Source organism: Ipomoea nil, unplaced genomic scaffold, assembly GCF_001879475.1.
Source record: "Ipomoea nil cultivar Tokyo-kokei standard unplaced genomic scaffold, Asagao_1.1 scaffold2779, whole genome shotgun sequence".
Classification (NCBI taxonomy): Eukaryota; Viridiplantae; Streptophyta; class Magnoliopsida; order Solanales; family Convolvulaceae; genus Ipomoea; species Ipomoea nil.
Genome location: NW_017619207.1, coordinates 2,276,775 through 2,348,863, shown reverse-complemented (window position 1 = coordinate 2,348,863; position 72,089 = coordinate 2,276,775). Strand labels below are relative to the sequence as shown.

The window sequence follows — 72,089 nt, the reverse complement described above, 5'->3', positions numbered from 1 at the left end:
TACGTGGAGAACATGCCGAACGACCAGATTCTTATCCCCGGCACAGCGGCTATAAATACCCACAGTAGCTACAGTGTAGAGGACTTTTGGACGATCGATAGGTTGTTACTAGAGAATCCCGACCGCAGTCAGTCGGCACTCAGAGCAACCAAGTAGATTGTACTTAGGGCCTTTACCGTGATCAATAAAGTCTTTTACTTGCTTTAATTGGTCTCGGGTTTATTTTATATTGCTTACGTAGAATTAGCAGTATCAATATATATATATATATATATATATATATATATATATATATATATATATATATATATATATATATATATATAGGGATGCACTCAGGTGCGAATAAGTATCCAGGAAGGAATATGCGAACGAATCAGCGCGCGACACTGTCCAGATATAATTACTTAAAAAAAATACGGTGGCATTTTCATAAATAATTAAACATCGAAGTGCAAGTAAAATCACTTACAAGTGCGCCTATTTTCACCTATAAGTGCATGTAATTTTACCTTGTTAGCATTCATTGGTCTGAGTTCAGCGGGTAGTAATACCCCTGAAAACCACTCGCAAACATTCATACACCTAGGTGCAACTACTTATAACTATGTGTGCAACTACTTAGAACTATAGGTGCAACTAAGTATTGATGCTCAGTGTAAATTTTTACTTGCACCTACAATATATTTTACATGCACTTGTAATACATTTTACTTGCACTTCGATATTCAATTATTTACGAAAATGCCACCGCGCTTTTAAAAAAAATCAGTATTTCTCATCCATTAGATCTGGACACGTGGACGAACAGAATCCATTCCTATTTCGCTCCTAGGCGAAGCATTCGTACCTGAGTGCGATTCTATATATATATATATATATATATATATATATATATATATATATATATATATATATATATATATATATATATATATATAAACAAAATCCTCCTACAGTCTTTTCCCGCCCAAACTTTTCTACTAAATTAATTAAATATTTTATATTTTTTTGGGTCAAATAATCTATAAATATTATTTGGAAACCAAATGTTTAATGGAAAGTAATTAAAATGTATTAATTGGTAATATTGTATAATTAGAATATTGCAAATGTATTAATTGGTAATTAATTTATAGTAAATGTGAATATTATGTAATAAGAGTGATGCACTCGAAAAAGGACAAATGCGCATTTTTTTTTATAATTAGAATTCAATTTGGGTTGTTGATTTGGATTGCATCTACGGTTGGAATCTATCCGTATTTTTTACATGGCTATATATATATATATATATATATATGTATATATATATATATATATATATATATATATATATATATATATATATATATATATATATATATATATATAATTATTTAAATGTAAACTTTTTAAATCTCATGTAATATCTAATAACACAATGCCTTATAATATATGGTAATAGTATGTTGTGATGATTATTATTTGATTTTATATTTTTTTTAACAATTTGTAGAATAAATTTATTTAAATTTTATGCCATGAAAATGAATATATTAATATTTCTCTGAAAATATAATCGGCAATTATGTTTCCATAAGTATATTACTTTTAAATTATATGAAAATGAATATTAATTCGTTTTATGAATGAAAAAAAATGAACATTACACACGAGAATCTATTATTAGTATTCTGTTAATAATTGATATGGGAATCAGGTCAAATGAAAAAGGAAATTAGTATTAAAAATACACTGGAAATATAATACAAGTTTTCCGTTCGAAAAAATTAGTAACTGCCAAATAAAATATTAAGAAAAAATTATGAAAGAAAAAAGAATGAAGAAAATATGAAATGAATATATTCATATTTCACTGGAAATACAATCAGCAAATTATATTATTATTATTATATTAATTATTTATGAAGGAAAAATGAAATGAATATATTAATATTTCACTGGAAGCATAATCAGCAATTATATTTTTATAATTATATTATTTTTTTTAGTTATATGAAAATAAATATTAATTCTTTTTTAAACGAAAAAATAAATAAATATTACACACGGGAATATGTTATTAGTAACCACCAAATGAAATATTAAGAAAAAATTATGAAGGAAAAAGGAATGAAAATCAATTTTAATTCTTTTTATGAAGGAAAAGGGAAATAAAATAGTAGGGAAAACGAAATGAATATATTAATATTTTACTGGAAATATAACACAGCTTTTCCTACCAAAAAATTAGTAACCAACAAATAAAATATTAAGAAAAAATTATGAAAGAGAAAAAATATGACAATCAATATTTATTCTTTGTATGAAGGAGAGAAGAAGTGAACATATTCAAAAGGAAATGAAATATTAAAAAACGAAATGAATATATATTAATATTTTACTGGAAATATAATCGGCAATTATATTATGATAATTATATGAATTAAATAATAATTAATTAATTAATTATATTAATAAATAGTAATAATTAATATTTAATAATTATAGTATAGACAAATTGATATTGATCTGTATTGGCTGAATATAAAAGGGTCACGAACTCATTTATTTTCTACCATTATAGGAAAAACTCTATAGGCCTTCAGTTGACGCGTTGTTATTTTTCCAGAGAATATCAACGCACAGCCGTCAAGACGTCAACCACCAAACTCTAGAGTGCTCATTTCATGACTCTAAGGTACAAATTGCATTTATATATTATTTAAACATCACTTTATTTTTGTGATATTACATTAAATATCAATTAATATTACTATTTATGTTGTATGTTGTATATTTTATACAAATAATTTATATAACTGAGTTGCAAGCTAGACAACAGCTAATTAGGGAGTAGTTATGCTGTGCATCCGTATGCACCATGCATAGTGCATACGGATGCAAAAACGACGTCGTTTTATTAAAAACACGCGTCTCTCCTTTAAAAAAAAATCCAGGTTCGATTCCCAGCAACAGCATTATGTTGTTCATTCATTCTGGAATTTTAGTTCATAGATTATGGAATTTTAGTTCATTGATTATGGAATTATAGTTCATCGATTCTGGAATTGTAGTTCATCGATTCTAAAATTTTAGTTCATATATTATGGAATTTTAGTTCATTCATTCTGGAATTTTTAGTTCATTCATTCTGGAATTTTTAGTTCATAGATTAGTTTCTGGAATTTTAGTTCATTATGGAATTATAGTTCATCGATTATGGAATTATAGTTCATCAATTCTGGAATTTTAGTTCATATGTTGTTGTTGGGAATCAAACCTAAATTTTCTTTTTTAAGGGGAGACGCGCGTTTTTAATAACATGACGTCGTTTTTGCATCCGCATGCACCATGCATGGTGCATATGGATGCACAGCATAATTTGCCCTAATTAGGCCAATTAATACAAATCATATTCATTGCTATATAAAATCTCTAAAGTTTCAGCACCGGATGCGTACATCTACACGTTGGCTATTAATTGAATAATAATTTGTTCGAATTCAAGCATTGATAACATCAGAAAACATAATCGATCCAACTCAATTATTCAATTGCACTATATAATATTTGGTGTTTTAATTTAAATAATTATATATCAATCCAAATATTTTTAATATATTACAACAAATCTATTCCATGCATCGCACTGGGGCAAATACTAGTTATATTAAATATAACACTTTACCAATAAATTTGAAGATAATAAACTTTTTTCCATACTTCATTATGTTTTAATATATATAGAGATAAAGATAGAGATAGAGCTATAATAATAAAATATATTTATAAAATATAAATACACATAATAACTTCAAAAAATATATATATATATAAATATATCTACCCACACAATTAATACATTGCTAATCTTGTTTCTATCAAAATGCATTCACACTTTAGAGGGAAAATTTTGTTACTAGATTCTGCTTTATTATATGTATATATATATATATATATATATATATATATATATATATATATATATATATATATATATATATATATATATATATATATATATATATATATATATAAAGATTTGATTAAAATCAATAAATAATTAATTTAATGATTGATTAGCTTTTAATTAAATTTCTAAATCATATATGTGCATATATTATTTGTGTCTATATAATATAATTCAAATTATAATTTTGAACTATTTGTTTTTATGAATGTTTTAACATTAAAATGGATTTAGCAAGTATCTCAAAAGGGCAGTATGTATTCTCATGATGCAAATTAGGATTTGCAGTGTGAGAGAATTTATGATGCAGATTTGAGTTCCACTATTTTTTGGTTTCAGGCGCTTGTTAATCTTTTCAGTTAATTGCTTATAATATCAATAATCACAGGTCAGCAATAATTAACATACTCGGCACCAAATCTCACACTGTTGTGGTTGTGGTTGCTAATAAATACTATAAATTGTGAGACTGTGTTTATTCTTTTTGCTCTGTTAAAATTAACGTCAGAATTGGAATTAGTACAACAGAGAAATGAAAGAACGAACGTTGAGTCTGAATTAGAAAATTTTATTAAGAGCAAGCCTCGAGTTTGGGAAGAAGGCCTCGCCAGGCTTCTGCAACACTGTTTGCTAGGTGCGCTTGTCCCTTTGCAAATTCGTGTAAAGCAACACCAATATCCAGTGTTTTTTGCTCTTGGAACTGGACAATCTCTTCATTCATCAAACGGGCTATTGTCTTGAATCTTTCACCTGCTTCTTCCCCCTCAACCTTCAACTGTTTCATACAAATCATATGATATGATATGATGTCAGGCAAAGCATCGGGTGGGTACAGATCAAAACAAAAAATTTGTAGGCAAGTACCACTTCATATTCACGCTCAGCCTCAGCTAACTTATCAGACCGCATTAGCCTGAGTTTGTTTCTGGAACACAACAGAAGTGCTCAATTACAAAACAACAATACCCAAGTAAGAATTAGCTGTCAATTCAAATCGCGATGAAAATAAATTTCAGTTGACCAAATCATACATATCTATCTCCTTGAACTTGATTGTTTCAGCCATTTCACACTGATGTTTGAAAGCATTTGCTCTTTCTGCCATTGTGGCCTGTAAAAAAATAAAATAAAACTCACTATAAGAAAATAAATCATTATTTGTCAACATTTGAGATAATATAAATGTCATTACCATCACTCTTATTTTATTAAACCATATACTTATTGTCAAGCACAATGAATGAAATATTGCCAATTATAAGTTAGTTGTTCAAGGAAACCTTCTCTAGAGAAGTTCCCAACTCACCTTAATCGACTGCACTGCTCGAACATAATCCTTCAATGGCTCTTCAAAATTCATTAGAAGGTTATGTGCCTGGGTGCATTTTCAATTTAAGTAAAAAGATTCAAGGAAAAAGATACAACTTAACAAATAGTCTTCCAATCCAGAGTGTACCTCTTTCTGCAGCTTAATTGATTGCAGCTCACATTTTGCACCAAGATCAGAAAATGCCTTCCCAAGGGAATTTCCTTCAGAAGTTCCCAGGAGTTTGACTGCCTTTCCAAAATCTGACAAAGACTGTCCTAACTCTGTGGTAAAATATGTTTCATATAAAGAGAACAAGCAACATAAATTTTCATCATTATACAATTAAGACTAATGCATTTAGAAGGAGCATGGTTGAAATAGGCGTTAGACGCTAATCGGACGGTAGAGTAGCGCCTAGCGCCTAAACGGCCTAGGCGGGGCCTAAGCGGCCTAGGCGGTCGCCTAGGCGTCTAACTAAAAAAAAAAAAGAAAAACAGTGCACATGTGTAGGTGCATATATGTAATATTACATACATACATACATGCATATATATATATATATATATATATATATATATATATATATATATATATATATATATATATATATGTCATATAAATGAAAAAAATTAGCAAGGTCGAATCGGCTGGGTTAACTCAGCTAACTTGACAGGAATTGACGAGTTAACTCGGCGTAATCGGCCGAGTTAGGCGCTAGGCGGGCGCCTAGACGGCCGGTTTCCTAGGCAGGAGCCTAGCGGGAAAATCGCCACGGTCTAGGGGCGCCTAGCACCTAGGCGCTGATTACTCGGTGCCTAGGCGGGATTTTTACAACCCTGAGAAGGAGAGTCTGAGATGCCACCTAGGTAGTTAATCCTAAGCAGAACATAGGGGCTATATAAGCCTTAGGGACACCCCCACCCAAATGGAAAGGGAAGAAATGTTCTGTCAAAGTTGTTTTACTTTCTATTTTGCTTCCAAGTTTCCAACTGCAACCAAGAGGAAGCTATTCTACCTTTTACGAAGACAATGTAAATTGTTCTCTCATTGATAATATAAGATCACCGAATGAGTATGTTGTATGCATAATAAGCGGCATCTCTAACACCAGTATTTAGTACCTCTATGTCTCTTAACAAGACGATATGAATGCTTTTGAGCTTCAGCTAGATGATCTTCAAGCTCAAATATATAGTGCTTCAACTTCTCATATTCAGGATTTGATTCTTCAACTGGCTTTTCCTTTCCAAGAACAACATCACTCACCTTCGATTGTACATCCTGCCAACCAATTAATAGTCTCATTAGTTAAATATCACGACAATCAGAATGCTCCAAAGAACTCGAGGCTTTGCGGACCAGCTAAATGCTTACAACAATTAAGAGCACAACAAAACTTGGCATGCATAGAATAATGATAACAACAACAACATAGTATATTAAACTACCAAGAAAATCTAACTAATATTCTATTGCATGCATCCACCAAGATGTTAAGGTTAATTTTAGCTAGTGGCATCACATTGTTCATGTGATCCTGAGCCCTGGTGTAATAGGAGGAGCAAAGTCAAATTGCCTCAAACCAAGTTAAGTGATGGAGAAGATCAAGCAAAGTTTGAGTAAGACAATATTTCTAGACATCCAACATGTTTTATTAGGTTGACTGCATCCTTTCTTATAACAATTTTTTACTGAGAAATAGTAAAATCTACTTTTACAAACTAATCTATTACCTTGAAAATTTGCATCAGATCAGATGGCTTTTTCTTGAAAATACTAGTCTCTTGGGCCCTGGCTCTTTCCATTGTCTGCAAATGAGGTAAAATCAGATCGCAGATAAATTCCCAAGGAAAATTATCATTAAAAACACCATAAAACAGACCTAGTAATGAAACAGTATCAGATCCATAGGCAGCATTATTGATATTTATTGACAATGAAAATTTTCAGAGCAAGAAAACCCATTTTATTATAAAATTCAAAGTGATTATCTATTTTCCTTGAGGACCCTAAAAGGCTTAAAGCACTAAGATATTAAGCTGCAAAGTGTTTGCTATGATCTCAAGAAAATATACTTCTACCTAGAAACTATCAGCTTTTCACTTTTTTTAATTCCTAGAAGGTTGAATTTGGTCTTTGGTCTACTGACCAAGTTATCATTCATCTATTATTAGGTAATGAGTTTGAGTCCTAGAAATAACCCTTCTGAAAGGATAGCTAAGGTTGAATACACCTTTAGTATTAAGTTCAAAGAAAATATACTTCAACTTCAATGTATGATACACAATGAAAACAACAATAAAGACACAACATGGCCAAATGCCCTGGATAAAATTTCATAATTGAAGAATAGAACCAAAATGTTTTCCTATTCAAGCTACCAAAAATTAAATATTTTACCTGTTCATCTGCCTCCAAAAATATTCTTAAATCCTCACTTTTTTGAAGTTCATGATGTGAAGCTATGCAGTTAATGAAAACATCCAGAGCTCGACATCGCATTTCAATGAATTCTGCACTAAATCTAAACTTCTCTGCAAACAGTACAACGTTAAGCACACCTTAATATTCAATGAGAGCACCTTGAGGCTAGTGGAAAGGAAGGTTTTGGGGATTATTACCTACAGTGCTCTTCTCTGGAAGAGGAGGAATAAATATTCCCTTATACTTCTCAAAAAGGTGATCGTGCAACCAAACAAAATCACTATAGCGTCGAATAACAATCTTTTCTTGCCCTTGGAAGTCAGGTAAATTAGTCTGACAACACAAATTTCTACTTATGAGTCACATTTTGTACATGCTACTTTTGTATGCATGCATATACAACAGGAAAATAAACAAAAGAACACAAAAATGCTTTATGTTAAAAATGAAGTGACAAATAAGTTTTTGAGTTTTTTTTTTCTCTCTTTTCTTTTTTTCAATATGAAGTAAATAATGTAGTCAAGATTGAAAAGAAACATCTTGAGAATCAATGACAAGGGAAGCTATGTGGCATATCCATATATCCATATATTAATAATATGATGAATTGATGATTAACAATACTTTTTGGGTGCTACGAAAATTTAATAAGGAACCTTTCTAATTTCTAATGATGTACTTAAACTAATCTTTTAATTTCCCTATCTCTAAGCAACCTCCCATTTGCTGCTCAGATTGGTTTGCTCTGTTGTTCGTGATGAAGATTGTTGATTGGCAAATCCTAGAGTGCTTATGTTGCCGTGAGGGTGTTCGTGTTAATCGCCCCTAGTGCCTTCTTTCCCAAGGATTGTGTATAGCATTGTCCCTCCGAAGCCATCTAGCACTGTTATTCTCTAGTTGCTTTTAATCTTCATTTGTAATGTAGAGTGTATGTTTTAATCCAAGCTTAGAACTTCTAGATGTTTCAGCTTGAGGGGGAGTGTTGAAAAATAAAGAGTTAGGTTTATCTATAGGGTTGTGTCTGTTTATGAATAGGTGTCAGTTATGGGTAGTTACTTACAATTATGTGTTTGTACTAGTCGAGGGCTCGCGCTTTGCGCGAAACGTCATGCCCAACAATCAATTATTATGTTCTAATTTTTTATTTTGTATTTTTAAAACAAGTATGTTCTAATTTTTAAATAATATATATATATATATATATATATATATATATATATATATATATATATATATATATAATTTTTAATAATTGTTATATGACAAAATAAATAAGAATACATAAATAAGTTATTCAGATACCAACATGATATACAAGAATTGAATTAGGAACATGCAGGACTGCTGGAGGCCATTAGATTTGGTTTTGAGGGAGAGAATGGAGATGTTAACTAGAATAATGTAGTAGTTTTCTAAAAAAAATGTAAAAAAAAGAAGAAAAAAAAAAGAATGGAGTGTTGGAATGATGGAGAAAAAAGAAGACAAAGATCACATCAAGGCAAAGAGGAAGAAGACAAAAAAGTAATGGTAAAGTTGTTATTTCTTTAAAAATTGAGGGCAATTAAAATAAAAAAAATAAATCAAAAATTAGATCAAAAAATTTCATCCATTAGATTTGAAATCAATGGTAAGCAAGGGGTGCCATTTTTGAGGGGCAAATGGCAACTCCCAAATATAAGTATAGGGGATATATATATATATATATATATATATATATATATATATATATATATATATATATATATATATATATATATATATATATATATATACATATATATACTATGTTTCTTTATTAGAAACAGAGAGAATACCAATATAATTTCAATTTTATACACTTTTCCTAGTCCTTGATTCTTCACATTGCTTCCGCCTAACTGGCGGGTGGTGTTATTCTCCACCCGCCAGGCCATTCCATATTCCAAATTCAACACTTTTAACATACCTATTGCACTAACAGGTCTACTATAATTAAATAAAGCATTTGTGTACTGTTCAAGGTTATCAAGGCGGACTTTCTAGGCGAGATGCCACCAACTGCCTAGTCGACGCCTAGGCGATGAGTATTAAATAAATAAAAAGTATATATATATTGAAAATATCTTGTCTTGGGCAGTCTTTTTGCTGGCATATTTACTTCAAGTAGATGAATAGTTTTTCCTAGAATAGTGAAAAGTCTAGTATTTATTGTATATTGAAAATATCTTGTCTTGGGCAGCCTTTTTACAACCCTATTTACTTCAAGTTGTCTTGAGAAGATGAATAGTTTTTCCTAGGGTGGTGAGAAGTCTAGTATATATTGATAACATGCTAGAGTGAGGGAGTGGGTTTTGCTCGGAACAGGAGGACGACGCCGGAGCTTGAACCGCGCCGCCATCAGAACCACCACGCGCCGCCGCTGTGCCGCTGCTCCGACACCACTCGCCGGCGAGTGAGGCAGATTCTGGCGACTTCTCCGGCTGAAAATTACACCGGTCAACTCGCCTTATTGTGTAAGTTCTGCCCATGTATGTTTTGTGGAGTTTTGGGTTGTATTCTACACTTAGGCGAGGCGAGCACATTAGGCGTTCGGTCTTGACCGACCGGACGCCTAGGCGACGCCTTGATAACCCTGGTACTGTTACATCAAAAATCAATTTTGTAGACCATTAGCACAAGTAATTCCACACTAAAAGAGGGAAGGGAACCAGTCGGTTTATAGACCATTTTCAAGGGAGTTACAAAAGTCATCATGAAATTTAGCAGAAGTAATTTCAACATAGTTTAACTCGCAAGATAATTGTGGATTTGTACTAAAGCTTTTAACATACCTATTGCACTAACAGGACTACTATAATTAAATAAAGTATTTGTGTACTGTTATATCAAAAATCAATTTTGTAGACCATTAGCACAGGTAATTCCAACACTAAAAAGAGGGAAGGAAACTAGACAACCAGTTGGGTTATAGACCATTTTGAAGTGAGTTACAAAAGTCATCATTAAATTTAGAACAAGTAATTTCAAAGTAGTTTAACTTGCACGACAACTGTGAATTTGTGGTTTAAAACTTAACATTTCTAATTATACATCATTTTTAAAAAATCATTTTAAGCTCAAAATGACATGTAGAAAATGTAAGAGCAACCTAACAATCCAAAAATCTAGAACCAAAAAAGGTTTCATTACCACAATTCGGGCACTCCAATTTTTACCAATCCGATCCTTATTATTGAGTGATTGAAAAGAATGACACAATTACACATGCAGGTAGAAAAATATCAAAGCATAATACAAATTACCGGAAAAAAAAAAAAAAAAAAAAAAAAAAAAAAAAAAAAAACATGTAAAGGATCAAAGGAAATGATGACCTTGGTGGTGACTTTGTAGGAGATATAAGCTTGGACCCCATTGCCCATTTTAGCTGGGTCGGTCACTGATATTGAAAGATAAGGCGCCATTTGTGATGCCTGTGGGGATCTAGGGCTTTGAAATGACCCGGATCCGCTTATCTCCTGATGTTCCACATTCAAACACCAACCATTTCAATAATAAAGAAAAAAAAAACTGTTAGCTTTACCAACTCAATCAGGATATATAACAAGTGAAAAGAAGATGATGATGGAGAAACCGTAATTACTGTGGAGATCATGGTAGCTTGGCGATTAAAGGTCGGAAAGAAGATTAACAGAGAGCTGATAGAACAGGGGCGATGGAGAGAGATACGTGCTTGCTAAATCTCACAAGTGGGGCGAAATCTAACTGATGTAGTAGCGCGCAGTTTCTTTTTTCCGGTGATGACCTGACCCGGAGACCCGTTACAAATAAAGCAATTATTATCCATGCAATATTTTTTTTTGCTTTTAAAAATAAATCTCACTACCACATAATAAAATTTAAAAATTTTAAATAAATTTTTACATGCAATGCTCTTTCATTTTACAAATAGTCTCACTTTCATATTATATTAGAAATATAATAATAAAACAACAGAAAAATAACAAATAACAAATAAAAAATAAAAAAATAAGGATAAAAGGCGATTGAATGTCTTGTAAGCTTTTGGGAGAGTCCGATCAACTCCTTGAGATGATCTAAGCAAGAGATCTAAGTTAGATCACTTGGGGCACACTTCCATGGCATTTCCTAATTCAATATCCGGGACGATGCAACTAGAATGAAGTGTAGGCAAGATGTTCGAACAAATGACTATTAGGTACTTAGTCACCTAAAAGTGTTCTAAGCTTAGAGGAATCCTAGTATACCGGGAGGTGAATGGACTTAGCATTACACAATTCTAGTCTTGCGATGTCCTAACCTATGTTAATGATCCTACATGCATTATGAAGTAGATGAACAATCCAAATCCCTGTTTTACATATTTGCTTGTTTCCTTGGTTTCCTTGCTTTGTATTACCACTTAAAGTCTCAACAGATCAGTGCTTCCAAATTTGTATAAATATGTGAATTCATTGTAGAACCCTGCATTCAACCAGCTAGACGAAGTACAAATTGCTTCCAACAAATCACAGAATACATATCTCTCAAACAACCTACTTGGAAGTGAGATCTCTCCCTTCAATATCTGGAGTGCTATTAAGGTCCAAGTGGTTCGTTCATACAATGTACCAGAACACAAAGGAAGCTATCAAGAGGAAGGAGATTGTCTTTCATAATTCTAAGGTAAATTTAGGAAAAAAAAAAATTACCATACTGTAAGCACCATCTCATACAGAATCATCAGTACTGATTTAAATTACATGTATATACAGAGAACATTAGTCTATGCCCACATCCCAAAAGATTATGCTCCTAAGTTCCTTAATAAGTTTAAGGAAGGGTCAGTTTACGGTAGTAAGCGTTTTTTGGTTTGGTCTGTTGATGGATTTTTGAAACAATTTTGCCCGGTGGCACAGAAATCTCGAAAGTGCTGATCTTATAAAACAATTGTGTCTGGTGGCACAAGAATCATTTTTTTTGTTTATATATTAGTCTGTTTTTACTTTTGATATAGATTGTTGTTCACTGTTTTTAAAACAAAGGTTTGAAAACCTTATCATGTACACAAGGGTTTGAAAACCTGCTGCAATCAGTTTTCTTTTTCAGAGTGTTCAGTCACCTACACTTCCAAGTAGATGATTGCAGTGGTGACCAATCTTTTTGTATGATTCAATCATTCATTTGCAGGTAGTTCAACTTGAGGACACATTATAACTGATGGGGTTGTAAATCTATAACTACTTTCAAAATACATTTATAGGAACAATAGTACATATTACGTATGAAGCAAGACACTAGATATTTCATATTTCATTTTACTTCTGTTTAGAGGGAAAAAAATAGTGCATCAGACTGTAACATCATCATTTGCAAGTGTTTATTAGTTAGTAAAGTTTAGGTAAAAAATAACATAATTTTTGGAAAGTCTATTTAGTAAATACCAAATGGTCAATGAAAAACACAGATATAGAACTACAGATACTGTGAAAAGTATCAAGTACCTGGTGTCTATCTTTATTATTTTCCCTTTTGCATACTAATACAGTACATACCTTGACAAATACACTGTTGAATTTCATCCTAAGGTATGTTTTAAATCCTGCAAGGAACAAATTGATTGATTATTAAACTTTACAAATGCACAGTGCACTAATTACAGTATTAGGAAATTCACAAATCTGCAATAAAAACTATTATACTAAGACATGAGCTAAATAAAATAAATTGACTAATTTATAATACATTTAATAAAAAAAGAATTAAACAGATTCTTAAATTCATGTTTTCATGTTCTGTATTCAATACTAAAGCACAATACTAACACAGTATTTGGAACTTTGATTCTTCCCAAATCGTTTAAATACATCTTTAACAATATATATGTGCTTCTAAAATTCGGAAATCAACAGAAAGACAGAATACACTCTGAGTTTTGCAAATACTAAATTTAAGGTCTTACTACATAAGTATACACACCTGTTTTAAATAATCTGACAGTAAGCTGAACATGTGAAACTAAAATTCCTAGAGCAGTAGAATATTACGGAGTAATAAAAAATTAATTTTTGGGTGAAAATTTGTAAAAAAATCAAAAATAAAAATAAAAAATCTGATATCTAATTCAAGCATGCATAGGTTTCATACTGAAATAAAATCTATAAATCAATAGAATTTTTTTTTAAAAAAAAAAACCTAGGTTTTGTGGTGTAAATCGTATATCAATGGTCGGAGACTCAACCGTATCTGTTTCGTAGGCTTAACCGGATTTGGTAATCTGACGGAGACTATTCCCTGTACATTACCCGTCGACATCTGCCTCTGCAAGATCACGGTTCGAAAAAAAAAATCCCAGCACGTTAGCCGTCGAACACCGGTGTGCTCTGAAACTATCGAATTATTAAAAAAACTGTAAAATCTCCACAATTTCCAGATTTGGAGTTATAGATATGTCGGAAAACAAAATCGACAGGAAAGTTCTAGAGTGAGATACAGAGCACCACCGTGGTCTTCATCTAATCGGCGAATCATTGGCTTTTTAATAATAACTAGTAGTTGCACATCTGGGATGCACGACTATATATACTGTATATAATATAATATAATTAGATGAAAAGATATACATTTTCAGCACTTAATAAATTTGAAATAATGAATTTATAAATTTTATTGGACATTATTGAATTCTTGAATGTTAGTAATAATATAGTATATGGTTTATTTATCTGTGGCTAGTATTTTATTGGACATTATTAAATTCTTGAATATTCTGTTTGTTGAACCCATAGCGATGCACAGCTATGTATATAGTACATAGAAAAAGCCGTATAATATAATAAGAAGAAAAATTCAATTTCTAACCAAAGGAAATTATGAATAAAACATTGTGGATGTTATTATACATTGTTGAATACTTCATTGTACACAACATTTTTAGTCGTACTAAAACATGATACATTTTCACTACAAATTAAAATTTTCAAACCTCTTGGGCTACTAACTCTTGAAACAGCTACGTACAATTGTCCATGGTTAAAGACATGTTTTTTCAACAGTAATCCCACTCTAGAAAGTGTTTGTCCTTGACTTTTGTTGATTGTCATGGCATAGGATAGCATCAACGGGAATTGCTTCCGTTGAAATTTGAAAGGCAATCTTGGACCTGACGGTGTCAGTGACATTCTAGGAATTAATACTCTTGTTCCTACATTTGTACCGCACATGATCTTGCCTTCCAACATGTGATCAGCTAACCTAGTAACAATCAACCTTGTACCGTTGCATAATCCGAGTGTGTGATCAATATTTCTCAAGAGCATAACAGGTGACCCAACTTTCAATGTCAAAGCATGATTTGGTACTCCAGAACATCTAAGGCTATTCAAGAATTCGGGAGTGTGCAAATCTGCTAACATGTTAACATTTGAATCTGACTTACAAACTGAATCACAACTCAAGTATGTCTTACCCTCAACCGGATTATGGTCATTCATGTATTGGTTAATGCTATCTATGACATCCAATGTTGGAGCCAAAATTGCACTATCATTAAGATATGACAAATCACCAATCCCTTGTCTAAAATTCGGGAAGGTGCTATCAACAATTGTGGCAATAGGGTCATCCTCGCACTTCAGCAATAAATGTTCAGGAACTGTAATATCTGACCCACCATCACATTGAATACCAACAATTCTGTCACCTATATTAGCTATCCATTTTGCAAACTCCTCGATCTCTCTACACTCGATTTGTGATTGTACACTTCTTAGGCGTAGATTCTTAGTTAGCCTAAATACTTTGCAGAATTTCCATAGGTATGAGGAGCTAATGCTTGCACGGACAATATCCTGTCTTGTACCCTTCGGAATAACTGGTAAAATCTGCCTGAAATCCCCACCGAACACAACTGTTTTACCACCAAATGTCATATCATAACTCCTTGGATTTTTTAAACGCAACAAATCCCTCATCGTTCGATCTAGGGCCTCAAAGCAAAATTTGTGCATCATTGGAGCTTCATCCCATATTATCAACTTGCTTTGCACAATAAGCTCTGCTAGTTGACTGCCGTGACTTATGTTGCAAGTGGAATCTTCATTAATAGATATCGGTATGGCAAACCGAGAATGTGCAGTTCTCCCACCTGGTAACAAAAGCGAAGCTATACCGCTGGATGCAACATTTAACACTATTTCACTCTTAGACCTTAATGCGGAGAACAATGCACGCCACAAAAACGTCTTTCCAGTCCCTCCATAACCGTAAACGAAGAATAACCCTCCAGCTTGGCGATCAATATCGGTTAACACCTCATTGTATATGACCTTTTGCTCTTCAGTTAGTTGCCTTACCAAATCCTGGTTCTCTTTCTCTTGTTCCACACTGTCATATGCTAATTCCTCTTGTATAAACCTGTTCAATATAACATTTAAGGCAGCAAAATTCGCCGTGGGCATTTCAGGATAGTCCTTCAAACTCTTCCCATAAATAGATAATAGTTTTTCAATCTCCACTAAAGCAAAGTTCATCTTGTGAGATTCGGTCAACACAAAATCTGCATAATGTTATATAACATATAATAATTAACATCCCTACATTTAAGTTAACTTTATATGGTGTTAGCAATATAACAAAAATAATTTCTAGAATGTATGAGTACCTCTATTGTGCAATTGTTTGCGGACATGGAATTGTGCATCATCTGACAAATGTGGCCACACAACATACCAAACTATTTCTGGTTTACCCATGCAACTGCTCATTAGCAATGTAACAAATAATCTCCTAAGTTGATCTGCTGACGCCCAATGACTGGCTTCATCTATTGCATCAACATATTCGTTATCATCATCAACTAAACCTCTTGCATAACACGCGTCTCGAAAGGAGTCATAGTGGACACCATTTACAGTCCTGATATCTTCATAACTTGTAGGCCCACGTATTTTATTCAACAAACACCTCAAATAAAATATTTCGCTAGTAGCTGGCAGAACATAAAAGATCCGTCCGATTGAGAATCCTTTTTTCCGTGGCTGCCATTTTCGGACATCTTTCTCCAAACGAATCTTGTGGGCATCTCAACATAAGTAAGCTCTCTTGCATCAGGGAAAGTTTTATTCGCCTCAAACCATTCTAAGAACATGCTCTGTGCTATTGTTGGTTTATTAACAATGTTCTCAACAGGATCATCATCTGCAAATATCACACTCTGTTGATTGGGAAGGTGAAAGCTTAACCTTTCCACTGAAGGAGCCCTAAGCTGTATATCAAAACCAAACAAACGCCAGACTGCTTCGCATGGGGATATGTACCTACAGTCATAGTACATATTAATCTCATCTATGGCTTTCCCATTTTCTTCATCACTGGTTGTCTTGTAGAATTCGGCTGTTACCCGATCATGACCCTTGTTAACATACTTGAACAGATACTTGATTGAGCGTGACTAGTTGCACCACTCAACATTTATATGAGCCTTATACTTAAGCAATAAATGTCTATTGTGTGGTACCACATACCTGTTGTCCAACGCGATCCCGTTCTTTGTAACTATATTGCCGTTGTCTCTCCTTCTATATACCGGGTAACCATCGTCATCAAATATAGAACTCTCAACAAATCTCTTAGGAAAATGTTTTGAGCATCGTGCATTTACCATACATGGAGAATTGGTCCTTGCTTTTCCACATGGCCCATGCATCATAAATTCCTCTACCGCTTTGTAATATTGTGCATCTGTCTTTTCATCTGGTATCTATGCTGAAATTATCTTATCTAGAGTAACTAACGGCTTTATTTTTCTCCAAAAAAAAGCAATATATGAGCATGCGGAAGACCTCACTTTTGGAACTCAATTGTATATATAACTGCAACATAATAGCAATAACCAAATCAATGGATGGTAATTTATGCTAATTGTAAAGACATTAATGTAAAATTAAACTAAAAGATTACCTCCCGCCACAGAGCCAAAAATTTTATTCTTTCGACAATCAGCTAGCAAGGAATCCAACTTCATCTTGAATAAACGGCAGATGATGTCAGGTCGGTCTTCTGCTTTCAACCTTCGATCTTTTAAAAAATGTTGTACCTCAGGCCACTTTGGGTTGCATGTAACACTACAAAAAAACACCGAAATAACTACGGATTTAGTGACGGACGCGTTCTGTTGCTAATTTAGCGACGGAATAGTGAGAGATTATAATTTTTTTTTGTTACATGGATATTTAGCGACCGAATAGAGACGGACTAACGACGGATATTGCGACGGAATATTTCCGTTGTTAAATACGTAGCTAATTTTGGCGCAAAAATTAGAGACAGATTTGTGACGAATTTGTGACGGAATTTTTGCGGATTTATTTCTTTACTTTAATTACTACGAATTAGCGACGGAATTTTTGCGAATTTATTTCTTTACTTTAATTACTACGAATTAGCGACGGATATATGAATCCGTCGCTACATATTGAAGAAAAAATTTGTTTGCGTTAACATTTTAGCGACGGACTAAAAGATCTCTCGCTATGTTGCGACGGACCTTCAAATCCGTCGCTAGAATTTTAAGCGGCATTTCTTTAAAGTGTTGTAGTGACGAAAATTTGGTTCCGTCGCTAGACTTCAGATTTTTTAACAATGTAGTCCAGTGACGGATTTTAAAATCTGTCGCTATTTAGGGCGGGGTTTTTAACAATGTTTGAGCGGGATTTTTTTACAACATATTAGCGACGGACATTTTGTTCCGTCGCTAGATTTTTTGATTTTTCAATATTGTAGTTAAAAAAAAAATAAAAAAAATTGTAGTTTAATATTTTTTTTTTTAAACAGTTTAGCAACGGAATTTAACATCCATTGCTAAATTAAGAAGCGGGAAATTAATGTAATGCGAAATTTTTTAACACTCTAGCGATGGATGTTGGATACGTCAGTAACAGCCTGAATTAACAAAAAAATTTACGCCAAAAGCCTCAAATTAAACCCTCGCTACCTAACCCTACCACTCGCTAACAAAGTCAAACACGGTGCCCACTGCCCATCGATCATCGGCCAACGCCCACCGTCGACTGCCCACCGCCGACGGCGCCAACGCCCACCGCCAACTGCCCATCGCCGACTGCCCATCAGCGACTCCCCATCGCCGACTCCCCTGCTGTCTACTCCGCAGGTATGTATATTTGAAGTTTTTGGCTTCTGCCGACTGCCCACTTCTTCTCACTATTTGACTTTATGTATATGTATGCTTATGTGTTTGTATATGATTGTATGACTCAATTTTTGTATATGGCTTCTCAATTTTTTGGCTTCTCAATTTTTCAATATTTGAAATATATATACCAGCGGATGTATGTTTGACTGTCAAAATCCCTTTTCGTTCACTGTATGTATATGTATGCTTTGTTGTATGTGTTAATTTTTGTTAAGCCGAAGGAGGTTAGACTGGCAGGGGATTGGAGTTTGCACTAACATCCTTGAGAAATGCTTCATCATTGGATGCGATTGGGCAAAGGATTAGTTAAACAATTCTTTTTGAATTATTAGTTGTACCTTTATATTGTTGATTAGATTTGAGAACTGGCCTTATGGTGGAAAAGTGGAATGCACTTGAGAGGACTGATACATGCAAACAATTAATATTAGAAAAGATCAATTTTGGTCTCATATTCTACACTGTACTCAGTAGTTTCTTTCAAAATTAGTTTTTTACTTTTAAAATATTTCAATTATATATAAACTTATATGTTCTAATTTTATTTTATTTTTTGGTTCACTGATTTTGATTATTCACATGTTTGTATTGCTTAGGATGCCACATTTTAATGTAAAAGATCATTACATTTATTTTGTCAAAATTCCTTTTCGTTCATTCATGTTTTTATTCTCAGAAGTTTTAGGATTGTACTAGTTAGCTGCCAATGGTTTCTTTTAGATCAAAAATTCCCCATCCATATATCATACAGAACAATGACAAGTTAGGAAGATTATCATTATAAAAATTATTTATATGCAAATTATTTGTTAATAAAAATTCTCAAATAATTTATTTTTTATATTGAGGTTTTTATTCATTCAATTATGTTGTAGAAAGAACCTTTGATTGACTGCATGTAAAATAAATAGAATCCCTATCAAAATAAATTTTGATTTGCACCCTTCAAAAAAAAATTCTAATTTGCATTTCCTTTGTAAATATGTAAAAATCATATTGTTATACTTATGGTTTTACATATAAATATTATGCAAAATTTACAGATTACAGATTTATAAGATTTTTATGTTGTAGTAGTAATTATGTTGTAGTGCTTGTCTAGCTATTGTGTTCTATTTGTTGTCTTTGTGAGCTCAAAATGGATGTCTAAGCGGCAAATACTATCGTGGTATAATTGCAGTTTCAAGTCGAGAATCAAAACTATTGTCCGGGAATCACATTATTACAATCAAGATTCTTCAAGCTCTTCTTCGATTGATAAGGTTTGAACAATTACAAATTTTTCATTTGTTCTTTATTTGCCGGCTAAACCGCCTGTGGGTACCGGCACTTGTATTTTCTCCGGCTAAACCGCCTGTGGGTACCGGAGGTTTATGAAAATTTGTGTGATTGTTTATTTGTATCTCTTTATTTGCCGGCTAAACCGCCTGTGGGTACCGGCACTTGTGTTTTCTCCGGCTAAACCGCCTGTGGGTACCGGAGGTTTATGAAAATATGCATGATTGAGCATACCGGGGGATCTAGATCAGCTATTGAGCATTATCACAAGTTGGTAATACATTTAACTTATAAATTTATTATTTGTATATATTTTACAAGTTAAGTATCATTTTATTGTTATTTGTGCTTGTTTAATAGCGAGATGAGCTTCAAAAGGAGCCTAATATGTTTGAGTGCTTCGAGCAAATCCACAAAAAGAAGAATGGAATGTTCGTTGATTCAAGGTCAAAGAGAATCGCTGTAAGTATAACGTAACAATCATATATATTGTTAAATAGATAAATTTTTTATATGCCTTTGTATATATGCCTTTGTATACTTCTTTTGTTTTGTAAATATTTTTAATTGTAGGACGAAATACAAGCACGACATGCAGCTGCAACGCAAGAAGCTGAAGGGTCAACTGAGCCACCAAGTATAAACATGTCACAGCTTTATGTGGATGTTGTTGGCGGGGTAAAAAAACAGCGTATTTATGGCTTAGGGACTAAGGCATCCTCATTTATCAGCGAGAATAATTGTGGTTCGTCTGCTACTTCACAACTTCGTCAAGATGCAATGAAGGAGATGGTAAATCAACAGATAGAGACTATGCGAGCTGAGATGGAGGCTAAAATGCAGGCTCAGATTGCAAGTTTGATGGATGAGTTGCGTCCCAATGGAATGTTATCCACGTCTATGCCATCACCTCCAACTACTCAAGTTGAACATTCTGCTAATTCAAATGATGAAAACTTAGGAGATGATTATCTTTATGTTTATTAATATATTTGGTACTGTTGTTATTCTTAATGATTAGATTAACATTATACCGCTTTTTACTTTTGTTATTGTTATTTTGTATGAATGTTTTCATATAATATTTTACAATTATATTATTGGTGTAGTATATTATATGTATATTTTGCAGGTATGCGATATCAATTAGTGGCTAATTTTTTTTTTAATTTTAAAAATTTAGTGACGGACATTTATTATCATAATTTCGTAGCTAAGTATTTAATATAAAATATAAAATCGTAGCGGAATAGTGACAGAGCAATTTCGTAGTTAAACGTAGCGATGGATAGTTTCGTCACTAAACCGTAGCTACATGGAATTAAATTTAAATAATAAAAACAAGCTAGCGACGACATATATCCGTCACTACATTGTAGCGACGGAATAATCCGTCGCTAGTCTGTTGTAAAGGTTGGCACCATTTCGTCGTGCTACGAATTTAGCAACAGATATTTTGTTTGTTTAGCGACGGATATTCCGTCGCTACATTTAGCGACGGAAGCTGCCGTCATTATTCCCTCGCAAATTTTGACGACAAAACCGTCGCGGGAGACAAATTTAGCGACGGATTAGTTTTTTCTAGCGACGGAGATTTTCGTCGCTAAGGGTAGCGACAGAATTAATTCACGTCGTTAAAATCTAGCGACGCTCATTATAGCGACGGACGAAATCCGTCGCTATATGGTTTAGCGACAGATTTGGCCTGTTTAGCGACGGAAATTGTCCGTCGCTATTTTCGTGTTTTTTTTTGTAGTGGTAAACGTTATAAATAAATCAGGGTAACCAATCCATCTACATATTGCCATGACATCTTGGTAGTTTTGTATCATGTACCGAGCCCCGCCTGTGAAACTTGAAGGTAGTATTTTTCTTCGACCTTGTGCTGCGGGGTTGACTTCACCCCTGGTTAAAGCGTCAGTCAACCCACTGTATGTTTCACACCTTAGGCTTTTTTGATGTCCTGATATAAATGAGTCTTCCGGACTCCACCATTGTGTATCCATCTACAATAAACTGTTGGAACAGACGCTTTGCAAATAGAATTGTACTCGGAGCAGAATCTCTAGTCTGAATTCGATAGCAAAAATACTCCCTGAGGCTAATCCTCTGTCGACCACCAGCTGAACGGTTGCCCTGTACATTCGAGAATGCAATGTCTTCCCGATATCCATCTTCACCATATGGAAACAACAGGGGGTATTGAACTGGGAGGTATGAAGGATTTAATTCACTAAAATTCTCTGCAATTGGCCACCTTTAGCTTGAACAACAATATCACGCTCACCAATACTGGTATCCAGATCTCCAACTATTAAAGCTGCTACTTCGGACACTTGCGGCAGATTGTATGTTCTTGCATCTTTAGTGCGTTTTCCCAATAACTTTATTTTGACTTCAGCGCATGGGTTACTATCAAGCTCAGACCTAGCCATCCGAAATGACTTAACCAAAACATTATTTTGATCGAGCTCCTTCTGAAGCACATTCACTATTTCTACATGAATGTCATCTTGATCACCTCTACCCCTACACGAACGAAAGAATTGCATTGATAAGTATGTAAATTAAAATTCGTAGCTTAAGTGTAGTAACAGCAACTTGTATACCTCACAACATTTATACGGTTGTTCTTTTCATTTGCCGTATCGTATATGTACAACTGGGCAAAATGTGGTTCTCTGCCGTCTTTTGGAAGGAGACTGCCCATTAAGTGATAGTTTTGTCCACTTAATATGAAAACGGGTGGTGCGCCTCCCTTGTTCAAGCTCTTGTCTATTTTTCCGCCCATTGATGTGAAGCAGAACATGTTGTTGTATGTTCTGATGTTCTGGAGGAATATTTTTGATAATTCATCAGTGCCGAAAAATAGATCAAATATACCTTTTGGTGGCAACGTATTGTCCGGTAACTTAATCTTCCCATTGTTGCAGCACAACGAAAACATAGGTGAACCTTTAGTGGAATAATTTTTCTTCTTTTCTTCGAACCAAAACAACGCCCCACAATGGACGCAAATATTGGTGGCATCACCCAAATCACAATACTCGTCTGCAAACAAATTGTTATTTTAATAGGCGTCCATAAAATGTCTACAACAATATTAGGTATGAAACGTGGCCCTACATACCATGTGCATCAACCGAGGATGTTCCAATATCGGAGTTCTGCGTTACATCGTCACTCGCAGTGTTTATATCTTAATAGACAAAAAATAATATAAATGACTATTAATATGGGCAAGTGTTCAATTTTACTTTGCTAGAATTGTTTACTAAAAGATGCAGTTCGTAATATTACCTATTATGCCATGGTTGGGAATTTGGATACGTAAAGGGATAGATTCCTCTTCAAAGGCTGATAGCAAGTCTCTTTGAATTACATGTTCTTCTTGAATTGGTACTTTATTTGGTGATCTACAACCTATATTGAACACAATAATAAAATTAACAAATATATTTGACTTTAAAATTTTTTAAGATTATATAACATATGAGTATAGGACGTTACCAGTTAAGCAAGATGTTGGTATGGTTGATAATGTTTTTTGGAACTCTCCAAAAACAAATTCCTGGCAATTGCTTGACCGTATGTGTGTTTTGAAAGAACCTACTGTAAACATACATAATATTTAACCGTAAAGATATATAATATAGGCATAATACAACTAATTCATTTGAAAAAAAATTTCTACAAATAAAATTTGTGTACAGGATATTTATATTCACAATGAATGTATATCACTAAATTGTAGGTCATTTACCGTTAGTGATGTTACTCAATGGTGTGATATTCTGAGTCAAACACCCTCCAATTGAAAACTGGGTACGAATACTCGGCGTAGGTTGCTCTGTATGTTGGGAATCATTATTTGTTGCTGATGAACTGAAGCAAGCATTTTCTGTGAAATACAATATAACATTAAAGTTTAAACAAAAATACATAAATAACATTCTTATAAATTCAGAACACATAACATAATAAATTTAACTATTGTACCACATAAATTTGTAATTGCTATAAATACGGGTAAAATTATTAGACAAATTATTTGGTGTACCATGGACCTAGGCAATGTGTTGACTATGAAAAACATTAAAATTACTAATAAAATAACATAAGTAATGTTGGTTTTATGACTTTTGGGCAGTCAACGGTAGGCCAACACTACCGTTAGAATAACGAGAATATAGGAAAAATATATGGAGATAATATAGGAACGTTGTATTGATGAATATTGATTGTGAATGCTGAGAGCGTTGTCCCCTTCTCATCTATGTGAGAGATCTATTTATACATATTTTGGGCCTAGAGCCCTACAAGGAATAAGAATTCTAAACTGCCTCAGATTGGGAGTCTTAGTTACATAATAAGACCTAATTCTATTATAATAGAAATAATGAGTCCAATTCTGATTATATTGGGAATAATAGGCCCAATCCTTGACAAACTCTTCGGTTGCTCTGTGTCTTGTATCTTTATTGGGCTTCCTTAATCCGGTTGCTTTCCTTGGGCCGGTCCACATGGCCCAGGCCTAGTACGCTATCCATCATCTAGTCCCCCACTTTCTTGAGATTTCGTGGAGTCGATTTCTCAGGAAAGTATCTCATTTTACGGTTCGTTAATAATAATAATAATAATAATAATAATAATAATAATAATAATAATAATAATAATACAAGACAGATATGCGTGCGGGTTTGTATTTTAGGGAAGTGCATTAATAATTATAATAATGATAATAATAATAAGATAACGCCATTGTGAACAGGAAGCCATGAGAAGGTTCGTGACTTCGCGTGCCTGTAGCTATATATATATATATATATATATATATATATATATATATATATATATATATATATATATATATATATATATATATATATATAAGTCAAATTAGGGGGTAGTGCGTGCTTTCATGTGGCTGACAAGTAAGATACCTAAGACTAGTAATGGCAGAGGGAACATATAAGACTGCAGAAGGTGTTAGATGCATTCACGACACCGGCGAAATAACCCCTGGTCCTCGCATGTGTGCTCTGTATATCCAAAGTGTAAAGACTAACTAGAAGGCTATGTGTGCTTCTTAATGTGCATAGCAGCTGTGAAGTAACCCCTGATCTTTGCCTATGTACTCTATGTGTCCGGACACCCTCTCACAAAGAGCCGTTTCTGGAAGAAGGAATAGCTGCAAGAAAGTAGATGCTCACCATCCCCTCCAAGTTGCTGTTGAGGCAAGAAAAACCATTTTCAAATTTCATACCTCTTCTCTGTAGCTCTCACCCGTCCCTCCTCCTTTCTTGACAGTGAAGAGCGACCTTAGCAGCAACGACGGGATTTCCGGTTTCGCGCGACTGGTTTCCTCTAGGCTAGCCGGTGCGTTCTCTTCTTCTCCGGATTGTAGGTGGTCACGTCGGTCGGTCGTTGCGACTTGCGACCGACCAGGCTGTGTTCGCGGCTGGCTAGTTTCTGGCCAGCCGTAACAATGCTGGTCGGTCGCTGTGACCGGCCAGCTTTGTTTGCGGCTGGCTATTTTATGGCCAGCCGTAAATCTGGCCGGCCAGCTCCCCCTTTTTTTTTTAATATAATTATTATTATTGTTATTTATTATATATATTATGTATATGCATATGTACGTGCATGTTTGGGAGAAAATTCCCTTTTTTTTTTTTTTTGCAGTAATATGCATAGTAATATACTAATATGCATTGTGTATATATTATGTATATGTATATGTACATGCATGTTTTAGAAAGAAATCTCCTTCTTTTTTTTTTTTTTTTTAAATGGAGAGAATATACCGGTACGATTTGACGTTGTTTTGCTATTTCTTTCAAGCTTGCTTGTGGCTCCTCGGTTCTTGCGTTGGTCATTTTGCGGTTAGTTCCCCACTCGTTCGTCTTTTGTTGTTTTCTTCGGGGTAGTCTCATGTCTAGGGTAATTTACTCTTCTTCTGAATCACAGTCCACATTTGAACCTTCTTCTGAGGACTCTTCTTCCTCGGATGCTAGCTCACTTGCTTTTGCAGGTGGCTCCTCGGGGCCATTTGTGGCACCTAATACATTGTCTGACCGGCTCGAGTCTAGTCCCGTATTGCTGTCTTCCCGCTTCCCTTCCCCTTTGAAGATAGGTCGATCCTCAGGCATTTGTTTGCCTGCTTCTCCCTCATTTTCTCCCTTGGTGAGAGGGCCGGGTAACTTTGAGGATATCGGTCATCTCACCTCTCGTACGTCTGTACTGGATTCTGCACAGTGCGAGTATATCCGTGTGCTGCTGGGTCCTTCAGTTGATGTAGTTTTAGATAGGTCGCGGTTCATTCATGATCCTCCCGAGGGTGGTTATGTGGGCCTATCTTTTACGGCAGTTGTATATGGATTTCGCATTCCCCCTCACCCACTGTTTAACGAGATCTGCAGATACTTCCGTTTGGCTCCCGGTCAGTTGACTCCTAGGTCTTTTAGATTCTTAGTGGGTTTTCTTGGGCGGTGTCGTCATCTCGATGTTCCTCCTACTCTTGCTCTTTTCACGCAGCTCTTTCATGTCGCTGCGGTGGGGTCCCGATCGCCGGGTTCTATCCAGTTCTCCCAGCGTGACGGCCTGCGTTTTTTCAATGGTTCTACGCAGTCCGTCAAACACTGGAAGGAGAGTTTTGTTTTTGTTCGCCTTGCTGAAGGTACCTTTGACTTCTCCACTTCTTGGCCTTCCTCTTATTTCAAGTTAGACCGTCCGCCTGCGCCGACTGGGGTGTTAGCCCGGCACATTCAGGCTTTCCGTAACTTTGGTTTGTGTTCAAACTCTGTTTATTATTATTATTATTTTTTTTTATCATCCGCCTTGCTGACTATTTCTCTATTTTTTAGCTAGCCCTGGCGCGGGATCGGATTCAGAGGCGGATACTCTTCCTATCCCATTGACTCACCGACTGGATACGGTGATGGCCACCCGTGGGGAACTTCTTCATGCGCAGTTTCGTCGCCAGACTCGGTCACAAACCGTTCAGCCTCCTATTCTCCCGTACCCCTCGGCAGCAAATTCTCAGGACAAGGGTAAAAGACCCGAGGGGGGGTCTTCAGGTTTATTCCCTCCTTCCTCAGTTAATGATGTTGGCGCGGGGCTCGGTTTAGGTTCCTCCGAGGCCGCGGTGGCCCCGTCAGATGGGGACCAAGTTCGTCGACGGGTTTTGCGGAAGAGGGCTCGAGAGGAGTCCGACCAGGGTGGGCAGGCGCCACCGGAGTCGGAGTCGCAACCTCTGACCCTGACTGTGGATGGTTGGGAGGATTCCACCATGAGTGGCAAGCGGCTTAACTTTAATCCCGTAGAGTGGGGAAATGGTGTTATCTTCCCTCTCGATCGACAGGCTCTGAAGTCTCTGGGGATTGATGATCTTCATAAGCGGTTGATTACTCAGCTTTATCGGCTGCATTCATAATTGTCATAGCATTCCTTTGGTTGTTAGGCTTTCTTTTATTATGCTCTTCTTTGTAACTCACTGGGTATTTTTCCTGTGACTAGGCTGCTTCGGTTGGCATGGAGACCTTCGAGCGTTATCGAGCGTATTCTTCGGAGGCAGGGGATCTCCGCGCCCGAGTAGATGAGTTGTCTGCCCAGTTGACTAATCTTTCTTCCCGTTACCAGGGTCAGGTGTGCGAGGTGGAACTTGGCTTGGCGGCCAGAGTTGCTGCTCTATGGGCGCAGCGGGCTGCCGAGGAGGGTCGTCAAAGGGCGGAGGAGTTGCTTTGTTCTGCCGTAGAGGATTATCGTGGTTCGGAGCTTTTTAGGCAGGATGCTTTGGAGGCGATTCGTCAGACTCCTGAGGATTTGGCGATAATCAGTAAGGAGTGGCTGTCTACTCCCGCGGGTGTTCAGTATGCTAGTGTCATGACGTTGGAGGACTATTATGAGGGGATGCGACATATGCAAGAGGATATCTATGGTGTTATGAAGTCCGCTAATCCCTATTTTAAGCCGGTAGACTTGGGTTTCCCACCTCCTTACCATCCCTGGGCTGATCGTCATTTGAACGAGAAGCCTTGTAACACCCCGAAATTTTAAAGCTTTTGAAACTTATATAATAAAGGTAAATTCTCATTAAATTCCAAAACATAATGTAGTAGAGTACGGGGTGCTATGCCACACCTGAGCTAGAGAACTCATGTGCACAGGCTAACTAACTAATATCCTCAATAATGTGAATACATAAGCATGACACGCAGGCCGAAAGGGAAACTATCTACTCTACGCTCCAAACCTCTAGCGCGCTCCAGTGTCTACTCCTCTGTGCCTGAAAGCAAAATATATCTGTTCAGCGAGAGATGCTGGTAACCCACTCCAACTCGTTGAAATACATTATATATATATATATATATATATATATATATATATACGAAAACCATTTTGAAGTAGGAAGATATATACTTAGGAGACACTAGTTTTAAAACCAAGAATAGACTCGACAGATAGGGATAAGCACATTCAACAGTTATAATCAAGCATATAAAGATACTAGCATATATCCTATGGTCACAGATTCACTTCATCTCATTCATATCATCATCCCAATTCGTATCTCATCACACACAAGCACACTTTGGTGGCGCTACAGGACCAATCGCATACCCATACATGAGGGTCAGCGCATATAGCTCTGACACGGCCCCGCATCACCCTGCCTTGTATCGCAATACGAAGGGGTCGATCGCAACCGACCGATGAACCGCAGCTCATCATAATGTTTGATTGCAACCAAACAGTGGACCGCAGCCCAGGAGTAGTCTTCTGACCGCAGTCAGGAATATGAACCGCAGCTCATGTAAAACGTTTTATCGCAACCAAACGGTGGACCGCAGCCCAAAAGTGATCATCTGACCGCAACCAGGAATATGAACCGCAGCTCATGTAAAACGTTTGATCGCAACCAAACGGTGGACCGCAGCCCAAGGGTAAAATTCTGACCGCAGCCAGCTTCGGAACCGCAGCTCAGGAATAACCAATTTGATCGCAACCAAATTGGGGAATCATGCACACATAACACATGGCAAGTACATGCAACCCATATTAACACATTGGGAAAGGGGAGAAAACGTATAATGAAATCTATGCGTGGTCATCCACATACTAGGAATAATCCTAAGGGGTTCATACTTCTTTCACCTAGGCCAACGGGATACCAATTCAACTAGCATGCGATATATAAGACTCATTTATCCTACGAATGGTACCCAAAACATCAAACTAGACTTAGGCACGATAAATGGAGTCCGTTGGGACACCACGAGGGTCGGGGGAACATCAAACGGGGGAGCCGGAGTCCCGAAGTGGACAATTTCCAGCGGGTAGCCGGTGGGTGGTGGACCACCCGCCGACGACCAGTCTCCGGGCAGCGGGTGCCCGGTGGGCAGTCACCTGCCCGTCGGCTGCCCGCTGCCGGCGACGCCCTTTTCGGGCAGCGGGTAGGTGGCGGGTCCCCCTACCCCCACCTACCCCCCACTGACTTTTTACCAAAATAAACGTCCCGGGATCCGTTGTGGAACCCGAAACCATGCTTAGACACTTTTAAACGCAATTGATGACACCACGTAGACAATTAACGGATCAAAAGCAAGAATCATATAGCACATATCCTATCATGACTTCTAAACATAATCAACACCCGAACATGCAAAATTCCCACCCAATTATATCAAGAATAACACAATACGAAATTTCCAATTTTAACCTAGGGCTCTAATCATATTCAAATCAATAAATCATAGTTCATCTTTTAATCATCAAAACATCAGGATTCATCAAGAACATCATGTAATCATCAAGAACCTCTTATCATCATCAAGATCATCAAGAACACACATAAAATCATCATCTCACAATCATCAAGATCATATCATCAATATCATAAACGATCCATCAAGACACAAGTATAGAGAGGAGGTCAAAGAAGATAATTATAGCAAGGAAAATAGGTTTTGTTGAGACATGGGTTACCTCTTAGCCTTAATTAATTTCCTTGGCTATGAAGGGTCTTTCTTTAAGATTCCTTCTTTCTTGATTTCTCCTAGGTGGATTCTTGGAACTTCTTGTGTGGTGAGGGATTATTGTGGTGTGGGTTCTAGGTGCCTCCTATGCCCCCTATTTATATACCTAAGAGTCCCTAATTAGGGTTAGTTCTATTCCTTCTAGAACTAGGGGATTGGGTTTAGGGATAAGGGCCCATGGACTATGGTGGGCCTTTTCTTAATTAATTATTGGAATTTAGTCCTTTCTTTTGGGTAATTGATTAAATGATTAATTGGTTTTAGGGGCCGTAACACGGGGTGTTACACTCTCCCCCCTTACAAGAGGCTTCGTCCCCGAAGCCGGTGCGTTAACCCATTTTTTCGCCCCTGGACATTCCGTATTTTGGCCTCCTGGTTAGGAACGTGGCCCCACGTGTTGTCCTCGCTGGGGTAGACTAGATTTCAAGTGACGTGGTGATTTGGGAAGTTCGGGTCTACCTTGGTTTCCTGCTCCCGAGCTGGATGCCCCGCGAGTGCCCAGGATGGTCTCGATTGTTGCCACCCTCTGATCTAAAGCGCGTGTCGCGTGGATTAGGGACGAGAACCCTTCGTCCATGATTTGGTTTTGCCGGGTGAGCTATGCGAGGATGCGCTCGTTGACAGACTCTTCGTTTTGTCCCCTTGAGTTTCCTCCTGCTCGTGCGGGTGCCGGTGGATTAGGCTCGTCATCCTCTTCTTGTTCCTCGTTTCCCTCTAGTCCCCCACAATCTTGCATTGCCCGTTTAAGCTTTTTGTTGGAGATGTCCAATCGGTCAACCAACTCTCTTCGCTCCTCATCGGGTTTAAGGAAAATCTCCTCGAGGGTGATATACTGTCCTCCCTCGGTGTAGTAGATATCATTGCGATGGAGGTTCTGGGCATTGAAAACCATTCCGCTTGCGGGCTTGACTTCTGTGTGGCTCAGGTCCACTCCCTTCTTCTCCATGATCCAACTCAGGATCATTCCGTAAGGTAGACTAAGCCGGTTACTAGTCTTGCAAAACTCCATGTGTTTTAACATGAGGGCCGGTAGGTTGAACTTGATTTTGTGTTTTAGGAGGTAAGCAAAAGTACACTCCAAACTTCCCACATCTTTGCTCTTGTTATTTGTGGGCAACAGGCTATCAGTTACAATCATGACTAGTATCTTTTGCTCTGCAGTTAGCCATTTCCTGTTTGGCCAAGTGGCCGAGGTGAAGCCTTCTTCCTCTCCAAGTAGGTACCCGAGGTAGTCCTTGTACCCCAGGTTTTGGGTGTCGATCCACCCCTTTCGGTCGTAGTCTGACACACCCGTGGTGGTCAGTTTTAAGAGCTTGGCCAAGCGGCCTTCGAAAAGTATGATTTCCTTGCCTCGGACCTTGGCGGTGATTTCCAATTTATCACCTCGCTTGACGGCCACCAAGTGACGATAGAACTCTTTCACCAATTCGGGGTATGTATCCCCTTTTTATGGTGAGATACGTATCCAAGAGCCCTTGGAAGTTAAGCATGTCGACCAACTCCGGAGAGAATTGGTCGGGTTCGAGAGCTTTACCTCCAATCACGGTGTAGTCGGCGCTGCTCCATTCCGGGGTGCGGGTTCTGAGGGGCTTTTTCAGCATTTTTGGGTGGGTAGTGTTTTCCGATGATCTTCCGGCGAGGGTTCCCGAGGCTCTGGCGTGACTCCGGCGAGCTCCCGGTGGCGTTGCTTTCTCGACGGCGAGCGGGCGGCGGCGCGGCCTGGTTCTGGCGATGGCTCGGCGTGGTGGCGGTGGCCTTGGGCGGAGCCGGGCAGTGGTGAGGCGTGTGGCAGCAGGGTGTGTCCGGGTGGGTGACGGACGATGGTGGCGTCGCAGGTTGCTTCCGGGTGGCGATGGTGGCGTGCGGTGGTGCGTCGCCTGGGTGGCCGGCAGCGACTCGGCTGGTGGCGGCGACGGGCAGTGGTGGTTGCTAGGGTGGCGTTGGGTCGGCGGGGAGGTGAGAGGGTGAGGAAGGGAGAGAGAGAGAGGGTGAGGGAATGTGGAAGAAGAAGAAGGGTTTTTGATTTGGGGATTTTTGTGGGTTTTAGGGATTTGTAGGGGTTTAAGAAGGGAGTGTTCCCTTGTGGTTTTAAGAAACACTCATGGCTTAATGGTTAAGGATTTGGGTTTTTGAGTGGGTGGTCTAGGGTTCAATTCCCATTGGTGACATTAGTCTTCTCCATTGTGTGACCCTTGTTTTTTTCCTTCTTTCGTCTTCTAGTGGTAGAAGACTTGGTTTTTTTTTTTTTGGTCCCCTTTTTGTCGTGTGATGTGCATAAGCTAGTCTTTTTACCTTACGCTAAAATTAATTTTGATTTAGCTCTTTATTTATAATAATTCCGAAGTAGCTAATCTAAGTAAGTAATTTACTACGAGGGTGGTTACAAGAGATTTGCCAGTCATCCTAAACAGAATTCATCTTCTTGGTTTTCTTCTGGTGGGTTTGCGTGGCCCTCGTCTCCTGAGGCCATGTTTCCTTCCTCGTGATTGATTTCGTTCTCGAGTTCGGCCTGGGTGCGGCTTATGACGAACACCTTTCCGGGGGCACCGTAGTTTCCTTGATGATTCGTGCCCCCGTGGGGCGTGATTTCTGGGGTTGAGTGCATTGAAAGGCCTTGTGCCCTTCTTCCCCGCAGTTGAAGCATCGCCAGGGGTTGCCTATGCAATCTCTACCCCTATGGCTTCTGTTGCACTTTGGGCAAGGGAAGCCCCTTGTGTTAGTTTCGTGGTTTCCTAGGGGTGGCCTCTGGCCGACTGGATTGCTTGGTCTTGTGTTGGCGTCGTTCCTCGTTCTTTTCATCGGTGGTGCTCCACCTCCTGTGTTCCTTTTTCGAATCTGTTCCTGAACCCCACGTTGCAGCAATTGGATCCGATAGAGATTTGCGGCACTGGAGTAAGCCTCGTTGAGACCCGCCACAAACCTTTCTATTTTGGTTGCCTCCGTGGGGACCAGTTCTGGTGCGAAGCGTGCTAGCTCGAGGAACCGTTTATGGTATTCCATGACGGTACTCGTTCCTTGTTTCAAGTGGAGGAACTCTTCGTGCATGGATGCCTTGACGTGTGTCGGATAGAATCGTTCTCGTAGTCGTATTTTGAGGTTTTCCCAGTTGAATCCTGGTTCCTGTCTGTAAGTGGGCCCTTCGTGGATCCACCAAAGGTCGGCCTCGTGTCTGAAATAGAATGAGGCTATCTCTACACGACGTTCCTCTGGGCATTCTACCAACCCTAGAATCTTGTCTAAGGTCTGGATCCATTCCTCGAGGATTACGGGATCTTCTTCTCCTGAGAACGTGGGTGGTCGATGATTTGAAACTTGTCGGGCGACTTCCAAGTTCGTGTTTGTTGGAGGTAGTGGGGGTCTGTTGTTGCGGAGAGCTACGTCGCTTAGTGTCTGGGCGACTTGTGTTAGTTGCTGTAGGGTTTGAGTCAGGGGTCGTGTGTGGTGGGTTCCGGGGTCCTTGATTGTCTTCGGTTTGGTGCCATGCTGCTGTTTACTGGGCCAATGTTTATAGTAACGTCGAGTTAGAGTTTTGTACCCTTACCTTGGTGTGATAAGCGCAGGGGAAGTTCTTTTAATTTAAACAAGAGTGAGGGGGAATATGTGATGGTGGTTATGCTCACAATCTCACCACGCGTCTTAAGTCTCCTGAGTCCTATGCACTTAAATACTTCGAGTTTAAGCCTATTGTCCTAAGGTCCTGGTCTAAAGAGTCTTATCCTAGGGTCAAACTTAGGCTCTGATACCAACTGTAACACCCCGAAATTTTAAAGCTTTTGAAACTTATATAATAAAGGTAAATTCTCATTAAATCCCAAAACATAATGTAGTAGAGTACGGGGTGCTATGCCACACCTGAGCTAGAGAACTCAGGTACACAGGCTAACTAACTAATATCCTCAATAATGTGAATACATAAGCATGGCACGCAGGCCGAAAGGGAAACTATCTACTCTACGCTCCAAACCTCTAGCGCGCTCCAGTGTCTACTCCTCTGTGCCTGAAAGCCAAATATATCTGTTCAGCGAGAGATGCTGGTAACCCACTCCAACGCGTTGAAATACATTATATATATATATATATATATATATATATATATATATATATATATATATATATATATATATATATATATATATATATATAGATATACGAAAACCATTTTGAAGCAAGAAGATATATACTTAGGAGACACTAGTTTTAAAACCAAGAATAGACTCGACAGATAGGGATAAACACATTCAACAGTTATAATCAAGCATATAAAGATACTAGCATATATCCTATGGTCACAGATTCACTTCATCTCATTCATATCATCATCCCAATTCGTATCTCATCACACACAAGCACACTTTGGTGGCGCCACAGGACCAATCGCATGCCCATACATGAGGGTCAGCGCATATAGCTCTGAAACGGCCCCGTAGCACCCTGCCTCGTATCGCAATACGAAAGGTTTGATCGCAACCGACCGATGAACCGCAGCTCATCATAATGTTTGATCGCAACCAAACAGTGGACCGCAGCCCAAGAGTAGTCATCTGATCGCAGCCAGGAATATGAATCGCAGCTCATGTAAAACGTTTGATCGCAACCAAACGGTGGACCGCAGCCCAAAAAGTGATCATCTGACCACAGCTAGGAATATGAACCACAACTCATGTAAAACGTTTGATCGCAACCAAACGGTGGATGTAACACCCCGAAATTTTAAAACTTTTGAAACTTATATAATAAAGGTAGAATCTCATTAAATCCCAAAACATGATATAAAAAGTACGGGGTGCTATGTCACACCTGAGCTAGAGAGCTCAGGTGCACAGGCTAACTAACTAATATCCTTAATAATGTAAATTCATAAGTGTGGCACGCAGGCTGAAGAGGAAACTATCTACTTCTACGCTCCAAGATTCTAGCGCGCTCCAGTGTCTACTCCTCCGTGCCTGAAAGCCAAATATATCTGTTCAGTGAGAGATGCTGGTAACCCACTCCAACGCGTTGAAATACAATACATATAGGCATATATATAGATATAAGAAAAACCATTTCGAAGCGTGAAGATATATCCTAAGAGACTCTAGCTTTTAAAACGGGGAATAGACTCGACAGATAGGGATAAGCACAGTCAACAGTCACATAATTCACAAGCACAGGGAACGGACTCGACAGATAGAGATAAGCACAACCAATAGTCATAACCAAGCATATACGGTTTTCTAGCATGTATCCTATGATCACACTTTCACAACATTCGTAATCGTCAAACCATCCATATCTCGTCACATAGCACACTTTGTTGGCGCCACATGACCAATCGCATGCCCATACATGAGGGTCAGCGCATATAGCTCTGACACGGCCCCGCAGCAACCTGCCCCGTATCACAACACGGAGGGGTCGATCGCAACCGACCGATGAACCGAAGCTCATCATAATGTTTGATTGCAACCAAACAGTGGACCGCAGCCCAAGAGTAGTCATCTGACCGCAGCCAGGAATATGAACCGCAACTCATGTAAAACATTTGATCGCAACCAAACAGTGGGCCGCAGCCCGAGAGTGTAAATCTGACCGCAGCCAGCTTCTGAACCGCAGCTCAGGAATAACCAATTTGATCGCAACCAAATTGGGGTATCATGCACACGTAACACATAGCAAACACATGCAACCTACATTAACACATTGGGAAAGGGGAGAAAATGTATAACGAAACCAACGCGTGGTCATCCACATACTAGGAATAATCCTAAGGGGTTCATACTTCTTCCACCTAGGCCAACGGGATACCAATTCAACTAGCATGCGATATATAAGACTCATTTATCCTATGAACGGTACCCGAAACATCAAACTAGACTTAGGCACGATAAACAGAGTCCGTTGGGACACCACGGGGGTCGGGGGAACATCAAACGGGGAAGCCGGGATCCCAAAGTGGGATAATTTCCAGCGGGTAGCCGGTGGGTGGTGGACCACCCGCCGGCGACGAATTTTCGGGCAGCGGGTGCCCGGCGGGCAGTCGCCTGCCCGCCGGCTGCCCGCTGCCGGCGACGTCCCTCCTGGCCGTGGGTAGGTGGCGGGTCCCCTATCCCCACCTAACCCCCCACTGACTCTTTTTCACAAAATAACGCCCCGGGAACCTTTGTGGAACCCGAAACCATGCTTAGACACTTTAAAATGCAATTGATGGCAACACGTAGATAATTAACGGATCAAAAGCGAGAAACATACGGCACATATCCTATCATGCTTTCTAAACATAATTAACACCCCAACATGCGAATTCCCACCCAATACATTAAGAATAACATCATACGAGTTTCACGTTACATCCTAGGGCTCTAATCACAATTAAATCATCAAGGACGTAATTCATCTTTTAACACTAAGAAACAATACGATTTATCAAGAATCTCACACAATCATTAGGAATCTAGGTTTATCAAGAATATCACCCAATCATCAAGAATCTCTTTCCATCATCAAGATTATCAAGATTACCCAAGAAAGCATAACATCAATTATTAAGATCACACCATCAATATCATAAACGAATTATCAATACACAAGAATGTAGAGGGATGCCTAGAGGGAGATCATAGCTAAGAAAATAGGTTTTGTTGAGACATGGGTTACCTCTTAGCCTTAATTAATTTCCTTGGCTATGAAGGATCTTTCTCTAAGTCTTTCTTCTTTCTTGATTTCTCCTAGGGGAATTCTTGGAGCTCCTTGTGTGGTGAGAGATTATTGTGGTGGGGGTTCTAGGTGCCTCTTATGTCCCCTATTTATATACCTAGGAGTCCTAATTAGGATCTAAATCCTATAGGCTTGCTAATTCTATTCCTTTTAGGGCTAGGGGTTAGGTTTTAGAGGTGCGGGCCCACGGACTATGGTGGGCCATTTCCAAATTAATTATTGTAATTTAATTCTTTCTTTGGATAATTGGTTAAATGATTAATTGGTTTTAGGGGTCGTAACACGGGGTGTTACAGTGGACCGTAGCCCAAGGGTGTAATTCTGACCGCAGCCAGCTTCTGAACCGCAGCTCAGGAATAACCAATTTGATCGCAACCAAATTGGGGAATCATGCACACATAACACATGGCAAGTACATGCAACCCATATTAACACATTGGGAAAGGGGAGAAAACGTATAATGAAACCTATGCGTGGTCATCCACATACTAGGAATAATCCTAAGGGGTTCATACTTCTTTCACCTAGGCCAACGGGATACCAATTCAACTAGCATGCGATATATAAAACTCATTTTACGAACGGTACCCGAAACATCAAACTAGACTTAGGCACTATAAACGGAGTCCGTTGGGACACCACGAGGGTCGGGGGAACATCAAACGGGGGAGCTGGAGTCCCGAAGTGGACAATTTCCAGCGGGTAGTCGGTGGGTGGTGGACCACCCGCCGGCGACTAGTCTCCGTGCAGCGGGTGCCCGGCGGGCAGTCGCCTGCCCGCTGCCGGCGACGCCCTTTTCGGGCAGCGGGTAGGTGGCGGGTCCCCCTCGCTCCACTGACTTTTTACCAAAATAAACGTCCCGGGATCCGTTGTGGAACCCGAAACCATGCTTAGACACTTTTTAACGCAATTGATGACACCACGTAGACAATTAACGGATCAAAAGCAAGAATCATATAACACATATCCTATCATGACTTCTAAACATAATCAACACCCGAACATGCGAAATTCCCACCCAATTATATCAAGAATAACACAATACGAAATTTCCAATTTTAACCTAGGGCTCTAATCATATTCAAATCAATAAATCATAGTTCATCTTTTAATCATCAAAACATCAGGATTCATCAAGAACATCATGTAATCATCAAGAACCTCTTATCATCATCAAGATCATCAAGAACACACATAAAATCATCTCACAATCATCAAGATCATATCATCAATATCATAAACGATCCATCAAGACACAAGTATAGAGAGGATGTCAATGAAGATAATTATAGCAAGGAAAATAGGGTTTGTTGAGACATGGGTTACCTCTTAGCCTTAATTAATTTCCTTGGCTATGAAGGGTCTTTCTATAAGATTCATTCTTTCTTGATTTCTCTTAGGGGGATTCTTGGAACTTCTTGTGTGGTGAGGGATTATTGTGGTGTGGGTTCTAGGTGCCTCCTATGCCCCCTATTTATATACCTAAGAGTCCCTAATTAGGGTTAGTTCTATTCCTTCTAGAACTAGGGGATTGGGCTTAGGGATTAGGGCCCATGGACTATGGTGGGCCTTTTCTTAATTAATTATTAGAATTTAGTCCTTTCTTTTGGGTAATTGATTAAATGATTAATTGGTTTTAGGGGCTGTAACACGGGGTGTTACAAGCCTTCTGCGCCGATGGGTGTTGCCCCTGTTGTGCCTCCTCCTGGATTCGAGCCATTGCTGAGTGCGGGCGGAGGAGGAGAGAACCCTTTGGATCCTGGTTTCCTTACTTCATGTGCCGACCTTCAGGAACTCGTTGGCGTTTCCTTTGGGGAGTTGGATGGTGTAGACCCAGGCGAAGCTGAGCAGGGGGATGCCTCAGCTTATGCTTCCGTTCCTTAGGGTACATGTGACCTGCTTCTGGTGGTTGTGGTGACTTCGACATTCTTGCTTTGTTACTTTTGCTCATACGCCGGGTAGTTGATGATTTGGTCCTTTTATTTTGTGTTTTTGTCTGTACACCGGATGGTTGGTGCCTTAGTCGCTCTATTTTGTCTGTATACCGGATAGTTGGTGCCTTAGTCGCTCTATTTTGTCTGTACACTGGATAGTTGGTGCCTTGGTCGCTCTATTTTGTTTATTTTGCATGTACACCAGATAGTTGGTGCCTTGGTCGCTCTGTTCTGTATATGTTGATTTTAGTTTTAACTCATCAACTTTTTGGCCACCCTGCTCAACTTCCGAGAGCATCTCCCGTTCTTTATCAGTATGTTGTTCCACCAATGGCTATTGAGAACGTCTCTCGTTCTCTGTCAGTATGTCCATCCACCAGTGGCTATTGAGAACGTCTCCCGTTCTCTGCCAGTATGCCCATCCACCAGTGGCTATTGAGAACGTCTCCCGTTCTCTGCCAGTATGCCAATTCATCAAAAAACTTTTGAGAACGTCTCCCGTTCTCTGTTATTATGCCATTCCACTAATGGCTTTGGAGAACGTCTCCCGTTCTCTGTTATTATGCCATTCCACCAATGGCTTTTGAGAACGACTCCCGTTCTCTGCCAGTATACCGTTCCACCAATAGCTATTGAGAATGTCTCCCGTTCTCTGTCAGTGTGCCCATTCACCAGTGGCTATTGAGAACGTCTCCCGTTCTCTGCCAGTATGCCTATCCACCGGTGGCTATTGAGAACGTCTCCCGTTCTCTGTCAGTATGTACTCTATTTGATTGCTTTCTACTGACGCTGTTTAATACTCTAATGACTTCTAGACTCGGCCCTATGTCCTATGACGCCCTGATTATTCTCCTAGAGCCTCTAGATACTACATTAAACCCTTCACCCTTAACTCCCCATTATTAGATTCTCCACCACCTGATATTGTAGGGCTCTTTATCACGGTAGCCCCATTCATTTTGTTTCACTGTGATCTGATTATTGCTTCATGCGTGACCTTGTTGTATATTTGTCCACCGAGCATTGGGTGGACCGCCGATTTGTGGTAAGATGAATTGGCTATTGATTTGTCAAAATGACCAGTTGGGGTGACTAGCCGGAGTGATCGACCGTAAGAATTCTGGGGAGGTTCAGGTTGGTTTGAATAGGGTGTGAGTTTGTTAGCCCCTTGTGGGGCTAACTACGACCTAGCGTCTTTGAGATGTTGTAATGTGTTATGTTTTGCGAATCATGAGATGTGTAATCCAAAATAAAGATATTTTATTACGAAACTGATAAAGGTAAGTAGTACATAAAGATATTTGTTATGAAATTTTCATGCGGGCTACTGGTAAAACCTCTTGAGGCGATTTGAATTCCAAATACGCTCGATCAGCTTGCCTTCCATAGTTTCCAACTTGTAGGTGCCTGGTCTGATGATTGCCGAGACTCTGTAGGGGCCCTCCCAGTTCTTGGCTATTTTCCCGCCTTGATTTGGTAGGGCGGCTTGTCTATCTCTGAGTACTAGGTCCCCTATGTCAAAATACCTAGGCTTTACGCGCGCATCGTGGTATCTTTTCACAGCTCGTTGATATTCTGTCATTCGGTGCTGAGCTGCGTCTCTCCGCTCTTCGAGGAAATTCTTTTCTAGTTGCAGTAGCTGCTCATTGGCCTGATCCTCATATTGTTGCACCCTATTCGTGGGGCATAGGACCTCGATAGGGACCTTGGTCTCGAACCCATACGTGAGGCTGAACGGGGTTTCCCCGGTTGCCCGTCGCGGTGTGGTTCGATGAGCCCACAGGATGTGGTTGAGTTGGTCCACCCATGCACCACCTTCTTCTTCTATTCGTTTCTTTAGTCCATCCATGATTGTTCTGTTCGCGTTTTCTACTTGCCCGTTTGCCTGGGGGTAAGCCACCGATACCTTGGTGTGCTTGATAGAATAATTTTCACAGAATTCTACGAAGTCCTTGCAATCGAACTGTCAGCCATTATTAGTGATGAGATGCTCAGGGAGGCCAAAACGGCAGATCGCTTTCCTCCACAGGAATTTGCGACACTGGTATTCGGTGATGGTTACCAATGGTTCGGCTTCGATCCACTTAGTGAAGTAGTCAATGGCGACTATGCAGAACTTGTGGCGCCCTGGCGCTTGGGGTAGCGGTCCCAGGAGGTCTACACCTCACTTAGCGAAGGGTATGGTTGTGGTGACCGGTGTGTAGAAGGTGGCAGGTCGGTTTTGCTTTTCTGCAAACTTTTGACAAGTATGGCAACTTTGAATCATTTGGATGCAATCTTGTATCATGCTGGGCCAGTAATATCCTTGGACCAGTAATTTTCTGGCCAGGGTGTTCGCTCCCTGGTGAGCTGCACATATCCCGCTGTGGGCTTCCTCGATTACTTGCTTGGCTTCGCTTGGTGGGAGGCATTTTAGTAGGGGTCCTCCGAAGGATCTTATGTACAGCTGGTTGTCCACCAATTGGTAGGCTGGGGCCCTTCGCTTGACTTTTGCGGCCTGTACAGGATCAGACGGAAGTTCTGCTTTCGTGATGTATCTGGTTAGGTCTCCTATCCAACTATCCAGGGATTGGATGCCTACTGGGGCTACCATTGCGATCAAGAGGGATTCTGTACTGGGCGCGTGGATGACCTCTCTCTTGCATATGTGTGCTAAGTGTCCTGGGGTACCTCCCAGGGAGATCTTCGAGAGTAGGTCAGCTTCCATGTTTTCCGTGCGGGGCACGTGTTATATTTCATAAGCGTCTAATTTTCCCAGCAATCCTTCAGTAACATCCTTATACATCCTCAAGTTTTCCCCTCTGGTCTCGAAGGTGCCTTTGATTTGTCCTACAACGAGTCGTGAGTCTGTTCGAATGCGAAGGTTACGTGCTCCAAGGGCGGTCGAAAGCCGTATGCCTCCGATCACTGCTTCATATTCTGCCTCATTGTTCGATGCTTGGAACTGGTATTCTAGGGCATAGTATACTTTGAACCCTTCTGGTGAGGTTAGCATGATTCCCCCTCCACAGTGTTTGGTGTTGGCTGCTCCGTCTGCACTCATTTCCCACCATGTATTCTGGCTGAAATCACTTGTTCTCCCCCTTTGGTCTCTTGCTGTACATTCCACGATGAAATCGGCCAGGGCCTGTGCCTTGATGGAGGGTTGGGGTTTGTACTCAATCCCATATTGGGTCAACTCCATAGCCCATTTCACCATTCGGCCGGAGGAAGTGGGGCTCCTCAGGATGTCGACGAGTGGTTGGTCTGTGAGTACCTCTACGGGGTGGGCTTGGAAGTATGGGACTAACTTCTGTACTGTGGTGATCAGGGAGTAGACCATCTTCTCTAGGGCGTATATCGGGTTTCTGCCCCTCTTAGTAATTTGCTGATATAATATATTGGATGCTGTAGCTTCTCTTCTTCCCGCACTAAAACGGAGTTCACTGCCTGCTCTGATACCGCCACGTAAAGGTATAAGGATTCACCTTCTTTGGGTTTGGCTAGTAGGGGTGGGGATAATAGATATTTCTTTAACTCCTCGAACGATGCTTGACATTCAGGGGTCCATTCGAACCCCTCTCTTCTTTTGATCACTTCGAAGAACGATAGAGAGCGCTCTGCTGATTTGGAGAGGAAACGGCTAAGGGCTGCCAGTCGTCCCGTTAGTTTTTGGATTTCCAGTAGGTTGGTGGGCGGTTGCATATCCAGTATGACTTTTATTTTCTCAGGGTTTGGTTTTATCCCTCTCTGTGTGACCATGTATCCTAGGAATTTTCCCCCACGGACAGCAAATGCGCATTTCTTTGGATTCAATCTCAGTTTGTATCTTTCCATGAGTTGGAAGCATGCTCTAAGGTCTCGAGAGTGTTCGGGGGCTTCTTTGCTTTTTACCAACAGGTCGTCGACATAGGCCTCCATGCTTTTCCCAAGCAAGCTGTGAAATATTTTGGAGACCATCCTTGTAAATGTTGCTCTGGCATTTTTCAGGCCTAACGGCATCACCTTATAGCAATAGACTCCATCAGGTGTTAGGAATGCCGTTTTTTCTTCGTCATGTTCTTCCATAAATATTTGGTGGTAGCCCCGAAAGGCGTCCATGAAGCTAAGTAGTGCGCAGCCGGCAGTTTGGTCTACCAGTTGGTCTATTCGTGGTAAGGGGAAGGGGTCCTTAGGACACGCCTTGTTGAGGTCAGTATAATCAACACACATTCTCCATGCTGGGGGCTTGGGTACTAGCACAACGTTAGCCTCCCAAGCGGAATAGGTGACTTCCCTGAGGTGACCGATATCTAGTAGGGTGGAAACTTCTTTTTTTTTTTTTTTTTACGAATTCTCTTCGGTCTGCCGCTAGGTGCCTCTTTCGTTGCATGACTGGTCGGGTGGCCGGATTGACGAATAAGCGGTGGGTGATGACCAACCGGTCAATTCCGGGCATGTCCTCGAGTCCCCAAGCGAATAGGATTTTGTATTCTTTCAGTGTCTGTAAGATGCTCAGGCGGACCTCTTCTGTTAACCCTTTGCCTATCTTGATCGTTCTATCTGGTCTGGAGTCCTCCAAAGCTACTTCTTCTAAATCGGCTACGGGTTCCAGCCTTTCCTTAGTCTCATCTCCTTTGGTTTTCTCGGTGATAGTTTGGACCTGTAGGTCGCGTCTCCCAATCTGCCGGCAAGAGAGGAGGTAGCATGAACGGGCCACATGGCGATCGCATTTAGCGATCCCCACTCCTTCGGGTGTTCGGAATTTTAAGCACAGATGCTCGAGTGACACCACAGCCCCTGGGTCCTCTAAACCCGGACGTCCTAGAATTACGTTGTGCACGGAATTGATGTTAACAACCACGAACTCCATGTCTAGGGAACGAACCCTTGGGTATTCTCCTATTTCCACGGGTAAGGTGAGACACCCCTCAGCCTCTACACTATCTCCGGTGAACCCAGTAAGTGGTGTCCACACCAAGTGTAGTTGTTCTCTAGACAGCCCTAGTTTGTTAAATGTCTCGAGGTACATGACATTGATACTACTGCCAGTGTCTACAAATACTCGACGGTGGTCCCGTTGATGTCCACGGTGACGACGAGGGCGTCGCGGTGTGGTGTTGGGCCGTTCGGGAGGTCTTCATCAGAGAAGGTGATGATGTCCCTCCAGCCTTCCTTGATGGGAGGTCTATGTTGCACTGCGCCTACATATAATTGTCTAGCCAGACGTTTCCTTTCGCGAGAGCTGTCTCCAACTGCAAGCCTGCTACAAATCATGTGGATCACACGCTTGTGTTTCCAGTTTCGATCGTCTTGCTCTTCTGGATTCCCCTCTTCTTGGTTGGGTGCTTTCTGTTGGGGCCTATCCCTAAGTTCGCCGGGAGGATCCAGGGCTGGTGCCCATGGAAGTTTTCGCCATTGGTTGGGGCGAGCAGTCGATTGTCTTTTCTGGATAAGCTCATCGATTTCTTTTTGTAGAGTAGTACATTCTTTGGTAGAATGTCCTGTGGACCTGTGATATCGGCAGTATCTGGCTCTTCCCGCGGCCGGCCGTTCCTCCGCCTTTGTGGGTGGTGGCGGTAGGTTCTCTGTAGGTCGGGGTGGTTGGACCTCGTGTACGTGCCTCGCCCTGAGGGCGGGGATTGCTCTGTGTCGAGGGGGAGGTGGCCCCCGAATGACGTTAGATCTCTCTTCCCGTTTAGACGGTCGGTCCAACTGACGCGTTCTCGTCTCGTCACGGGGTCGTTTCGCCTCTCGCTTTATTTTTTGTCGTAAAGCCTCTTCTGTTTCCGCGTATTTGTTGGCCCTCTGGATGGCCTGTGCATACGTGTCGGGGGTCTCCCTTCGTAGACTAGTGAACAGATCCCTTGACCGAAGGGCTTTCATGAATAAAGTGAGGGCCGTTCGGTCGTCTAGATCTTCCACAGCCTGGACTTCCTTCTGCCATCTTTTTAAGAACTCTTTTAGTGTCTCTGTTTCTCCTTGTTGTATGGCAGTCAAGGTCATGAAGTGCTTCTTTGTTTTCATGCTTCCTGCAAAGTAGGTTAGGAATTGTTCTGCTAGGGCTTCGAAGCGGTCGATGGACCCTGGTGATAGAGATAGGAAGCAATGCTGCGCTGCCCCGCCCAGGGTCGAGAAAAAGGCGCGACAGTACATGGGGTCCTCCGCCCCTATTACCATCATCTTTGCCTGGAAGCCGACTAAGTGATCGCTGGGGTCCCCCGTTCCATCGTAAGTATGCATTGTCGGACACTTGAAGTCTCTTGGCGCGCGATATTCTTGGATTTTCATAGAGAATGGACTAGCAGACAATAGAGATCGAGCGGTTGGTCGATCTCCCCTACCATCGACCTTCCTTTGGAGGTCTCTCACTTCCCTGGCGAGTTCTGCCATCTCTCGATCTCGATTCCCCTGACCAAGTTCTGGAGTTTCTCCACTACCCTCCACCATGTCTTGCAGAATTCTTCTTCGATCGAGATCTCCTTCCCTTGCTCTTCCCGTGTGAGAACCGGTTGCCTGGATGACCTCCACCCGTCGCTGGGGTTTGGGCCTAACTCTTTGTTGTGGGCTTTCTAACGGGAGGTTTCTGAGTTCAGGCTGTGGAACGGTTGTCTGTTGATTCAGGGGCCCTATGCGGTCAAGGACGGAGATTGCACGACGGGGTCCCTGGGGTGGAGCCGATCTCTGTGTTCTTTCAGGCGGTAAGTTCACGTTAGGCATCGGTCGTCAGCGATCTGAGTGGTGTTGTTTACCCGGGAGGGTTCTGGGGATCCTACCCTTGCGGTCTGGCCATGATGTAGGGCCCCTAAGTAGCGTGCAGCAGCCTCTACTATCTCGGGGGTGAGTTCTACTGGCTAGGTCCGTGGGACACCAATAGCCGGTGGGCGTGCGTTCAAGCGGACCTCCTCCTCTTCTCGGAGACCTCCCCGTTCGGCCTCCCTCTCCAAGGGAATATGCTGATCGTTCGGTACCTGCGAGGGGGGGCGACTGAGGGTTTCTCTCAAATCTCTGACTGGTCTAGCGACTAGTTGGTCAGTTCTAGTGTTTCGTCGTGTAGTTACCATGCTTTCAGGGTTTGAGGAACGAACGATAACTTTTCGTATCGGTCCCCATAGACGGCGCCAATGTTGGTTTTATGACTTTTGGGCAGTCAACGGCAGGCCAACACTACCGTTAGAATAACGAGAATATAGGAAAACTATATGGAGATAATATAGGAACGTTGTATTGATGAATATTGATTGTGAATGCTGAGAGCGTTGTCCCCTTCTCATCTATGTGAGAGATCTATTTATACATATTTTGGGCCTAGATCCCTACAAGGAATAAGAATTCTAAACTGCCTCATATTGGGAGTCTTAGTTACATAATAAGACCTAATTCTATTATACTAGAAATAATGAGTCCAATTCTGATTATATTGGGAATAATATGCCCAATCCTTGACAAACTCTTCGGTTGCTCTGTGTCTTGTATCTTTATTGGGCTTCCTTAATCCAGTTGCTTTCCTTGGGCCGGTCCACATGGCCCAGGCCTAGTACGCTATCCATCAAGTAACAATCTTATAAATTAAGTACACATAAAATCATTAGTTATGTTAGCCTATTACAACAAATTGTAATTGCTATAAAGAAGGATAACATTTTAGTGGACAAATTATTTGTTGGACCATGGACAACTAAATTTTATGGACCCTGAATCACATTTTAATTAACAATTACATAACAAAAATTAAAATCTTATCAATTAATTACACATAACATAATTAATTTGAATATTTGAGAACATAAATTTGTAATTGGTAATCATAAGGCTAACATTATAAGACAATTTTTTTGGTGGACCATTGAAGACAAAGTTGTGTGGACCATGAATAACATTATAAAAAAATAAAATATCATAATTATAAATTTTTTCAATTAAGTACACATAACGCCGTTATAATTTTACTAATGTACAACCTAATTTTGTAATTAGTATCACTAAGGCCAACATTATAAGACAAACTACTTGGTGGACCATGGACCAAAAAGTGGTGTGTACCATGGACCACAATGTGGTGTGAACCATGGATAACATTATAATTAAATATGATATATCATAAATATAAATCTTATCAATTAAGTACACATAACATAATTCATTTTACTATTATACAACATAAATTTGTAATTGCTATAAATAAGCCTAACATTATAAAATAAATTGTTGAACGTTACAATATATATTAATATATATATATATATATATATATATATATATATATATATATATATATATATATAGATTTTGAATCCGGTGCACACCCCCTTGGCAGATGAGCTCGTGAGCACATTTTCTGACCCTTAATTAGTTTAGATGAATGGTCTAGATGATTTGGGCTTTTTTGCCACGTGCATAAGCTTTGTGAGGACATTAGGGCTTGTTTTGTAATTTCGCAATGGCTTTTATTATAGCATGTATTTAATTTCGCTTGGGAATCTGCGTGAGGAAACAGACAGTTGATTGGTGAGGAAGTTGGATTAAATTTGTGATAATATAATAATAATAAGAGTTAATTCCATTTTTGGTTTGTGCATAGATGTAAGTCACCATGTGCAACTTAGGCTAAATAGATTTTCCTTTGGGGTGTTAAAAGTTGTGCAATGTTTCATACATGTGGGTCTCTGGGTTGTGCGTAGATGTGTGGCACCGTGTGCAAGTTAGGCTAAATGGACTTGGCATTGTGGGGTTTTCTTCTGTATGCCTGTGCGAGTTTGGGTTGTGGTCTGTGCGTTGGGTGGTTAACGGAATTGCTTGGCTTCATATGTGTGGGTTATTGGTTTGTGCATAGATGTAAGCCACCATGTGTAACTTAGGCTAAATGGAATGGGCTTTCGGGGGGTTATCTTTAATGTGTGTGTGCTGGTTAGGAATGGGTGGGTTTGGTCGTGGCGAGGTGGTTGGTACATACGTTCTGCACGTATTTTTGCTTTAGTTTCCCTTCGCTGTTGATGTGGAAAATTGTAATTATTTATGATGCTAAATGTTTTTGCAAACCCCTATTAATGTTTGCTCTTGCAATCTTCTCATTGACAATGGAATATTGTTAACTTATTTTGATGCATGTTGGTCTTTGCTAATGTCTATAATCATATTTATTTCTTTTGTAGCCTTTGCCTTATATTCCCACGATCATAAATTATACTCAACTATGGACGTGGGTTCCTAATGTTGTTGATGCTCACGAAAAGGAAGGGATTGAAGCTGTTCATCTGGCATCTAGAAGTTTAAAGAGCCTTATTTGCTGCTAATCTACATTAAATGTGTTATTCCCTATATCCTATATAATTGATATTGCTATTTTTATTCCATGAGCCTTAGATGATTGTATCTTGATTTGTTTCATTTTGTTTTCATTTCCTAAAGTTTTTATTAGTAAATGGCTATGCCGGGTCAATGATCAATTTATGTTTTTTTTGGGACTACATTTTCTCTTTTTCGTTTTGTATTTTAGGTGTGTGTAAATCACATTGTAGTTTGTGCGCATCACATTTCTGGTATGTGGGAATCTGCTGCGCAATATACACTGTCACATTTTGCTATGTGCATGATAATAATGACGTCTGTGCAATAATAGAATTTCAGCATAACGCATGCGCCTTATATCTCGAATGCACATTGTCACCGGCATTACGCACACACTGTCACCCGTGTGCGCACAGGCCATAGAATGTGAAATAAAACCTAATTAGCAAATATCTACGTTCTCATTCCAACGCATCCACCTACTTCATTAAGCATAAACCGGTTAATGCGGACGCCTTTATTACCGTTTTATTTTAAAATGCAATCTTACAGCGGTGTGTGCATTGTTATAGTATGGTGTGTGCATTATTTCTTGTTGGTTTTTTGTTTTTTTTAATGTATATAAACAATGATATTTTTTTAATGTTATTGCATGTAGAATATAAAAGCGCATGACCTTTGCATTTCTTTATATGCTTTTATTTTTTGTATTTGGTGTGTGCATTGGAGTGTTATGACGTGTACAATAGACCACATGATGCAAAGTTTCATTGCCAAAAATTTGTACACACCATACCATAAAAATGCACACACCAGTGTAAAAACAAAACTAAAAAAACGACATGATGCTACTTTCATTTTCCAAAAATTTGCGAACGCCAAATCATACAAATGCACACACCACCGTAAAAAAAAAAAAAGAAAAAAAACCTATTAATTTTTACAATATATTCCTTGTAAAACAAGCCAACCACAAGAAATCACGCACAAGAAAAGGCCTGTGCATATAGTGGTTGCATATTATAAGGATTATGGTTGTGATTTTTTTTTTTTTCACAATCTTTCACAGGCGAAATACACTCATTGTTGTCTATGCATCCTCCCGTCAACCTATCGGTTTCACAAACAGACATGTATGCAACCACCTCAACACGCACACGCTACGCACATAACAGATATTCTAGTTCGTCCACCAACCCCCACCCCCCTCCCACCATCCCAGCGGAAAAAACCCCAATATTCAGAGTATGCACAGACAATGGCACGTAAATGCACTTACCCGTTCGTTTTCTCCTCAAACCTTGTTCACGCCAAGTTCACCTCATCAGCCTTTATAGTAATTCAAAGTATTAATTTCCATCCATAAAATCCCTAATTTAATGCTACAGATTCCAATAATATTATGTCCATAAATAAATTAGAATTACAATTACTAATATATCCTTTACATTGGAAAATGTCATTAATTACTACCCTAATCTCTTATAATCTCAACCATTGATGGAAATTGAATCAATGGATAGAGTTAAAGACATTTTTAGTCCTAAATTTATAGTGGCTTGGACAAATTTAGTCCTTTATAAAAAAAAATTTGCCATTTTATGGACAGAGTTATTGTGGCGAGGACATTTTTGGTCTTCCGTCTATATTTCTGTTAGATAACTGTCTGAGAGAGGGGTAATTACGTCAATTTAGGCTATCTCCTTCTATCTATTATATCTATGTGTGTTTTGTTTTCTTCTCGGTCATAATTCGAAGGAGTCGGAGAGTCCAAGTTGCAGTTGTACGAAGAAATTGCCGGAGAATCGAAGCCGCCAAACAAGTTACTAATCAAATAGATAGAAGGAGAATCGAAGCCGCCAAACACACATAGATATAATAGATAGAAGGAGATAGCCTAAATTGACGTAATTGCCCCTCTCTCATACGGTTATCTAACAGAAATATAGACGGAGGACCAAAAATGTCCTCGCCACAATAACTCTGTCCATAAAATGGCAAATTTTTTTTATAAAGGATTAAAATTGTCCAAGCCACTATAAGTCTAGGACCAAAAATGTCTTTTACTCCAATAGATATTAGGAGGCCTTATGGTCTCATCTATTAGAGGGGGTGCACCGGATTCGAAGCCTATATATATATATATATATATATATATATATATATATATATATATATATATATATATATATAATGTTTAATTTCTTCGGTCTGAAACGCAAGAGATGAGGACGAAGGGTCTATACCCTTCTCCTTTCTCTGTCTGAACAGATCTGAGAGCTTGAAGCTCTCTTCAATACTCTACCGATCTCTCTCTCAAGCCTATACCTACATCATTTTCCTATCATTCTTTTGCCTTCATCACTTGCTATTAAACCAATTTAGAGATTTTTTCTATAATCGGGTCTAGATTCCGATGATCCGTCTATCACTACATCGTCTCAAATTTTTCATTTCTGGACCAGATCTGTGCTTTCAACCTCTTTTTGAGCTTGAAATCTGGATGTATTGAAGCTAGTGTTCTCATTCAAGGTTAGGATCAAACTCTTAATTTCTAAATTTAATTTAGGATTTTTTAGGATTCACTGTTTTCATTTCTAAATTGTAAGAATTTAGTCGATTTGATGTTGTTATTTTCTGAAGAATATGCATGCACATCGATCTTGTTTCGATTTTGTTTGTATGTTCATAGATCTAATATGTTCAAATAAACTTCTAAGATTTCTACATATTTCATTTTAGAATTTTATGATTTTCAGAAAGCTATGGTTCGAAGTTGATTTTGTTTTACTGTTAATCTAGAGACCCCTTACTATTTTATCTGTATAATGTCAAAATTTCCTTTTCTAAAAGCTCTAATTGTACTATTATTCACAGAATTGCTAACTTTTAAAATTTGTTTTTCATGTAATTTGAGAGGACAATAATTGAATTCTTAGAGGCAATGGCTAGCAGATATTGCATAGCAAGACTGGCGAATTCATTGAAGCTTGATTTCAAAGTGTAAAAAATATAAGTTTCGAAATTACCTTTGTTTTCTTCATTTGGTTTCCTTTTGATACCTATAATAGTTGACTTTGTAATTTTCCTCATTGGACTGTATAATTTTTCTAGCTGAAACAGAGTCGTTGAATTATTTGTTTGTCTGAGCTCTCAAATTGACTGACTGTTTTTCGGATTACTGAATTGAATAGAATAGTTGTAAGTACAAGGGGTCATTTCAGAGTATTTAACTGTTTTTGTGTTTTGAGATCCGCACTGGAATTGAAGGGTTTTTTTAGCTGTAATGATAGCTGCCATCACTTGTATTTAATATCCAAATCATTGTTTATTTCACTAACAATGAGTAACTGTTACTTCCAAACACTGTTATTTGTTGTATTCATTAGATGTATGTTACTGGCTAGCAAAAAAGGTTGTTATGCAACTTAATATGAATTTCCAGATTCAGTTTGTTCATATTATTAACAGAGGCTGTAATGTGTTATTTCCATTTGTTTATATAGGGCAAAAATTGATGATTTTGAGGAATTGGAGAGCAGACCATAATCCCAAAGCGAGCATGTAGAAGACAAATAATGCATTTCTAACATCTAAGAGATTAGGTTACTATTTGAACTTTATTCTGTTTATTTTGAATCCTTTTTATGTATAATGGTATAGTTTGTAATTTTGTTCATTGCACTATACAAACCAATACTTAGAAAAAGTATCATTTAATTTTACCTTTGTATGGGCTTTAGATTATACAAAATATGTCTTGTTTTAGCCTTTTTGAATTGAATACATCATTGGTTTCAGTTACTGTGCTCATTTGCAGTGGAATTTTTTTGTTATTAAATTTGAAAAACTGTGCTAAGCAATTTTAAGTAATTGCTTTGGAAAGCAAGGTTTTTTACTTAATACATTATAACATTAGTGGACTACTTGGTATATGTATTTCATCAATATAAACAATTTTATTGCTTTGGTAGATAAATTAAAGTTTTATGCTTAATCTGTTTTTTTGCAAGATTAATCTATCTTTAATAACTAATGTTATCATGTTAATGTTCCACATTTTCCAAAACTTGAGAATTTTGTACTGACCTATTGTTTTAATATACTTTCAATTACTTGAAGTTAAGAAATTATTTTTATACTTAATTATTTGTACTTAATTAGAGTTTGTTTTGATTTCTCGGTTGAGAACTTTACATTTTTGTGCAACATAAGATGACTTTATAAAATTAGCAATTAGCAATGTAAATGGATTGGTACGTGATGCAAATTTTTATTTACTTCAATGGAATTAAATGTGTTACAGTTAATTGTATATGGCAACATTTATTTGATGCAAACTTTTTGTGTAAACTGGGTCGAAAAAATGTATTTATAATAGTCAATTTGTGCTTGGTAATCTTCAGAAGCAAGTGCTTTTATGAAGTAAGGCTGAATAGAGTTATTTAGATAGATATATTTCCAAATACTTAACTTCCACATATTTTTTTTTAAACTTATATTGATGGTTTTGTTGCTCTGGGTTTTTATATTGGCTCAGGAAAACCAGCAGGGCAATAAGAAGCAGTGGAGAGGCACAATTAGAGTTGTAACAGTTTTGCAAGGTATGTATACTAACTTTATAAATAACAATTCTAAGTTATATAGTTGAAATTCTAGTCCAGTTATCTTGCATGAAGTTAGATATATTGTTTTCATGCTTCAGTAAAATTAGTCGTAAACAGTTTCTCAGGGGATGTGTCATTTTGCCAAGTCTTTTTTTTTTTTCTGAAATGTTTGTATTAGTTTCATTTTACAGAATAGGAGAAGTATATTATTTATCCAATTAAACTTTACAAAACTACATTTACATAGTGTTCAGTGATTGACAATACTTGTCCCAGATCTCTTCATTCTACTACCTTGTTACTTGATCATTCTTGTTTGAAACCCCCCTAAAAAAAAAAAAAGAAATAAAACTGGAAGATTAGGGGATATGTTTTTTTCCAAACTCCTATTGTTCTTTCATGCTGTTAGTAGTTTCATGTTACAAAAACCCAGAAGTACTTTATGTTTTAGGGAATTACCCTTTGTTCCAATACTTGTCCCAGATTTGTTCCTTTTAATACCTTGTTCCCTGAGCATCCTTGTTTGAAAATCACCTGAAATAAAAATGAAGAAAACTGCAAGACATGTTCTAATACCATTGGTTAATTTAACATTGTGAGAATACAGTTATACAATATTAAAAAAAAAAAAAAGCATTTCAACCTTAGAAAACAATATAACAAAATCAATTTAATAAGTAGGGCAACCCATGATAAATCCAATAAGACAGAAATCACAAAAAGATTTTTAAGAATTGTCTAGATCACAATAACAATATTTTTCAAGAACAGATCATTCTACATCTTCTCCTTCTTGATGTTGGATGTCGTTGACTTCTTGCGACTTTTGGATGAGGAAAACTCATCCAAAAGTGACCTTTTAGTAGTTAATAAGTTAACCACAGTGTCATCCAGTTCCTTTTGAGAGGGCTGCACAGATACAGGACTATTAACCTCTTCTCTTATAGATTCTTCCTGTGTATAACAAAATGGATGAGTCAGTTATAGCAATAAGTAATAAAAAATAGATAACCTATTAACAGGCTTAGTAAGAAATTCTTACTTTAGAATTTGCATGACTGTTTGTTTCCTCCTCAAGCATCTTTGAGATTAAATCCTGCTCTTGATGCTCGACAAACCTGTCACTATAGGTTTGGAGCAAATGTTCTTCCCTTAACAGCCTCAACACATTGAAACGAGAATTAATACCCCGCTTTAGAGCCTGTTTTAACCCTACTTTAAACAACATTTTCATTCCCACAATAGCATCCAACTCAGGGGGTACTTCAACATCAACCTGCCATTTGAGTTTGCCTTAGTCCATTTATAACAACATCTACCTCTAAACCATAAGTTAATTTTAGGGAACATAAATTTACCTCCTTGTATTTCTGATACAAAAGACAAGCAGGGATACCAACCAGCTCTGCCACTTCTCTGTCCCAAAGCAATAGTGGAGCATCTCCACTCTTGTCTAAAGCCATAATAACCACCTTATACCTGACTGTACCCTGAGTATATGGCTTATGACACTTAGTACACACAAGTGATCCTCCGTCTTCTTTAAGTTTCTTATTACAGCCGGGTGACATGCATGATACATAGTACCACCCATCATCAAGATCTAAACCCAAGATCTCAGCAGCAACAAATACAAAAATTAATGTATAAAACAAATAGAGGAACTCAGATATAATCTAAGTATGAAATGCGAGTACTTTTTTTTTTTCTTACCACTTGTGTCTTCTTAAGGTCGTAGCAGGTAGTCACAATGAGTCCAGCATTTTTAAAGTCACTAATGCCTGCTGACTGTGAGTGCAGAGTGCCCGTACTCAGACTTTTCATGGGAGTATTTTCAGATTTCAAGATTCAGGATAATTGTTGAACAAAAACAGTTGTTAGCAATCTTTATACTAACATTTTTTTTCCAGAAAATTGGCATGTGATGAAAATTTAATCTGATGCCCATACTTTACTGAAAGCATAAACTATCTGTGAGTAAATTGCCTATTTGCCTTATTTGTTTTGCAGTCTAGAAGCTTTTAAAATGTTGTTTAACTGACTAATATCTTATAGGAATTACAGTATTACCATTTTAGAGTATACAGCATGTTAGTAACAATTTTTCTATTCAACAAATGGCATGTGATGAAAATAGACTATGATGCCAATACTTGACTAAATTTATAGAATTTTTCTTCTAAAGTGCCTATTTGCCTAAAAAGCATAAAATGTTTGTGAGTAAATTGCCTATTTGCCTTTTATACTAACATTTTCTTTTCCAGAAAATTAGCATGTGATGAAATTTTAATCTGATGCCCATACTTTACTGAAATCATAAACTTTTTGTGAGTTAATTGCCTATTTGTCTTATTTGTTTTGCAGTCTAGAAGCTTTTAAAGTGTTGTTTAACTGACTAATATCTTATAGGAATTACAGTATTACCATTTAGGAGTATACAGCATGTTAGTAACAATTTTTCTATTCAACAAATGGCATGTGATTAAAATAGAGTATGATGCCAATACTTGACTAAATTCATTGAATTTTTGCTTCTACATTGCCTATTTGCCTAAAAAGCATAAAATGTTTGTGAGTAAATTGCCTATTTGCCTTTTATGTTTTGCAGTCTAGAAGCTTTTAAAATGATGTTTAACTGTCTAATTTCTTAAATGAATTACACTATTACAGTATACAGCATTGATGAAAATACACCCTGATGTCAATACTTGACTAAATTCAGGAATTATTTGTGACTAAAGTGCCTATTTGCCTTATTTATTTTGCAGCTTAGAAGCTTCTAAATTATTTTTATCTGAGTTAGTGGTTCTAGGAATTACAGTATTACAGTATACCTAATTTATTAGTAACCTTTCTTTTTTAAACAATTGGCATGTGATGCAATACTTGACTTGAACTCTAGTAATTGTTTATTTCAAACTCTAGGAATTCTAGGAATACTTACTTTGGTGTACTTAAATTCAACAAATAGGACTTAAATTAGGTGTACTTACTTGGACTTGAACTCTAGGAATTCCTCAAAATCCTCATTGAACCATAGCTTGGTAGGTCGTATGAGCTGGTGATTCTAACCTCACCTAAAAACAAAACATACATATTAGGTCACTGGAATGAGTAATAGACATTAGACTGAACAGGGAGAGAGAAACTCACCACTAACCAACTTAGCACGACAGCACTGAATCACTACAATAAGTGGTTCCTTCGAATCACTATTGTAATACGGCATCAGTGAAGAAACATGTTCATTCCAGAGGGTACATGTCAGGGTGTTCTCACTGTTGTCACATTAGTACAAACCCAAAAAAAATTACTATCAGTATAGGCTAAATACAGTAATTGAGATATAAAAAACCAAAAAAAAATTACTGTGAGTAGTACAAACAGAAAAAAAAAATAGTAATTACGCATTGTCTTCAATTTGAAAGTCAATCAGTCTTGTTGTCTTTCCACCTATAATCTTAATAAGATATTAAAAATTGGAGAAATGAAGAGATAGTACCAATAAATTCCTTGTCGTTAACATCGACATGGTCTTTTAAAGAAATGAAACTCTTTAAGCGAAACATTTTAAAAGGAAATCCTAAAGAGTTTATCTCCTTCACTTCTGTTCTGTAGTTTAGTTTGATCATATAGGCATGTTGTGTAATCTTGTACACATAGTAATTTGTCGCAGCCATGAAATTTTTGATTTCGAACAGTTTTCCCTCTTTGAATATTTATCTATATTTCACCACATCTTTTTTTTTGAATGGTGGCATGAATGTAGTCTCCCTGACAATAACATAAACAGAAATTACTAAGAATTGAAATAGGATCAGATTAGTAGATAAGAGTAACATGATGCATTAAAAATAGATACCAGTACCTCTTCATCATGCAGTAACACTTCCATACTCTTACTGCTATGACCCTCTCCCCTTTTCTCTAGAACTTCGAATACCCTTAGGGGGCGTTTGGTTCAGGTTATATAACATAACCAAGGGAATGTGACATTCCAAAGCTCACATTCCTGTGTTTGGTTCACATTATCTCAGGGAATCTAACATTCCCTAGGAATGTCACATTCCCTCCACATAGGATTTTGAAGGGAATGTGATTCCCTTCCATTTCTAAGGTTATGTAAGATAACCTTGGTTATGTTAGTTTATCACACACACACACACATATAATTATTTTTGTAATTATATATTTTTTTATTTTTATTATGCTAGGTTAGCCTATAAAATAATTTTGTTTCTCAAGTTCAATATTTTAGTTAATATTTTAAAATCATGTAATTATATATGATACCGTTATCTTATTTACTTATTTTAATTTTAAAATTTATTAAAATATATGAAAATATGTTAAGGATATTGTAATGTGTGAATAAAAGATAACCCTAAACCAAACATGATTATATTACATACCCCAATTTTAACCAAACACAGGAGTCTAACATTCCCAGTAATCTAACATTCCCAGCAATCTAACATTCCCTAAGGTAATCTGACATTCCGTGAACCAAACGACCCCTTACTGCTCTAACGCGAATTGCCCTGAGCTGGTGTTGAGGTTTGATGTCTTTCACAAGTATGAACATTGAAGGCATTGTGTTCAACAAAATGTGATTTCAAATGCTCTGTTAGTAAACAAATCTTCGGAAGGAATAATTTGCACCAAGAAGACGTTTATTTATAGAGTTTGAAGCGTTGCAAATTTCAAATGAATGAACAGCAGCCTGTGTATGGGAAATACACAATTTCTTTTTATGTATTAAATGCAGAGTCAAACTCTGCGTATTCTATGTATAATTTGTAATTTTTTTTTTATCATGTGAGCATCTCTCTATTCAATCTTTGGTTATCCGATGATGCTAATGATGTGGTTTAAAGTACCAAGACTTCTACATTAAATGTATTGCTTGAGAAGAAAGGACTGTAGGCTTTACAAATTAGAATTGCTTTAGAATACGAACAGTTTTCTTTATCAAAACGGCTACGAATATTCCCAATTTGTAATGCCATTAGACACGCGTAAAAAAAGAAATAACCGGCTATTCTCTCTATTATGTGTTTGCAAAATGGCATAGTATCAAATGGGCGGAAAAAATTATTGCCAAAAACTTCTTGCTTTATTATAGACTTAGATTAGATAATAATAATAATTATTATTATTATTAGACAAAATAACTTTTTTTTCCTCCTGAGTTATATACTTATTGTACTTTTTCCCTCTGAATTAAAGTGACTATACTTTTCCATGAAATATTAAATCGACATATTTACTCTTAAAATGAATATTTCATTTATTTTTTCTTCTCCAACAAATTATGACTACAATTTAGTTCAAACTAAACTGACACTATAGCAACTAAACTAAAATATTCCAATCTATCTAAATAAATAAATATATATATATATATATATATATATATATATATATATATAAAAGTAAAATCCTCCTAGCCAAGTTTTCCCCCCAAAACTTATGGACATTTCTGTAATCTAATAATAATAATAATAATAATAATAATAATAATAATAATAATAATCTTTATCTTTATTATATATATATATATATATATATATATATATATATATATATATATATATATATATAATAAAGCAGAATCTTTTGGCCACAAGATTTTGGCTCCAATTCCCGCCAACAAAATACGGTGTCGTTCGGAGCCTGACTTTTGGGATGCATGTAATACGGCGTCGTTTAGAGCCTGACTTTTGGGATGCATATGTTAATTATGAGATAGATTTATTGTAAATGACTGAATTTAAAAGGAGTCTCTTCAACCTCCATGTAATCCTTGGAAGACAAAATGTTGTTATTAATCATGTCCCTTTGGGACTCTTTGGTATCCACAAGATTTGCATTAATTACATATTCTATAAATACATCTTCTAATTGTAAACAAACCTAACAGTTCATTTGTATTACAAACACTGTGCCGATATTTATTATTTACACTATAGCTCCAAAGCTTCATCATCATTGTCCCTCTATACATTCTGGGCAGTGAAATATATCCTATAAAAACCCGAAGCGCTATAAGAGTCCGCACATGAAATACCAGAAAGGAGAGACAGCGAGACAATCAAATGTAAAGAATGCCTATTCCATGATTCAATAGGTAATCGTGAACATTGTTCTTTTTTTTTTTTTCATGAAAATATATTCCTTTATAATATTGTTGTTCTAATATTTCATAGTGTGCAAATATATACATGTCTCAAAACCTTTTATTTGAAGTACAGCAAAATGAGAGAAATATTCACATGTGTGTTCATATTTGCATATAGATGCAAATAAAGGTAGAGTTCTGAGCACACCTTATTCAAGAGCTTCAAATCTACAACTACTTTTGACATACTTCCTGCAGGAGAATCAAATTGTGAGTAAATGACCATCAACATATTCTTGGAAAGAGAAAATGCCCATATAACAATATAGCATCTCTTCAGATACTAAGACCTTCAGAGTTTTCACTTTTCAATGAGCATGGACACTGTAGTTGATTTGAAGGCTTTTTCAATGACCACATCTAAGAACTTTTTATATTTCAATTACAATCAAAGTATTAAAATATATTTAGTTTGTGATATGGGTCTTTTGTAGGGTTTTGTAGGGTGGGGTTTTGCTGTTAAAATGGAAAAGTGCATCCTTCACTGCTTCACTAATACATCTTTTGAAGCCTTCAAATATAAAATAAAAATGACAGCAAAATGAGAGAAATATTCACAGGTGTGTTCATATATGAACATGCATATAGATCGTTCTGAGCACACCTTATTCAAGAGCTTCAAATCTACAACTACTTTTGACATATTCAAGAGCATCAAATCTACAACTACTTTTGGCATACTTCCTGTAGAATAATTAAATTGTGAGTAAATGAAGATCAGCATACTCTTGGAAAGAGAAAATGCCTAGACAAAAATATAGCATCTCTTCAGATTCTAAGACCTTCACGGCCCGTTTGGTTCACGGAATAGGTCGGGAATGGCATAGCATTCCCAGTAACAGGCCTATTCCTTTGTTTGGTAACCATGTGTATAACCAGGCTTAGTATTCCTAATAATAGCCTATTACCTCATTTGAGGTAATAGCTATTACTAGGGCCCCCCTGGTATTAACTTATTCCTGAGCCCTCAGGAATAGAATTGTTTTATTTTTTTAATTTTAACCTTTATCGTTCTCTGCGTTCTCTCCCTCATCTACGATTCCTTCCCCGAATCTTTTCATCATCAGCACCAATCAAACAATTCATCCACCATTCTGCATCAATCAAACAATTTCATCCGTTATTCTGCATCAATCAAACAATTTCATCCGTCATTCTACATCAATATGCAATTCTTCATATCATCTATATCAACATCAACATCAAATTAAAGCTTCAAACAAGGTAAATTTCTGAAATTTAATTTTTAAAAATTAATATTTAATTATATAAATGTATACATATATATACTGCATATATATATATATATATATATATATATATATATATATATATATATATTACTGCTGCGGCTGCGACACCGCCGCAGCTGCAACATGTATATATATATATATATATATATATATATATATATATATATATATATATATATATATATTACTGCTGCGGCGCGGAGGGTTCTACAGCCGCAGTAGTATTGGTTTTTTTTTTTTTTTTTTAATTTATTGTTTATTGTTTTTATATTTTATTTTATTTTTGCTGCAAAGGTGTTATTGTTTATTTTGTTTTTTTTTTTTTGTTTTTTTATCACAGTAGTGTTATTGTTTGTTTTTTTTTACAGTAGTGTTATTGTAATGTGTATAAGTTATTGTAAGTTTTAAATTTAATTTGCAGCTATGGCTCGATTGTGTTTAATAAATCGTACTGAAAGAAGGAAAAAATATGTAGCTGTGTTATATATATATATATATATATATATATATATATATATATATATATATATATTACTGTTGCGGCGCAGAGGGTTCTGCAGCCGAGTAGTATTGGTTTTTTTTTTTTTTTTAATTTATTGTTTTTATATTTTATTTTATTTTTGCTGCAAAAGTGTTATTGTTTATTTTGTTTTTTTTTTTTTTTGTTTTTTTTATCACAGTAGTGTTATTGTTTGTTTTTTTTACAGTAGTGTTATTGTAATGTGTATAAGTTATTGTAAGTTTTAAATTTAATGTGCAGCTATGGCTCGATTGCGTTTAATAAATCGTACTGAAAGAAGGAAAAGATGTGTAGCTGTGTTGCGTGTATGGTTGGATATGTGTGCTTCTGTGAGTTTATTGTTTATAATGATGATGTCAACCTTGACAATTTTGTGTTCTAATAAAAAACGAGTGAATTCTTATATAATTAACGCTTTAGGGTCTCGAGAATATATGTTACGAACTGTGTATTCGTGTGATGAAAAATGCATATCTCAACTTAGGATGAATCGACATACTTTTGTGAAGTTGTGTGCAATGTTACAAACTATAGGAGGGTTAAGGCCAACAAGAAATATGCTTGTTGATGAGCAGGTAGTAATATTTTTATATATTATTGCTCATCATGTAAAAAATAGGATCATTCAAAATAATTTTCAAAGGTCGGGGGAAACTATTAGTCGATACTTTAATATAGTATTAAATGCTGTTTTGAAACTCTGAAATCATTTATTCAAAGATCCTGAACCAGTCCCAACTACCTCTACAGATCATAGATGGAAATGGTTTAAGGTAGTTAAACATATCCCCTACACTTGAGTTATAAGTTTAATTACAATGTGAATATATATTTAATAATATTTGATATTGTTTCTAGAATTGTCTAGGCGCTTTAGATGGAACTTTCATTAGAATACAAGTGTCATCAGAAGATAAGCCTAGATATCGATCTCGCAAGGGTGAAATTGCAACAAATGTATTAGGTGTATGTACACCTAATATGCAATTTGTGTATGTTCTTCCGGGATGGGAAGGATCTGTAGCAGACAGTAGAGTTCTTCGGGATGCATTATCTAGAAGGCATCCACTTAAGGTCCCTAATGGTAAGCATTATAATATTAAATTCCAAATATCATGTAATATAATATGCATTCTTATTAAACTATAAACTGATGTTTCTAGGTTGTTACTACTTAGTTGACGGAGGATATGCTAATAGTGAGGGATTTTTGGCACCATTTAGAGGTCAAAGGTACCACTTAAATGAATGGCGGCAAGGTCATCAACCCGCAACTCCTCAAGAGTTCTTTAATATGAAACATGCAGCTGCTCGCAATGTCATAGAACGTTGTTTTGGGTTATTGAAAATGAGATGGGCTATACTTAGAAGTCAATAATTTTATCCTGTTAGAATACATAACAGAATTATACTTGCATGTTGTTTGCTGCATAATTTTATTAGAAATGAGATGATTGTTGATCCTTTGGAAAATGAATTCGTACAAGGTAACGGCATACATGAAGATGATGATGTTACACAAATAGAGCCTTCAGAAGTTTGGAATAATTGGAGGATAGAATTAGCAAATGACATGTTCAATGAATGGACAGCATCTAGAAATTAAGGACATATTCATTGATGTTTGATTTTGTGATTTGGTGTTTTTTGTAATGTGGTTTATGAACAATGTGTTTGAGTTTGATTAATAATTTATTATTTCAATTTATTTTTAGTTAAGAATGGCTTCCCCCTACATCTGCAACTATCGGCTCTCAAAGTGTTAAGCAAACAAAAAGAAAGTGGACACCCGAATACCTAGCTAATACACGTATAAATAAACAATAATAATAATATTTTAAAAAATTACCAGATCTGTATGATAACTAAGGAGGAGATTTCCAACCATCAGGCTCCAGATCTCGAATTTCATCTACATCTATTGTCATATTCTGGACAATATTCCTTTAAAAAAAAAACTAGATCTGGGGTATATAAACATAAATAGTTAGAATATATATATATATATATATATATATATATATATATATATATATATATATATATATATATATATATAGGCTTCGAATCCGGTGCAACCCCTATGATATATGAGATCATGAGATCTCATGATATCCATTGATTCATTTTCCATGGATGGTTGAGAGTGAAAGATTCTTTTAAACTAATTATGGACATTTTTAAAACATAAGGATTAAAAAGTAATTCTAGTATTGAGTTTATTTTTGGTTAGTATTAAATTGTAATTTTGAGCATAATATTAGGTAGAATATTAAAGGTAATAACTAGTAATAATTTGTATTAAGAGCTGATATTTTTAGTTGAACAATGGTGTATGCGTGTATGTAGTATAGCGTGTGCAAATCGTATGGATGTGTTTTTTTTTTTAAAAAAATTTTACGAAAATAGTTTATATGTGTATGCGTGAATTTATGTATATGAGTTGGTTTTAAAGAAGAAGATTGTAAGAGTAGTATGTGTAGTTTTTTTTTTTTTTTTTTTTTTTTTTTTTTTTTTTGACACCAGAGATGAAATTACGGAGGTGTCCGAATATGTATTCCGGTGTGTGCAAAGCTTAGGGATGGGAGCATTGTTTCTTTTAAAAAAAATAAAAAATAAACATTAATAATAGGCGTGTGCATGAATGATCCACATTTTTTGTTATGCTAAAACTTAATTTATGAATGCAAAAGCAATGTAAAAATTTATTTTAAGATGGTGTGTGCGTGCATGTGATCTGGCGTCTGCATTGGTGTGCAACAACGTGTGCAAGTTAGTATACACACGCACATTATAAAACTGGGGTCAATGCAATTTTTTTTTTATTGTGTTTGATTATTACAAAAATTCTAATTAGATGTGTGCGTGTATTCACGATGTTGTTTTTATTTTTAAAAAAAATTGTAAAAGTATTTGTCGTTGATTTTTTATTACCGAAATTGTTATTTACAATGATGTGTGCATGTGTGTTGTATGGCATGTGCTAGTTAATGAGCCATGGACTTTAGCATGCCGTTGTTATTTTTTTTATTTGTTTTTAATGAACTAAAAAAATTTTAGTATGTGAGCTTTACAATGTTATTTCTAGTGTTTGATAAAAAAAAGAAAAGAAAAAAAAATATTACGAATATGAGTGGATGCATGTTGTTTGTCTGGTTTTGAAATAAATGAATGTATGTGTAGGATTTGTCTGTTTGTGTTGTGCATCAATGATTTTTTACGCGTTTGTGTCTGCATTTGTGTGGTATAGCGTGTGCGAATTGTTGGCAATGGAACTTCGTATCATGTGGTCTATTGTTAAGTTTTTATTTCATGGTGGTGTGTGCATTTGTGGTATGGTGTGTGCAAATTACTGTAATGCGGACTTTGTATGACATTACGAATGGAGACTAACAACACTGGTATGGCGACTAACAACACGGGTATGTGCATCTGTAATATTTATTTAGGTGATTTTACGATGGTGTGTGAGGTGCATCCCAACTAGTGAATTTCTATGTGACACCCATGTATAGAGACATGCTTGCATGGTACAGAAAACTTGAAGAACACAACACTACGTAAATTACAGGAAATAGTGACAAGCTCACAAAGATCAAGATCGACAATGATGATAAAATATAGTTTCCTTGTCAGATCCTCAAAATAACAATAAAAAAGAAAAAGAATTTGATTTATTTTCTTTAATGCCCACAGATGATGCAAAATAAACTGGAATTCACCTAGCAATAATGAAAAAAATTCAACACTATAAAGACATTCACTTAAAGACTCCTTACTGTTGGTACCGTTGGTAGAAAACAAATAATAATCAAATAAAAATTGATTATTATTTTTCTGGAAAGAAGGGAAGAAAAGATGAAGAGAAGTGACTAGTGTTTGGTGTTGGGTTTTTGCAAGAGTCGAGTGAGCACTCTTTCCTTAAAACCTTATTTGCCACCTCCCGTAGATGCTAGGAGCGTTGTGGCCTAGGCTTCCCAAGATAAAACTTGCTATGATTCAGTGTTTGAGCATTCAAACAAAGAATCCGGCGAGCAAGACGTGGTTATGAACACAGTATGGCTAAGAAGAGGAGTAGAAGCAGAATTTTGAGGCTGGAAAACAAACTTTTGTGCAGTGTTCTTGCTGTTCTCACTGTGTGTAAAAACTCTACTGCCTCTACCCTGTCTTATATAGGGTTGAAGGAGCCAATAGCCTTTATTATGGCAATTAAAAATGACATTAAAGCTGCCTCCAACAGCTATAACAGCAGGCCACTACCTGGGAATTGAATTCAGAATTCAAAATTGGAATTAATAGACAATTAATTCCGTAACAGATGAATTCAATCCCCTCAACAATCAGAACTTTCGGGTTCCAGACCGTTAGCGTACAGGGTTCGGTCTCAACTTTCGACCTCATCCAGTTTCGGCCCTTGCACCTCTCGTGGACTCTGTTGCAGGTTGTTGCACGAGAGTTGTGCTCTCGGTGCACCACAACCTCTCGTGCTCTCTTGTAGGTGCCGGCGCACACGAGCTCGGGCTTGAATCAAGCCTTCTTTCAATCTCTGCAAGTTGGAATTTGATTTACACCCCCCTCCCCCCCCCCCCCCCCCCGCGCGAGACAGCCTCTATACTATACAATTCTACAAGCTTCAAAAGAGCTCTTGTATATAAGGGGGGAAAATCTTCATTCCAAAACAATGTGGGACAAAAGCACACTTTTTCCCTTCATTTTCCAACTCAAATGGGTCTACTTTGAGAATCAATATCTCATTCACCCATTATCCGTTTTGAGCGTACAATATATCGATCTCTTCGTCTCACTACGAAGAATCCGAATCCACTTTAACCCGACCCAAATCGGGAGTGGACCCCACTGATAACTGTACCACAAAATAGCCACTTAACATGCCATTCTATGCCAATTTTTAGCTATTTTTTCCAACAATCCCCCACATGAATGAAAAATTGATTTTCGGGGTATTTTGAAATTGGAAAAAAATGTGTTCAAACGGTCGATCCCTGCATAGGATAGGTAGGGAGTCACTATACCCTTGGAACCTTCCCTCGTAAAGACATGTTTACTCTACTGGCTGTACGGTAGAACGCGATGTCTTTGAACCGACTGCCGTTTGTGTAGACGATGACATATCTCACATAGGAATCTCCCAACCATGCTCTTGCTCTCATGAGTGTGCCTGATTTGGTCGTGGGTCACCGTTCCTGGTTCTTCGAGAGTTTCTAAAGAATTGTGCCCAACAATTCTCCTTGAAGCGACCCTCACTTCTCTCTAACATAGGTGATTCTTTCTCGAGTATCCCGCATACTCAAGAATCATTAAAGCATTAACATGCTAGCCTCTTACGGGAGTCACTGTTTTAACGAGGAGTGGTAGGGAGTCCGAGACCCCCACAGTGACGCGCTCCGTTCCATAAGTTAGTTGTCCCATTGAACCTAGGTGCCAGCTAGGTTGGGTATCCACTATAGAACTTTTTAGTCCAAGGGCATTAGACCCATTCCTCGTGTCAACTTCTCCACAACTTCTCTTCCTAACCCTTTGGTCAGCGGATCCGCTATATTGTCTTTTGACTTAACGTAGTCAATCGAGACAACACCAGTTGTGAGTAGTTGTCTAATGGTATTATGTCTACGACGCACATGTCTAGACTTGCCATTATACATATGACTCTGTACTCTCCCGATTGTGGCTTGACTATCGCAATGCACACATATTGGAGGTACCGGTCTTTCCCAATTAGGAATATCCTCTATAAAATGGCGTAGCCATTCAGCCTCTTCACAACCTTTGTCCAAGGCTATCAGCTCAGATTCCATCGTGGATCTAGCTATCACAGTTTGCTTAGAGGATTTCCATGCAACGGCTGCACCGGCTAGTGTAAAGACATAGCCACTCGTGGACTTAGAGTCCTTAATATCAGATATCCAATTCGCATCGCTATACCCTTCAAGTACAGCGGGATATCTCCCGTAGTGCAGTCCAAGATCACGAGTATACCTCAAGTATCTCATAACCTTTACTATTGCCTTCCAGTGCATAGCACCGGGGTTACTCGTATATCTACTGAGTTTACTAACCGCATAGGCAATATCCGGCCTAGTACAGCTCATAAGATACATCAAACTACCAATAACCCGAGCATATTCCACTTGTGAAATACCTTCTCCGTGGTTTTTGGTTAGATGAATATTTGTATCAAATGGTGTCCTAGCCACTTGACTATCATCCTTGTTAAATTTCTCAAGGATTTTGTCAATATAATGTGATTGACTCAACACGAGACCATCAGGTCTTCTAATGATTCTAATCCCGAGGATCAAATCAGCCAACCCCATATCCTTCATGTCAAATCTCGCATTTAACATGTTCTTGGTAGACTTGATCATCCGATCATTACTACCAACGATGAGAATATCATCCACATATAAACAAAGAATGACGTAGCCATCTATCGTTTCCTTAACGTAGACACATTTGTCACTTTCGTTTATTTTAAACCCGTTAGTTAACATCGCATGGTTAAACTTCTCGTGCCACTGCTTAGGCGCTTGTTTTAAACCATAGAGCGATTTAACCAACTTACACACTTTCCTTTCTTGGCCCGGAACCACGAACCCTTCGGGTTGTTCCATATAGATTTCCTCATCTAATTCGCCATTTAGGAAAGCTGTTTTCACATCCATTTGATGAACTTCCAAGTTCCGTAACGTGGCTATGGCAAGTATCATCCTAATGGAGTTTATTCTCGTCATGGGAGAATACGTGTCGAAGTAATCGAGGCCCTCGCGTTGCCTGTAACCCTTGATTACAAGCGTAGCCTTATACTTCTCGATGGAACCGTCCGGTTTCATCTTCCTTTTAAAAACCCACTTGGATCCTAAGGGTTTACTACCCGGAGGAAGATCAACAAGTTCCCAAGTGTGATTCTGTAGAACAGAATCCACTTCACTTTTTATAGCCTCTTTCCACATTGGTCCTTCTGTAGAAGTCACGGCTTCTACATACGTTCGAGGCTCGTTCTCTATCAAACAAGATAGAAAATCGGGTTCATTTTCTAATAAACAAGTTAGAGTACCCGAATCGTACTCTAACAAGTAAGTTAGAAAATCAGGACCGAATGATTTTCCAACTCTCGCCCGCTTACTGCGTCTCGGCTTGAGCTCGGGTTCTCTCTCGGATTCCCCACTTTCATTATCCATAGTTTCGTCAAACGTTCGTTTTGACGTACTTGGTCCCTCGTTGGACCTACAAGGAAATATATTTTCAAAGAAATATGCATTCTTGGTAACGCCACCTTTCGGACCTAGCTTTCGCTTGTCCTTCTTGTTCCTCTTGGAGCTCTTACCGTGCTCCACAACGTTGGCCTTAGCGCCAACAACGATAGGAACTTTTCTATCATTCGTCTTGTTCCCTTCCTCAATCCTGAGTCGCTGGATCAGGTCCTCCAGATTCATCTCCTTTCGCTTATGCTTAAGGTAGTTCTTGAAGTCCTTCCAACCTGGAGGCAACAAGTGGATCACGGATCCCACTTGGAAGGCTTCACTTAGCACCATGCCCTCGTCACGGATCTCATCGAAGATTAACTGCAAATCTTCTACCTGACTTAGCACGGTCTTTGAATCAACCATTTTGAAGTCGAGGAATCGGCCAACTACAAATTTCTTTGAGCCGGCACCCTCACTTCGGTATTTATGATCCAAAGCTTCCCACAACGCCTTTGATGTGCTTATCTTTCGATATACATCATATAGCGTGTCACACAATCCGTTCAGGATGTAGTTTCGGCAAAGGAAGTCCGAATCCTTCCAATAGCCAACTGCCATCACGGATTGTGCATCTTGTTCCTTCAACTCGGAAACACTCTCGGACAAGAACCTTGCCAGGCCGAGAGTTGCTAGGTAGAACAACATTTTCTGTTGCCACCTCTTGAAGTTCGAACCAACACCGGTGAACTTCTCCGGCTTTTCAGCCGAACCACTCGGTATCGTAGGTACCCGAGACATGGGAATATATCCCTCAGTGCTCCCACCATCTTGTGAACCAACGTTCACTGGTGTAGCTTGGGAATTAGCAACATTGTTGCCATTCCCTCCACTGTTATCCCCAACAACTTTATTGTTGTCGTTTCTTCCATTGTTGTCTGCAACAACATTATCCTCCCCATCAATTGGCAGTACGGGATGCTCCATTTTCTTCAAGGAAATTCGGAGAAGACCACCAACGGGAAAACAAAGAAATAAGGTTTTAAGACTGTTGGTACCGTTGGTAGAAAACAAATAATAATCAAATAAAAATTGATTATTATTTTTCTGGAAAGAAGGGAAGAAAAGATGAAGAGAAGTGGCTAGTGTTCGGTGTTGGGTTTTTGCAAGAGTCGAGTGAGCACTCTTTCCTTAAAACCTTATTTGCTACCTCCCGTAGATGCTAGGAGCGTTGTGGCCTAGGCTTCCCAGGATAAAACTTGCTATGATTCAGTGTTTGAGCATTCAAACAAAGAATCCGGCGAGCAAGACGTGGTTATGAACACAGTATGGCTAAGAAGAGGAGTAGAAGCAGAATTTTGAGGCTGGAAAACAAACTTTCGTGCAGTGTTCTTGCTGTTCTCACTGTGTGTAAAAACTCTACTGCCTCTACCCTGTCTTATATAGGGTTGAAGGAGCCAATAGCCTTTATTATGGCAATTAAAAATGACATTAAAGCTGCCTTCCAACAGCTATAACAGCAGGCCACTACCTGGGAATTGAATTCAGAATTCAAAATTGGAATTAATAGACAATTAATTCCGTAACAGATGAATTCAATCCCCTCAACAGTCAGAACTTTCGGGTTCCAGACCGTTAGCGTACAGGGTTCGGTCTCAACTTTCGACCTCATCCAGTTTCGGCCCTTGCACCTCTCGTGGACTCTGTTGCACGAGAGTTGTGCTCTCGGTGCACCATAACCTCTCGTGCTCTCTTGTAGCACGAGAGTAGGTGGCTGTTGCACGAGAGTTGTGCTCTCGGTGCACCACAACCTCTCGTGCTCTCTTGTAGCACGAGAGTAGGTGCTCTCGGTTCGGTTCTAGCCAAACCAAGTGGCTATACCAGTTGGAAAATGATACCGAAGTTTGGCATAACTTAGCCCGCAAGGCCAGCCAATTTCCAGACGACATTCGTGCCCCCAGGTGCCGGCGCACACGAGCTCGGGCTTGAATCAAGCCTTTTTTCAATCTCTGCTAGTTGGAATTTGATTTGCACCCCCCCCCCCCCACGCAAGAGAGCCTCTATGCTATACAATTCTACAAGTTTCAAAAGAGCTCTTGTATATAAGGGGGGAAAATCTTCATTCCAAAGCAATGTGGGACAAAAGCACACTTTTTCCCTTCATTTTCCAACTCAAATGGGTCTACTTTGAGAATCAATATCTCATTCACCCATTATCCATTTTGAGCGTACAATATATCGATCTCTTCGTCTCACTACGAAGAATCCGAATCCACTTTAACCCGACCCAAATCGGAAGTGGACCCCACTGATAATTGTACCACAAAATAGCCACTTAACATGCCATTTTATGTCATTTTTAGCTATTTTTTCCAACACTTACAACTCCAAGTGTTTCTTATTAACATCCCCACCATAAATTACCAACTTTTATCAAACATTTCTCACATAAAGAATTATTTTTGCATGGACAATTTCTCTATATGATATATAAATTAAGGCCAGATCCAATGCGCAAGGCTCCTTCACGTAGCAGCATCTCTTTTTAAGAGAAGTTGTTTTCATGCCAGAACATGTGGCTTAATATTCAAGAATTAATACAAGTGCAACCTTCTATAAAAATGCAGAAATATTACAGGAGCTGGAATTTCGAAGCCAATTCTGCGCAGAAGGTGAAGCCATCGGAGCGGGGTTAACTGTGGGGCTTTTCGAAGCCATCCTTGGGTTTTGATCGTTGATTTCATGATCGACGGCAACCTGATACCTTCAAACCACCAGACTCGCCGTTAGCTTCCATTGAGGCGATGGAGGAGAAGAAATGGAGGCGATGAAGGAGAAGAAATGGAGGAGAAATGAGCGGAAGAGATTCGAGACGGACAGCGGATTCCAGTATTATAACTATCACAAGCCCATATAAACGGCGAAAGAATTAAATCAATTCATTAATGAGACCGATAAATGACAACAATACCCCTAATTCCATAGAAACTAAGCGCACGCGGAATTAAAATGAACCAAATCTGAGGCGTTAAAAATAAAAAATAAACGCACAGGATGTGGCCTCACGAACTCACCTGCCAAAGGGGGTTGCACCGGATTCAAAAATCTATATATATATATATATATATATATATATATAGCGGAGATCCCATGCGGCTATAGCAGTAGGTGCGACAGTGCGATCATATAAGGCCCATTGGATTAAAGTAGATCAACGGACCATAATAATTCTTCATTTGCACGCTCGACTTCGACATAACCGCGACAGAGGGGGTAAAGTTGTCCAATAATTCTAATTCAAAACTGAGATTTTCCTCCTTCTACAAGCTACACAGGTCCATTCGCTTATTCACAATCCCAAAGCACGAGAACAGTTTCACTACTCCCAACGACGACGAAGCCTACACGAAGACGACGATCGCCTCAGCACAAAAACAGGAAGCTACTGTCAAAACACACCACCACGTTGCGATAGAGAGCAGAAACCCTACACCGCAAACCAGTTCGACTACGACACCCCAAAAATGGTGAACAAGGGCAAACAACCAGTGACGAAGGGCAAACAGCCAGCGCCGAATGGTATGAACTCAAACTCTGGACACAAAAACCAACTTCAACATGACAGTATTTGATATTTCCTTTATTATTCGTGTATTATGTTTTATGTAAAAGGAATAGATTGTTGTGTGTTTTATTTGGATGATCGGTGTGTCTTGACATAATATTAGTGTGTTTTTGGTGCCATCCTGACTAGGACATCTCATATTGTGTTGTCTGGGGATTATCAACGTGAATGTAGTGTATATTTGGGCATTATCAGCATGATTGTAGTGTGTATCTAATTTAGTATTGGTGTATTCTGTACTATGTAACTTGAATATGGAAAATAACACTGTTGTGTGTTTTATTTGGATGATCGGTGTGTCTTGACATAATATTAGTGTGTTTTTTGTGCCATCCTGACTAGGACATCTCATATTGTGTTGTATGGGGATTATCAACGTGAATGTAGTGTATATTTGGGCATTATCAGCATGATTGTAGTGTGTATCTAATTTAGTATTGGTGTATTCTGTACTATGTAACTTGAATACGGAAAATAACACTGTTGTGTGTTTTATTTGGGTGATTAGTGTATCTTAATCTAATATTGGTGTGTTTTTTAGTACATTTCAGACTATGACATCTCATCTTGTGTTGTTTTGGGCATTATCAGCATGATTGTAGTGTGTATCTAATTTAGTGTTGGTGTATTCTGTACT

General features: G+C 38.0%; 4 protein-coding genes and 1 long non-coding RNA gene across 9 annotated transcripts; 2 read left to right on the top strand and 3 right to left on the bottom strand.

Moving 5' to 3' along the window:
• Positions 1-4,413: 4,413 nt before the first annotated feature.
• LOC109157242 (sorting nexin 1-like) lies at positions 4,414-14,172 on the bottom strand. Of its 2 annotated transcripts, none has more exons than XM_019305142.1 (13): positions 13,906-14,172; positions 13,220-13,266; positions 11,299-11,469; positions 11,039-11,182; positions 7,886-8,021; positions 7,665-7,798; positions 6,998-7,072; positions 6,386-6,545; positions 5,412-5,545; positions 5,262-5,330; positions 4,987-5,066; positions 4,820-4,880; positions 4,414-4,730 (listed from the first exon to the last, which is right to left on the bottom strand). In XM_019305142.1, exons 3-13 carry the CDS (start codon positions 11,317-11,319, stop codon positions 4,527-4,529), a joined length of 1,218 nt encoding a protein of 405 aa, XP_019160687.1. In that variant the 5' UTR covers positions 11,320-11,469; positions 13,220-13,266; positions 13,906-14,172; the 3' UTR covers positions 4,414-4,526. The 2 variants fall into 2 exon arrangements, with proteins under 2 accessions (XP_019160687.1, XP_019160688.1); XM_019305143.1 differs by having other exon boundaries at positions 11,308-11,469.
• Positions 13,966-17,328, bottom strand: LOC109157292. The gene is made up of 5 exons (XM_019305191.1): positions 17,182-17,328; positions 16,718-17,115; positions 16,327-16,595; positions 14,881-16,221; positions 13,966-13,985 (listed from the first exon to the last, which is right to left on the bottom strand). Exons 1-5 carry the CDS (start codon positions 17,326-17,328, stop codon positions 13,966-13,968), a joined length of 2,175 nt encoding a protein of 724 aa, XP_019160736.1.
• Positions 17,329-18,611: 1,283 nt separating this feature from the next.
• On the top strand, positions 18,612-21,249 carry LOC109157302. Of its 2 annotated transcripts, none has more exons than XM_019305199.1 (4): positions 18,612-18,834; positions 20,057-20,428; positions 20,515-20,616; positions 20,728-21,249. In XM_019305199.1, the coding sequence occupies exons 2-4, from the start codon at positions 20,363-20,365 to the stop codon at positions 21,139-21,141; spliced, it is 582 nt and encodes a 193-aa protein (XP_019160744.1). In that variant the 5' UTR covers positions 18,612-18,834; positions 20,057-20,362; the 3' UTR covers positions 21,142-21,249. The 2 variants fall into 2 exon arrangements, with proteins under 2 accessions (XP_019160744.1, XP_019160745.1); XM_019305200.1 differs by having other exon boundaries at positions 18,616-18,834; positions 20,057-20,138.
• A 19,733-nt stretch (positions 21,250-40,982) lies between these two features.
• On the bottom strand, positions 40,983-41,525 carry LOC109157291. The gene has a single exon (XM_019305190.1). The coding sequence runs from the start codon at positions 41,523-41,525 to the stop codon at positions 40,983-40,985; it is 543 nt and encodes a 180-aa protein (XP_019160735.1).
• Positions 41,526-50,288: 8,763 nt separating this feature from the next.
• On the top strand, positions 50,289-57,524 carry LOC109157257. Of its 3 annotated transcripts, none has more exons than XR_002050206.1 (4): positions 50,289-50,596; positions 51,571-51,669; positions 52,605-52,668; positions 57,158-57,524. It is a non-coding gene; the product is annotated as an uncharacterized LOC109157257 (long non-coding RNA). The 3 variants fall into 3 exon arrangements; XR_002050205.1 differs by lacking the exon at positions 57,158-57,524 and adding an exon at positions 54,472-54,608; XR_002050204.1 differs by lacking the exon at positions 57,158-57,524 and having other exon boundaries at positions 52,605-52,907.
• The last annotated feature ends 14,565 nt before the right edge of the window (positions 57,525-72,089 follow it).

Bases quoted from the DNA above. Each gene is read 5' to 3' on its own strand.
- LOC109157242 (XM_019305142.1), bottom strand. From the start codon at position 11,319: ATGATCTCCACAGTAATTACG. The intron at 7,073-7,664 runs GTAAAATATTTA...CCTCATTTGCAG, and splicing joins TTTTGGAGGCAGATGAACAG to ACAATGGAAAGAGCCAGGGC. The intron at 6,546-6,997 runs GTAATAGATTAG...ATTGGTTGGCAG, and splicing joins ATCTGATGCAAATTTTCAAG to GATGTACAATCGAAGGTGAG.
- LOC109157302 (XM_019305199.1), top strand. From the start codon at position 20,363: ATGAAAATATGCATGATTGAGCATACCGGGGGATCTAGATCAGCTATT. The intron at 20,429-20,514 runs GTAATACATTTA...CTTGTTTAATAG, and splicing joins TTGAGCATTATCACAAGTTG to CGAGATGAGCTTCAAAAGGA. The intron at 20,617-20,727 runs GTAAGTATAACG...TTTTAATTGTAG, and splicing joins CAAGGTCAAAGAGAATCGCT to GACGAAATACAAGCACGACA.
- LOC109157292 (XM_019305191.1), bottom strand. From the start codon at position 17,328: ATGGTAAATGCACGATGCTCAAAACATTTTCCTAAGAGATTTGTTGAG. The intron at 16,222-16,326 runs GTACTCATACAT...AACATTATGCAG, and splicing joins CAAACAATTGCACAATAGAG to ATTTTGTGTTGACCGAATCT. The intron at 13,986-14,880 runs GTACAAATGTAG...GTGATCTTGCAG, and splicing joins GGAAGGCAAGATCATGTGCG to AGGCAGATGTCGACGGGTAA.
- LOC109157291 (XM_019305190.1), bottom strand. From the start codon at position 41,525: ATGGAAGCTGACCTACTCTCGAAGATCTCCCTGGGAGGTACCCCAGGA.